This window comes from Schistocerca gregaria, chromosome X (genome assembly GCF_023897955.1).
Source record: "Schistocerca gregaria isolate iqSchGreg1 chromosome X, iqSchGreg1.2, whole genome shotgun sequence".
NCBI lineage: Eukaryota > Metazoa > Arthropoda > Insecta > Orthoptera > Acrididae > Schistocerca > Schistocerca gregaria.
In genome coordinates, this window is record NC_064931.1 from 173,081,220 (window position 1) to 173,153,308 (window position 72,089).

The window sequence follows — 72,089 nt, forward strand, 5'->3', positions numbered from 1 at the left end:
AGCAACTACGTTACGCTCCAGCAGCCTGGCAGCGTCACAGGACAGATCACATGTAGAAAGAGTACACTTAAATAATTAGGTCCCTAGCCTTACGTGTTTCATCCATTATGAGATAACTCATAGAGCACACAGAATATCACAGAAATCAGTCAATGGTAGTTTTGCGCACGTAAAACGCGATAGAAGGCTAATATGACGGAAGTTTCGACAGAACGGAACGCGGGAACTGACAGCGCTGACTGGCTAGCTGCGCAACTGTCTACTGTGCCTCCCCAGCCGAGAGGCCATAAACACTGCTGCAGACTACAGTCATTAAAGAGTCAAAGACATGCCGGGAATGCTTTAACTCATTTCATAGTTCTCAACACAATGCGTGTAAATCATCTTCTTGTCACCGCGTCGTTACTACCTCCTTCTGGACGGAATATGTGTACCCCACATTTATGTGTGTGGTGTTATTCTTGTCAAAGTGGGTGAAAGTTTTCTAAATGTCTGCGAACAGTGTAACTACAGTGGGACTTGGGTACAACCCAGTATTTACCTAGCGAGATGTGGGAAACTGCACAAAAGCCTCATCCAAGTTGGGCGGCACGCCGGCCCTCATTGTTAATCCGCTGTGCGGCTTCGACCAGGGGCCGGCACATCTATCCATCCCGGAAGCGGTGCTTTAATACCCACTGCTATCTGAGTGGGGAAAGTATAGCGTGCCGTGTGCGAATCCTCTTTTGTTCTGTGTGTCGGTGTGCGTCTGCGTTTTCCGATGAACACGTAACTCCTTTCACGTAATACAGCCATTAAAAGTTTTTCCGGCGCCAAGATGAGCATCGTCTGATACGCTTTCACGTATATGGATCAGAATGTCTACACTGTTCTCTTTTGCGTTGTTCCACATAAACTGTGCCTTTTGACGTGCCTATCCGGCTTACGATTGCCGGCCAGAGTGGCCGTGCGGTTCTAGGCGCTACAGTCTGGAGCCGAGCGACCGCTACGGTCGCAGGTTTGAATCCTGCCTCGGGCATGGATGTGTGTGATGTCCTTAAGGGTTTAATTAGTTCTAAGGTCTAGGCGACTGATGACCTCAGAAGTTAGAGTCGCATAATGCTCAGAGCCATTTTTGAACCATTTTGAAGAGCTTACGATACGCGGAATTTCCTAATCAATCGTCTCGCATCCGTTCAGCTACAAAATCCCAGAAACGAACTCTGCTTCCTTCTCCCTTTCCACACTAAACTTGGCGATTAAATTTTTTCTATCTACGTGATTGATTAAATGCTGCAATGTCTCTCTCCTGTGTGGCAAAATGATAAACGTGTCATACATAGAACGAAAAAATGGGAACAATGAAGCGTAGCGGTGTTTAACCCACGTTTTTCTAAATTCTGCTTGAAAGAACTGACCATGAGCGTATACGGGAGTTAACCCATAGACATCTCATCAACAATTTCATAATACACTACTGGCCAGTAAAATTGCTACACCAAGAAGTAATGCAGATAATAAACGTGTATTCATTGGACAAATATATTATACTCGAACTGACATGAGATAACATTTTCACGCAATTTGGGTGCATAGATCCTGAGAAATCTGTACCCAGAACAACCACCCCCGGCCGTAATAACGGCCTAGATACGCCTGAGCATTGAGTGAAACAGAGCTTTGATTGCGTGTAAAGGTACAGCTGCCCATGCAGCTTCAACACGATACCACAGTTCATCAAGAGTAGCGGCTCAAATGGTTCTGAGCACTATGGGACTTAACATCTGTGTTCATCAGTCCCATAGAACTTAGAACTACTTAAACCTAACTAACCTAAGGCCATCACACACGTCCATGCCGGAGGCAGGACTCGAATCTGTGACCGTAGCGGTCGCGCGGTTCCGGACTGAGCGCCTAGAACCGCTAGACCACCGCGGCCGGCCAGGAGTAGCGACTGGCGTATTGTGACGAGCCAGTTCGACCACCATTGACCAGACGTTTTCAACTGGTGAGAGATCTGGAGAATGTGGTGGCCAGGACAGCAGTCGAACATTTTCTGTATCCAGAAAGGCCCGTACGGGATCTGCAACACGCGGTCGTGCATTATCCTGCTGAAACGTAGGGTTTTGCAAAGATCGAATGAAGGGCAGAGCCACGGGTCATAACACATCTCATATGTAACGTCCACTGTTCAAAGTGCCGTTAATGTGAACAAGAGGTGACCGAGACATGTAACCAATGACGCCCATACCATCACGCCGGGTGATACGCCAGTATGGCAATGACAAATACACGCTTCTTATGTGCGTTCACCCCGATGTCACCAAACGCGGATGCGACCATCACGATGCTGTAAACAGAACCTAGATTCATCCGAAAAAATGACGTTTTGCCATTCGTGCACCCAGGTTCGTCGTTGAGTACACCATCGCAGGCGCTCCTGTCTGTGGTGCAGCGTCAAGGGTAACCGCAGCCACGGTCTCCGAGCTGATAGTCCATGCCGCAGCAAACTGTTCGTGCAGATGATTGTTGTCTTGCAAACGTCCCCATCTGTTGACTTAGGGAGCGAGACGTGGCTGCACTATCCGTTACAGCCATGCAGATAAGATGTCTGTCATCTCGACTGCTAGTGATACGAGGCCGTTGGGATCCAGCACGGCGTTCCGAATTACCCTCCTGAAGCCACCGATTCCATATTCTGCTAACAGTCATTGTATCTCGACCAACGCTAGCAGCAATGTCGCGATACGATAAACCGCAATCGTGATAGGGTACAACCCGACCTTTATCAAAGTCAGAAACGTGATGGTACGCATTTCTCCTCCTTACACGAGGCATCACAACAACGTTTCACCAGACAACGCCGGTCAACTGCTGTTTGTGTATGAGAAATCGCTTGGAAACTTTTCTCATGTCAGCACGTTGTAGGTGTCGCCACCGGCGCCACTCTTGTGTGAATGCTCTGTAAAGCTAATTATCTGCATATCACAGCATCTTTTTCCTGTATGTTAAATTTCGCGTCTGTAGCACGTCATCTTCGTGGTGTAGCAATTTTAATGGCCAATAGTGTATTTGCCACTAGTCAAAGCTGTCCTTAACTCGAATGTTGTGGTTTATTGGCATGGTGCTATAGGCGCTGTACCCTTGTCTTCTTCGATTTTTAAAATAACTCACCTAGCCAGATATAAGAGGGACCGTCATTTTAATGTGGACTTCTAAGCGAGCTGCTATTTGCCGTTTTCCACTTATACCAGTCCTACCAAAGGTGAAAGAAACGACGGGGATATGCACTACCAAGGATTGAACCCCGAGACTTTGAAACCTTTGTTGGGCACTTCTCTGATTAAACACATAGACTAGGCTTTTTGGGTTTTAAAGATGGCTTGGGTGGGTCTTCATTTTTTTCCAATACCAGTGTAAGTGGAACTGAAGGTGTACAGTTGACGAATTCTCACACAAATTGCTCAGTCGTTGACAAACCAAGAAAATACCACATGGCTATTCGTTCAGTTTTGAGGCCATCACATTTCCCATCTTCAGTGCTGACTGGTGTCTCCCCTTTCTGGAAGTGAGTCACCCATTCGAAAAGACTGATGATATTTCGAACGTAGAGTGGTAGTTACAGTAATTAAAATGCAGGATTTTACATACACCACCTGTGGCATGTGGGAAGATACGTCTCAAATGCTTAATCGGCTTTAGTTGTTCCTTCCGACTAACCGCAAAAAACCATTAGACACTACCTTGTATGTGAGTTAAGTTGTTTCTTATCAAATAACACTATTCTTACTACCAATGACGCACGTCTTTTTTTTTTTAAGAGTGACTATATTGGTAAACTATTAGTGATATGTTCTGTCGAAAAACACCTCAGTAATTAAATTGGAACTAGTCTGTGTAGTTTTTTAAACAATTTAATTTTGCTACTAACTGACGTTTTCCGCTTCGACGTTATCGTTGTCTCTGGCATGATGACTAAGGCTCGTGGAACTAACGGCAAACATAACGACTTTTCATGAGAAACATTGGAAATTTAGTCGGTAGTAATGTATGTCCTACTTTCTTGATTTGGATTTGCACTTTTTCACGATGTCACTTACCTCCTTCCTGTCATTTTGTCTAGCTGAGCACATTTCCGTTTCTAATGACGTCCTTCTCAACTACATGACAATTTAACTGTCCTACCCATCGAAAAACACAATAAATAAAGTAAGAAAGTGGAACTTATTTCAGATGTGGAAAGATCTGTGACACTGACTCCAATGTTAGGACAACACTCTTATCAGGAATCACCAGGATCAGGAAAATGACATGAAACGAGTAGGCCCCTTTAACTAACATAATTTATCCTTCTGACAGCAGACATTTATTTTTTAAAGTAAATTCCAAGTTAATTTGCCATATTAAGTTCACATACTTGGAAGTGTTAAAAATGGCAAACAATCCAGTCACTTAATTACAATAACAGTGGCCTTATACAAGATGCAAGAAGATAAGACTCTAACAATGTTGGCCTTTAAAAATGTATATTTATAAATTTTAAATAAACCAGCAAATAAAAATAATTTAAAAAGTCTTCTAGATAAATTTCTGCAAGCGAGCTCAAAACCAAGACGCTAGACAGACTCCCAAAGGATAAATACTAAGTAAGTAACAAGATATAACAGTTCGACTTTACAGCTTACCTAAAGGATTTACGCCAAATAATTTAAAATAAGATTTACAAGAATGGTCCAAATGGCTCTGAGCACTATGGGACTTAACATCTGAGGTCATCAGGTCCTAGACTTAGAACTACTTAAACCTAATTAAGCTAAGGACATCACACACATTCATGCCCGAGGCAGGATTCGAACCTGCGACCGTATAAGTCGTGCGGTTCGGAACTGAAGCACCTAGAACCGCTCGGCCACCGCAGCCGGCTAAGATTTGCAACAAAGCAACAATATACGGGGTGAAGCAAATTTTGCGCACTTGGGCTTCGCAGCGCAACTCCCTACATGCCAGCGATAAAAAAATGCCTCTCGCAAAATTTCGTCCAGCGATTACACCCGGCAGAAAAAAGACGTTAAAGAGTGGTAATCTGTACTGTAACCACAAGTATGGTAACTATCATAGCACACTTTAGCTGTACTGTACAGTTGGTGTAGTCGGCACAGTTTTGGATTAGCGTACAGGAGGTCAATGGTTCAATCCTGGGTTGACGCATATGTTTTTATTTGGTAAGGCATAGGTTTTTTTATTTTGTAAATGTAGTCCAGGCGGTACGGTATCTGGCATCTTAATCGTCAACAGCGATTTCAGCGTGTCTTCTAGGAAACATTTGGAGCTACATGCTACAATCGTAGAAATGGAAGATTGCTCAGCTTTGAAAGAAGCCCTTCCCACGTCATGGGCGTGGATCTATTCGCAACACTTCTAGTAGTCTCATAGATTAGTACCAACTATTATTCTTACCTTGTGCATGTCCAATACATTTCGTTAGGCCCTACGCTACCAGTTGGACTGGCAACGTCCTTTGCAAATAATGTGCAAACTCGGTTACTATTTGTATGTGTTATCATCATGGTCCCACTAATTAGGTCTTTCCACATTTGGTCTGGTAACTGCAAGCTATTTGTTACATATCTCAATGCATTATTATTATTAATATTTCTTTCCTTTCTCAGACGTTATGTCTGGTTAAAAATGGAAAGTGACGCGGACCTTGATCAAGCGTGACTTCCTTTTAACTGTACAGTATATATTACATTGCATTTAGGAACTTTCGAGTAATTGAACATGTATAAATAATTACAGATTTCTGTAGTTGTATATATAAGTTTGAATGTAGCTGTATTGCGTTGATGTACTGGTGGATATTGCGTGGTATGACTCCTGTAGTTGGTAGTATAATTTGTATAATGTCAACTTTATCCTGATGCCACATGTCTTTGACTTCCTCAGCCAGTTGGATGTATTTTTCAATTTTTTCTCCTGTTTTCTTCTGTATATTTGTTGTACTGGGTATGGATATATCGATTAGTTGTGTTAATTTCTTCTTTTTTTTTGGTGAGTATGATGTAAGGTTTGTTATGTGATGTTGTTTTATCTGTTATAATGTTTCTGTTCCAGTATAATTTGAATTCATTGTTCTCCAGTGGTGTACACTTGTATGTGGGAACGTGTTGTTTTATTAGTTTATGTTGTATGGCAAGTTGTTGATGTATTATTTTTGCTACATTGTCATGTCTTCTGAGGTATTCTGTATTTGCTAGTATTGTACATCCGCTTGTGATGTGATCTACTGTTTCTATTTGTTGTTTGCAAAGTCTGCATTTATCTGTTGTGGTATTGGGATCTTTAATAATATGCTTGCTGTAATATCTGGTGTTTATTGTTTGATCCTGAATTGCAATCATGAATCCTTCGGTCTCACTGTATATATAGCCTTTTCTTAGCCATGTGTTGGATGCGTCTTGATCGATGTGTGGCTGTGTTAGATGATACGCGTGCTTGCCATGTAGTGTTTTCTTTTTCCAATTTACTTTCTTCGTATCTGTTGATGTTATGTGATCTAAAGGGTTGTAGAAGTGGTTATGAAATTGCAGTGGTGTAGCCGATGTAGTTATATGAGTGATTGCTTTGTGTATTTTGCTAGTTTCTGCTCGTTCTATAAAGAATTTTCTTAATTGTCTACCTGTCGATAATGTAGGTTTTTTATGTCGATAAATCCCCTTCCTCCTGCCTTTCTGCTTAATGTGAATCTTTCTGTTGCTGAATGTATGTGATGTATTCTATATTTGTGCCATTGTGATCGTGTAAGTGTATTGAGTGCTTCTAGGTCGGTGTTACTCCATGTCACTACTCCAAATGAGTAGGTCAATATTGGCATAGCATAGGTATTTTTAGCTTTTGTTATGTTTCTTGCTGTCAATTCTGTTTTCAGTATTTTTGTTAGTGTTTGTCTATATTTTTCTTTTAGTTCTTCTTTAATATTTGTATTATCTATTCCTATTTTTTGTCTGTATCCTAGATATTTATAGGCATCTGTTTTTTCCATCGCTTCTATGCAGTCGCTGTGGTTATCCAATATGTAATCTTCTTGTTTAGTGTGTTTTCCCTTGACTATGCTATTTTTCTTACATTTGTCTGTTCCAAAAGCCATATTTATATCATTGCTGAATACTTCTGTTATCTTTAGTAATTGGTTGAGTTGTTGATTGGTTGCTGCCAGTAGTTTTAGATCATCCATGAATAGCAAATGTGTGATTTTGCGTTGGTATGTTCCAGTAATATTGTATCCATGATTTGTATTATTTAGCATGTTGGATAGTGGGTTCAGAGCAAGGCAGAACCAGAAAAGACTTAATGAGTCTTCTTGGTGTATTCCACGCTTAATCTGTATTGGCTGTGATGTGATATTATTTGAATTTGTTTATTATTATTATTATTATTATTCTATCGATGGGATTGTGAGGACATCATATCTATTATCATTAGGGAAACAGTGTAATTCGAAACTTGACATTTCACAATTAGCGGTGTCGGGATGAATCATGTAGAACAATGTCTGTCACAGGGGTAATTCGCATTACGTGGAACAGCGCGCAGAACTGACGTTATGTTTATACTGTGCGCTGTGAACCAGACAGGGACTAGCTCCGAGTGGAGTAATGTGCCTGTGACAGACTCCATTGTACATGCGTACACCTATCGAATTTTCTCATTGTAAACGTCTAAACCAGTGTGGCAGACGCGTGGCATACACAAACGATGATTACGTGGATATGCTTCTGATCCTTGGTGCATATGATAACCGTGCCACTCGTGAATACACTGCTAGATATCCTCGTCGACGCCATCCAAATGAAAACGTTTTTCATCGTCTGAAGCTGTGCCTTCAGGAGTCAGGTTCTCTCCTTCCACCATCGCTTGACACAGGTCGTTCACGGACTAGCCATACTCCAGCTACTTTTTGTCGTTTTTATTATTATTATTATTATTATTATTATTATTATTATTATTAAGAGTCCATCGGTCTATCAACCCTTTTTTTACTTTTTATTTTATGTAATTTTTATGGTTTTGAAGCCAAATCACAATTTCTCTTCCTTTTTTTGCGAGAGCTCAGCCACTTTTTTTCCTCTCTCTCTGGTCGGCTTCCTATTTTTTCTGTAAGCTAGACGCCTTAACCACCTTTGCTAACATAAAGGAGATAAATATTTCTTCTTAATATTAATTAAAAGAAATTAATCTTCCTCTTGATAATGGAAAGACAAGTATATTAAAATAAACTGAACTTGAGGTCTCTTATCTTCATAAGGAAAACATAGAATCTCGTATCCCCTTGAAGTTAAAACATTTTTTAGAGCATAAAACTTCTCTGCTTATGGCATAAGGTGATTAAAAAAAATAAAATACATAAAATTTGATGTCTAATCTCTTTATGAGGATTTAGTCCTGCGCGTCTTTCCACGGACTTGAATTCTTTTCTGTAGTGTCTCGTGAAAGGATCGAAGACATTCGGGTACCAGTTGCCTGTAATCGCGCGAGGCTGACATCTCTGAATTCCGTACCAATCTTAATATATTATTGTTCTTTGTATCATTTTATTCCATGATTCTATTTAGAAAACATGCGTAATTTGTTTTGTAGTCTTTTTCTGCATGGTATGATGGTGCCGAGCCGTTAGATACACCCAGTAATCTTCTTTGCTTTTATTTTTTGCCTTCAAGATACAGTGCAGCGTGTGCCGTTTTAGCAAGTTGACAGCATTTCTTTTCGTATTAGGATATGGGACTGCGTCTGCAGTCAGAAAAACTGCGGCGGTGAAGACGGTTGGAGATGTCATGTTAACGGTCACTAATTACTGCTTAACTATATGCCAAATTACTCTTACTCTTTCACACACGAATCGGCGTTCTTCAGTGTCAAGAAGTCTCCATGACGCGCACATGGGCGAATTTGTGAGATGTATAACATGCAATTTGGAATTAGTTGATATTTTCCTGTTGACTGCATTATACCGAGTTGCTTTCACCTTAGAGGGTAAGTTCCGATCGGGGATATTTTTCCAAATTGCAGACCACTCGTTGTTAGGGCATTTTCTTCCAATAGTATTTCCTTCCTTAGCTTCCATCAAATATGTATAGACGTCCTTTACTTTCGTCAACTGCTGTTCTGAGAGCCTCGATGAGATATAACTGTACTCAACGAGAAAAGTTTTTAAGTTACAAAGACCAACTGGTATATTCTACATATCTATTGGCGGCTGCATGCTTGCAGGAGCTATTTCATTCAGCAAGTGGGCCGTTAAGCTGTCCGGCAACTGTTTCCATTGCTTGTACATTCGACACACGTATAACGCTCGTGACCTGTAACTGACATCAGCGGAGGTTTAAACCTCCTTTCCTTTGTTGGAAGTGTTAGTGTATCGAACTTCACTTTGAAAATGTTGCTTTGGCTTACAAAGCTTCCTATCGCGGACAAAATTCTCCTGGCTATTTCTAATGGCATCGGGAAAGCTTGTACAACACAGTTAAGTTTGGATGTTATATACACATTTACTAGAGTGGTTTTCTGTATCTCTTCCAGTTGCCTTATACTGTTTCCTTGTTCAGATTCTCGTATGCTTGCAAGTTTTTTATAATTGACAGCAATTGTGTGTTGAATCTTGCTCCTAAATTCAGTACCCAAATGTTTCAATGTTGATACTTCCGTCAACTGTCCCCGATTTTGCATGCGTATTCCTCTGCCTACGTTCATGATGCCTATTGCGAAAGAGCCAATGACATTGAGCAACCTTGTCGTACGGATCCAGTCAAATCAATCTCTTTACCTAGTTGTCCGTTTATCATTATTCGTGCTGTACTGTTTTTCAAAATTTGTGGAATAATCCTCACTAATCGTGGTGGGAATCCCATTACTTCCATGATTCCAAGGAGACACTTATGATCTACTCTGTCAAACGCCTTCTCTAAGTCTAATGACACTAACGCACATTTTATTCGGCATACATTTGCAGTTGATATTATATCCCTATATTCGCATATATTCTGTTAGATGTTTCTGTCTTTGCTTACACATATTTGGTATGGGCCAGTTATAGAGTTAATAACCATTTTCATTCTTCGTGCTAATACGCGGGCCATAATTTTGTGATCACTGTTGAGTGATGTTATTGGGCGAATGTTTTGAACTGCTTTGCTAAGTGAGTTTTTAGGAATTAGAACTATGGTCCCTTCAAGAAATTCTTTGGGAACGTCAACAATTCCATTCATGAGTTCGTTTAACATGCATAGCAACTTGATTTTCATTCGTGGCCAGAACATTTGGTAGAATTCCACAGGGACACCATTAGGTCCTGGAGATTTATGTTTAGGACTCTGTGCTATTGCGTCTTTCAATTCGTCCTCTTTTATTTCAGTCGTGAGATTTTCTACTTGCTCTGTACTAATTCGCTGATACGTTTCTAACAATGTCTCGCCGCGTCTCGTCGTCGGTAGATTTGTTGGACATCATATCTGAGATATATTTATGAACAGCGTTTTGAATTTCACTCTGTTTTGTGTGACTGGTACCATCAGGTAACTTAACTTCTGTCAGTATTTTTCTGTTTCCTCTCTTACTCTCAAGCATTACATGGTACATAGCTGTTTCTTCTCCTTCTACTATGTTTTGTATTCTCGCTCTGACTTCAAAACCTTCTGCCTGTCACCGCTTCAGTGCTAAAAGTTTCGCTTTAATTTTCGGAATCCGGGTAAAGTTCTCCATTAATCGTGTGTCCAGGGTGTACAGGTCTCTAAGGCAGCTAAAATAAAACTCTGTCGTCTTTTTAATCCAGAAGCTTTTCTATCATGAGAAGTCGATCAGCATTCTTCTTATTTTAGGCTTAGCACATTGTAACAACCAATCTATGGCAGAATTGTATAGCGGGAATCGTTTTTCACATATTTCCAGACATTAGTAAATGCCACGCGACATTCCTCATCTTGTAGATGTGTAATGTTGAATTTCTATATGTCCTTCGTTCGGTAAGTCTCTTGTTTTTCCAAATTTATTGTGGTGATGTACGCGGCGTTGTCACAGAACATAGTGAGCCAGACCTCAGACTGGAGTTTGACTGTTTAGTTTGGACGAGACGTAGATCCTGTCTAGCCTTCTTGCTGAGTGACTGGTAAAATATGTGAAACCGGGCTGTGCGCCATGGGTATGTTCCAGGTATCGGTTAACTGCAATTGGTGGACTATTCATTCCAGTTCTAAGGACTTATTGAAATTCGGTGTCTGGTCTTTCGGGCTAAGTACATAATTAAAATCGCCGGCTAAGATTATATAGGCTTGACGTGTGCCGAAGAGATGAACAATTTCACTTTTAAAAAAATCTGCTCTAGCAGGCCTGTTATTGTTGCCTGACGGTGCGTAAGGGTTCTTGTTTTTCCAAATTTACTGTGGTGATGTACGCGGCGTGGTCACAGAACATAGTGAGCCAGACCTCAAACTGGAGTTTGACTGTTTAGTTTGGACGAGACGTAGATCCTGTCTAGCCTTCTTGCTGAGTGACTGGTAAAATATGTGAAACCGGGCTGTGCGCCATGGGTATGTTCCAGGTATCGGTTAACTGCAATTGATGGACTATTCATTCCAGTTCTAAGGACTTATTGAAATTCGGTGTCTGGTCTTTCGGGCTAAGAACAGAATTAAAATCGCCGGCTAAGATTATATAGGCTTGACGTGTGCCAAAGAGATGAACAATTTCACTTTTAAAAAAATCTGCTCTAGCAGGCCTGTTATTGTTGCCTGACGGTGCGTAAACGTTTATGATGCGGGCGTTATTAACAGTTACTGCAGTTCCTCTACTGTTTTCAAGATTTGTTATTTGAATGACACAGATGCCTTTTTTCGTGAGAATGGCGGTTCCCAGCTGTGCACCTATACCGGGGTTAGTTTTGGCGTAGTATCCACGTACCTTTTCTAATTTAATATCTGTTACTTCCTGTAACAGTAGTACATCAACGTCAGCTGCGTATAGAAAGTCTTGAAGATGTTTTAAATGTAGGGAGGAGCGTATCTTATTAATGTTAAACGTGGCGATTTTGTAGGCTTGTGCTGCGTTCATATTGTCTTATTCATTACAGAAGTCAATATTCGTCATACGAGGTGCTGTCGGACGTATATCCTTTTTCACATGTTCCGGCAATGATTCTGTTGATCTCATGGGGCAGGAGTCTGTCTCGTTCCTCCAGTTTCATCCAATTCTTCATCTTGGTTCATTTCGTCCGATTCATAAGCCCAGTTTCTGTGTTGATTAGCTGTCGATGTTTCTTTTTCTACATTTCTAGTCTCAGGGAAAACCTTGCCTGTATCTAAATTTGCTAGCAGCTTCAATCTTTCTGGTGACGAATGGTCCGTTGACATCGGGCATGGTGTATTTGATTTGGCTTGCAATGGGTCAGATGCCTGCATACTCAGAACCGGATTACTGTGTTGTTCTTCATGGAGTTTGTTACCAATCTGCTTTGCTTTTTCTCGCAAAGGCGGTGGCAGTTGTTCGGCGCCCTTGTGAGCTAGTCTCCTCTTTATATGTTTCCTTGTAGGACTGCCTCTTGGGGAGATTTCATAGTTTTCAATTGCCTCCTGTGTTTCGTGCGCTCGGTCCCGTTCGCTAGCAAGTGATAGGTCGGTTTCCTTGTTGCTTTCTGGAGTCTGCTCATTCTGAAGGACTATAGTCGGTTCCGGGGTTTGTTCTACATGAACAGAGATATTTGGTTCTTTTTCTTGACTTTTTGTTTGTGTTGTCACCGTCGAGTCGCTAACGTCCATTGTCACTTCATTGTCGCGAGGACCATCAACCTGAATAGCGTCAGGAGCGTGACGCGTATGGAGTTGTCCAGCGGCTGCCGCTACATAAGTTAAAGGCAACGTTGACATCGCTGAGGGGCCTCATTACTTCGCCCGCAGGTAGGTGGGCCACTCGGCGCTGTATACACTGCGAGTGGACATGGCCTGTACCGCCGCAAGGCGCGCAGGTTCTTGGCCGCCCATCATATATTACTATAGCTCGATAACCACAAACATTTATACAGGGTGTTACAAAAAGGTACGGCCAAACATTCAGGAAACATGTTATGTGGACATGTGTCCGGAAACGCTTCCTTTCCATGTTAGAGCTCATTTTATTACTTCTCTTCAAATCACATTAATCATGGAATGGAAACACACAGCAACAGAACGTACCAGCGTGACTAAACACTTTGTTACAGGAAATGTTCAAAATGTCCTCCGTTAGCGAGGATACATGCATCCACCCTCCGTCGCATGGAATCCCTGATGCGCTGATGCAGCCCTGGAGAATGGCGTATTGTATCACAGCCGTCCACAATACGAGCACGAAGAGTCTCTACATTTGGTACCGCAGTTGCGTAGACAAGAGCTTTCCAAATCCCCCAGTAAATGAAAGTCAAGAGGGATGAGGTTAGGAGAGCGTGGAGGCCATGGAATTGGTCCGCCTCTACCAATCCATCGGTCACCGAGACTGTTGTTAAGAAGTGTACGAACACTTCGACTGAAATGTGCAGGAGCTCCATCGTGCATGAACCACATGTTGTGTCGTACTTGTAAAGGCACGTGTTCGAGTATCACAGGAAGAGTATCCCGTATGAAATCATGATAACGTGCTCCATTGAGCGTAGGTGGAAGAACATGGGGCCCAATCGAGACATCACCAACAATGCGTCCCCAAACATTCACAGAAAATCTGTGTTGATGACGTGATTGCAAAATTGTGTGCGGATTCTCGTCAGCCAACACATGTTGATTGTGAAAATTTACAATTTGATCACGTTGGAATGAAGCCTCATCCGTAAAGAGAACATTTGCACTGAAATGAGAATTGACACATTGTTGGATGAACAATTCGCAGAAGTGTACCCGTGGATGCCAATCAGCTGCTGATAGTGTTTCCACACGCTGTACATGGTACGGAAACAACTGGTTCTCCCGTAGCACTCTCCATACAGTGACGTGGTCAACGTTACCTTGTACAGCAGCAACTTCTCTGACGCTGACATTAGGGTTATCGTCAACTGCACGAAGATTTGCCTCGACCATTGCAAGTGTCCTCGTCGTCCTAGGTCTTCCCCAGTCGCGAGTCAGGCTGGAATGTTCCGTGCTCCCTAAGACGCCGATCAATTGCTTCGAACGTCTTCCTGTCGGGACACCTTCGTTCTGGAAATCTGTCTCGATACAAACGTACCGCGACACGGCTATTGCCCCGTGCTAATCCATACATCAAATGGGCATCTGCCAACTCCGCATTTGTAAACATTGCACTGACTGCAAAACAAGGTTCGTGATGAACACTAACCTTTTGATGCTAAGTACTGATGTGCTTGATGATAGTACTGTAGAGCAATGAGTCGCATGTCAACACAAGCACCGAAGTCAACATTACCTTCCTTCAATTGGGCCAACTGGTGGTGAATCGAGGAAGTACAGAACATACTGACGAAACTAAAATGAGCTCTAACATGGAAAGTAAGCGTTTCCTGACCCATGTCCACATAACATCTTTTCTTTATTTGTGTGTGATGAATGTTTCCTGAAAGTTTGGCCGTACCTTTTTGTAACACCTTGTATATGAGGGTATGTGCTTGTGTAAAACAACTCGCAGTTGCCTGATACCATTCAAGACGGCGAACCTGTGACCAGCAGACGACTTTTCTGCAAAATTGCTAATTATTCTGCTATAAGGAGTTATCACCGAATTAATCTGCTCAGCGATGATTTCAAATGGTAGCTCAAAGATACGGACAGTCCTTAATCCAAGGCCAGCATGCGTAACACGAACTTCACTAATATTGCCATTGTGATGTTTGAACTTGAATGTTCCGCCACTAGGTTCATCAATTTTGTCACACAATTCCGTTTTTTTAAGTTTAACATACACAATTGAAAGGTGAATACCTATAATAGCCGGCCGGGGTGACCGAGCGGTTCTAGCCGCTACAGTCTGGAACCGCGCGACCGCTACGGTCGCAGGTTCTAATCCTGCCTCGGGCATGGATGTGTGTGATGTCGTTAGGTTAGTTAGGTTTAACTAGTTTTAAGTTCTAGGGGACTGATGAGCTCAGAAGTTAAGTCCCATAGTGCTCAGAGCCATTGAAACGATTTGAAACTATAATATCCTCTAGCCATGTCTTAATTTCGAACGAAATCGGTCTCTGCCCTTTCTGGTCAAAAACAAATTTCAGCTTGTCTCTTCTATTAGGCTAATCCATCTCTCCTTCTGATATGAATCCATCAAGAGTCTGAAATAACACAGCTAACTACTGCAACAGGCGCTTGACTTACCGCAGCGCACAACGCTCGCCGGAGGTCCGCACATCACGGCCGCCTAAAGTCGACTGTACTGAGGAAGCTATTCTGGAGTTAACACACCAAGAACCTCGGCGAAGTACATGTAGCGTAGCAAGGCAGTTGCATGCCTCGCATTGAATGGTCGTTAACGTGCTAAACGAGCATGGGCTGCACCCCTATCACTATGCTTTCACGCAACACCTGCATCCTGCTGATTGCCAACAGCAGATGCAACTTTGTGAATGGTTCCAACAACAACAGGACCTAACAATGACTTCGTGAACACTGTAATATGGTCGTATGAGGCAGCATTCACTCATGAAGGTGTCTTCAATGTGCACAATGCCCACCATTGGTGTCAGATTAACCCACATGTCACCTGTGACTGTGGATATCGAGTTCGCTTTGGTATCAACGTCTGGGCTAGAATACTGGGTGACAGGTATTTGGGCCCCTACATGTTGTCTGACCGGTTCACTGCACGAAGTTATCATGCATTCCATGCTCTGGAAGATGTTCCACTACATATTCAGCAGAGGATATGGTTCCCACATGATGATGAACCTCCACATTTTGGAATTAATGCGAGACAGTAATTGGACAGAACATGTCCAAGGAAATGGTTCGTACGTGAAGGTCCAGTTGTATGACCACCACATTCACCTGACTTAAATCCCCTGGATTTCTTCCTGTGATGACACCTGAAGGAGCACGTGTTCTCTACTCCACTGACGAATGTAGAAGAATTGGTAGAGTACGTTCATGCTGTTCTTCTTAGTGTGGACGAAGCTTTTCTGCGGAGGGTTCAGAGCTGTATGATCTGGTGGATTGCGCAATGTTTGGACGTGCAGGGAGGTCACTTTGAACGTCTATTGTTCTGAGGACAACGTAATCTGTTGTGAAGGTCTTGCGGTCATTAATATGGACATAACTGTTGTCACTGGTTGCTAATATGTGACATCTGAGCGCTCATATAGCATGTAGTATAAATGACAAGTAGATGTTGTTGTACTGTGCTATCATCTGTAGCATCTCGAGACTCGTATTGTTTTTGTAGTTATTCTGTCCTATGAGAGGTCATTGGTTTCAACTGTCTTCAAAAATGGTTCTAATGGCCTTGAGCACTGTGGGACGTAACTACTAAGGTCATCAGTCCCATAGAACTTAGAACTACTTAAACCTAACTAACCTAAGGACATCACACACATCCATGCCAGAGGCAGGATTCGAACCAGCGACCGTAGCGTTCGCGTGGTTCCAGACTGAAGCGCCTAGAAACGCTCGGCCACTCCGGCCGGCTTCAACTATCTATTTCTCATTTGTCTAACCACGTACTTATTATGTTAGCGCTACAAGAAAGATGGTTCAAATGACTCTGAGCACTTTGGGACTTAACTTCTGAGGCCATCAGTCCCCTAAAACTTACAACTGCTTAAACCTAACTAACCTAAGGACATCACACTCACCCATGCCCGAGGCATGATTCGAACCTGCGACCTCTTGCATGCTAACCCAAATCTATATTCACTGCACCACCAGTACAGGACAAAAGAACGTCTGCTGAGGCACGTACTTACCATAGATGTGGTTACAGTGTTGCCAGATTGTCATTCCTTTAACATCCTCTTTCCGGCGGATGTACTCGCCAAACGAAATTTTGTGAAGGACATTTTTTTTTTATCTCTTGCCTGTGAGTAGTCACGCTGCGAAGGCCGAGTGTGCGAATTTTGCTTCACCCTGTATATTATACACAACAATAAAACTAAAGGAAAAATTCGCTGTGTGATGCGTAGTAATCAGATAAAGGCCTTTGACCAACAACAAAATTTCATTTACAGTGCATATCACATAAGGTACTCAGCTTGAGCAGAGTCAGGACAGGCGACTGCAAATAGCATGCTTCACTAAGGAAATGCTCGAGAGCTGTCCACACGGCTGTAAGCAAACCACGCTCATACCGCAAGAAGCTGCCGACACAGAACGCTCTCCCGGCGACTTTGTTGGTGCTGTCAACAAACACCGAACACAAATGTCTCATTGACTTATACTACAACTGAAAGTTATTGTTTAGCCACGATTGCACTTACGGTACTGAGCCGTGGCGCTCGTTACTGGCGCACCTGTCTCTTGGATGTCCATTATCGATCCTTCGTGGTTCTTATCTTTGCTTGCCTTGTTGTTTTCCGGATTCGCGGCGCGAGTGGCAGTTGACGTTTGCTCGGGCTACCTGCTGAGACGCCGCGAGTTACGAGGTGGGAAGCAACCACGTATATGTGGAGTTGGTTGTAAGCGGTCTGCCGGTTCAGCATGGAGGATATGTATTGGCTGCCTGTCTGTCTGCTCACCTGATTTTGCTCGCCGTGCCTAGCGGCCGCCTAGCTTGGGTTGCTGTCTGGTGTATCCTACACGAGCCATACCGGACGTCCAGCAAAACATAAGCAGCCTTGCGTTTCTTTAAAGAAAAGGAGCAAATGTAGAAGACCTTTTGTAACCAATTTTGGTGGCCTCTTAAGTGTGGCCTTCGCGTTTGCACTGCCTTTGGGGAGAGCTAATTCTTTTCAATTTAAATAGTTTTATAATCTTTTGTGGGTTTTATTTGAATTTTCTCTTTGGGGTTCCTTCCTTGTTCTTGGTTAAATGTTTACTTGTATAACGGGAAGTGACTCCTGGTTAAAACTGGAAGAAGGTGTTTGATGTTACTGCCGCTTCCGGCATTTGTCTTTTCAATTAATTGTTGTCATCCCTTCCAGCGACCTTTTGTCACTCCTCGTTAATTAATACTGGTTTATGTGTACTTAATTTTGAATTGGCCATTTGAATTAATATTTTGGAGCGCAGTATACCACTAAGGCAACCTCATTGGATACCACCTTGTGCCCCGGTCTAGTACCTTAATTTTCAGTGGCACGAGTTAGCTCCACTACCGGTTTTACTGATATGCTCCCTTCAAAATCTTCTCTTGTATAAGTTTGCCCCATGTGTGTTTGGCAACACAGAGATGAGCTTTAGTGTGACTTCAGTGCTAGTCAGTTAATGGAATCTTCATTTTGGCTTGGCTTCCACTGAAGAGTTTGAGTGGAGCGTAGTGTGTTTGATTTGTTATTCATTTAATTACGGTAAGTTTGTTTATTTAATGGGGAGCAAGACATTTAAAGACTGTTGGTATTAACTCCCCTAGTTGCGGGGTGTTGCTAATTCGTTCCAAATGGCCTACTACTTATTCAATGGCAAGGCTGTTGATTAGTTGGTTAGTGTGAGTACAAATTCACGCTATTTATTTGTTACCGAAGTTGTTGAAGTGTCTGTGTCGTGATTCGATCACTAGCTACGTGTTTGAGCTAAATTGATATAAACCTTACATTGTCTCCTTAAAATTTGTTTCCAGCAGAAACCCTTAAGACAACTAAGTTTTGTCACTGCTTATGTTAACCTTTACTGGGAGCAATATTTCATGTAGCTAAATTTTGTCTTAAAATGTGTATTTCTCTGATGTAATAAACGAGTGATAAAAGAAAAAAGCAAAGGGGCCTGGTTCTTCCCATAGTGTCCGGTTTGTAACGCGTATCAGGTACTTTTCCAGTAAGATGATACCCACTAACCGGCCGCTGTTGCTGAGCGGTTCTAGGCGCTTCAGTCTGGAACCGCGTGACCGTACGGTCGCAGGTTCGAATCCTGCCTCGGGCATGGATGTGTGTGATGTCCTTAGGTTAGTTAGGTTTAAGTAGTTCTGAGTTCTAGGGGACTGATGACCTTAAATGTTAAGTCACATAGCCCTCAGAGTCATTTGAACCATTTGAAGGAATTTAAATAACAACTCGCTAAGGTCTTACCATTAGCTGGAGGTCATAACACACAAAACATAAAGGGGTGGATAACAGTAAATCCAGAGAGCACACCAACACCTAAAACTTAGTGAAAATAAATATTAAAATTCAGAAACAGTTTGTTGTCTCGCATAAAAGGATTGAATAACAAACTCAAAATTAAAAAGAAACTAAATAATTTATCAGGCCATGATATAATTATTCGCGAAAACTGGGCACGACATTAACCATGGCAGATATTTAGAGAGACTCCTGGCCAGCAAATTAACACAAGTCACTTCAAAAAGCACACAGAGCAGACAGCGCAATAAATTTGTCCTAGAATGAAATAGAGTTAAATAACAAAGGCGTGAATAACGACTCAGTCAATATGTTCAAGCCGGCTGCGGTGGCTGTGAGGTTCTAGGCACTTCAGTCCGGAACCGCGGGACTGCTACGGTCGCAGGTTCGAATCCTGCCTCTGGCATGGATGTGTGTGATGTCCTTAGGTTAGTTAGGTTTAAGTAGCTCTAAGTTCTAGGGGACTGATGACCTAAGATGTTAAGTCCCATAGTGCTCAGAGCCATTTGAACCAATATGTTCAAATGTGTGTGAAATCTTATGGTTATCGGTCCCTAAGCTTACACACTACTTAACCTAAATTATCCTAAGGACATACACACACACACACACACACACACACACACACACACACACACACACACACACACCTATGCCCGAGGGAGGACTCGAACCTCCGCCGGGACCATCCGCACAGTGCATGACTGCAAGGCCGTACTCAATCAATATGAACATGAATATCTGTTGAAATAGCTTGCGGAGCAGGAAATCGGTGCACGGAGCTGAACAACCATATACGCCCGGCGTAGGCAAATCAAACCTTTGCCTTCGTCCCAGTCCTGGCGAACAGGAATGAACGACGACCCAGAAAAGACGTCGTGCCGATCAGCACAGCATGTGCGTTGCTCGAAGTAAAGCCGCTGGCCCCGCTCCACAGGTTACACGTAAACCGCCTGCACTGCACTGCTGCGAGGCCTCTCACCGACGCTGCTCTAGCGGTCGCTTTTGAAGCCGAGCCGCGCAAGGGAGTAATAAGCGCTACGTGGTGACACGCCAGCTATACGCTGTCAAGTGTGAGAAGGTGAAATGAGCCGCCACAGCTCAAACACAGGTGAGGCGCTACGCACAGGTATTTCCTGCACAGTGACAGTCACTGATGATGCTTCACGAAAGGTGTGAATAGACTGATAAAACGCATTCAACTTCTAGCGAATGAGTGATTAGAATTCACTGACTATTACAGTTACACGATAATTCACTGATCAACAAGGTGACATTTGATCAGTGCTTATTTATCAGACATTGTACTACTGTTACCGTGCACTACAAACTATTTTGGTCTTCCTGATCGGAAAATCGACCAGAATAAGGCCGGGTTTCGTGTAAACCTCAGAAATGTTTGGAATGTGTTGCTCTTAACTACTTTACGAATCAGAAGGTCTCAACATGGTTAACAAAGAGTGAATGACTTTGCCGCAAGAGACACTTAAGCAGTACACACTGACATCATTTGCCAGTTTACTACGGCATTATCGTCGGCAGTCAGATGAAAAATTCTGGACAGAATACTAAATTTTTAAGCTTCCAGGGACAATGCAGGCAGGAAGCTACATGATATACAAAATGACGCTCTGATTTCCATAGTTACTACTTAACTGGATGGAAGAAAACCAAAATTTAATAATACTTCTTATATTAAAAACTGAAATACACAGCATTGATATTCCATAATAATATTTATTCTACAGTTGGTTGTGAACCGGCTTTCAGCTTTCTAAGCCATCCTCAGACAACATAACACTAAACATATGATCCGTAACACATCAGCAGGGGTTTTACTAAGGAGACTGCCTACACTACGCTTGCCCGTCCTCTTTTAGAATACTGCTGCGCGGTGTGGGATCCTTACCAGGTAGGACTGATGGAGTTAATCGAAAAAGTTCAAAGAAAGGCAGCACGTATTGTATTATATATGGGAGAGAATGCCACAGAAATGATACGGGATTTGGGATGAAAATCATTGGAAGGAAGGCGTTTTTCGTTGCGATGGAATCTTCTCACGAAATTCCAATCACCAACTTTCTCCTCCGAATGCGAAAATATTTTGTTGACACCAACCTACATAGTACGGAACGATCACCACGATAAAACAAGGGAAATCAGAGCTCGTACGGAAAGATATAGGTGTTTCTTTTTTCCACGCGCTATACGAGATTGGAATAATAGAGAATTGTGCAGGTGGTTTGATGAATCTTCTGCTAGGCACTTAAATGTGATTTGCAGAGTATCCATGTAGATGTAGATGTAGATGTAGATGTAGATGTAGGTGTACAAAGACCGTTTTCCCAAATATATTTGACTTTTTACGACCGTATATCTACATGAAAAGCGCAAGCATAATGAAAAACACAAAGACGATATGCACAAAGAAGGCTTATATACGGTCCAGTCACATAAATGTGAGCACAACCTACGTTCGACTTCGACTTGCAGTAGCCTCCACAGACGTCAAGTCGTTGCATTAGCAATGGAGGGTATATAAAGCGTGTCATGGACACGCGGAAAGCAGTGCAGTCCTTGTCGGCCGGTCGCTGTGGCCGAGCTGTTCTAGGCGCTTCAGTCCGGAGCCGCGCGCCTTCTACGGTCGCAGATTCGAATCTTGCCTTGGGCATGGATGTGTGTACTAAGTTTAGTTAGGTTTACGTAGTTCTAAGTCCAGAGGACTGATGACCTCAGATGTTAAGTCCCGTAGTGCTCACAGCCATTTGAACCATTCGAAGTCCTTGTTGTCATGCGGTAACGGAGCAATTTAGCGGACATCCAAAAGTGCATGACCGTCTGCTTTTGGGTCAAGAGTGGACGAAACGGGTAAGTCTGTAAACAGTTCGAGTGCTGACGTGGTTAAAGTGTACCATTCATAGCAAAATGGCACTATCGAAAACCGGCACTGAGATTACTGTCGTACACCATGGATGACAGGGGAGAATGGCTTCTGCGGAGATCTTAATGTGTGAAGAGACGTACGCAGTTGAGTAACTGACCGGTCAGGGTCTACAAACAGCGTTTCCTCAAAGGATGGCATTTGCACACCAATACCGCAACTGGACTCCACTGACTAGCTTTGTGAGAAGAATCACGTTTCATATTCCATTGGACTGATGGCTGTTGACATGTACGGCGTGAATTGTAGGAAAGGAAACGCCCTGAAAATGTCGTCTGTAGGCTACAGGCCAGAGGAGTGAGCTTTATGATCTAGAGAATGTCTTCGTGGCATCTCCTGAGTGAACTCGTCATGCCGATTCTTTTACGTCGGCACTAACATCTACTAGCAGGACAATACATCGTGTCACACAGCTCACACTGTAGGCGCGTTGTTCGAAGAGCACCAGAATGAGTTTACAGAATTCCCATGGGCACCAAACTCCCTGGATTTAAAACCAGTCGGGTATCTGTGAGACCACCCCGACCGGGCTGTTCGCGCCATGGATCCTTAACAGAGAAACCTAGGGCAGCTGGCCAAGGCGCTAGAGTTGGCACGGCTCGAATTCCTGCCGGTAGCTTCTAGAACCTCACTGTCTGTATTCCGGCACGTATGGCGCCAGTCTGCCATGCAAAAGGTGGTTATTCAGGCTTTCGGCAGGTGGTCACATTAATGTGACTGGGCAGCGTGTTACATTATATTCAGAGATGAAAATAATATGCAAATAAAGTCCACAACAATATACAAGTGAGTTCTGGTACAGACTACTATGGTATATGGCTAAAATAACTGGTGAATGTGATGAACAAGTGAAAATGGGGTATGGTTAGGGGCAGGAGACGAAAAAGGCAATGGAGAGTAGGTGGGTCACAGTTACACTATTTAGAAGCCTGTTGTCATATGACAACTGAGACACGCTTAAAGCAAAATTATTTGCAGTTTCAGCAGACTCTGTACAGTCAGACGGGTTAGCGATGAAGTCCCCTCTAGGTCCCTTATTAGCTGAAATGTTTACGAATAATTTTGGACGAACATTTTTAGACACAGGGCTCCTATTTGGACGATGCAATGTGTGGACAGATACCGCCAGACAGTTAAACAAAGATTTCCAACATTTAAATTCACATGGCAACAAAATTAAGTTTACAATAGAGTTGGCGGGCGACTTAATCAGTTTCTTAGACCTTACTATGGACATAAGCAAGCAAGAATCTTACTTGAGACATAAGAGGGAAGTAACTTTTACAGGCACAGTAATACTTATCAATTTCCTGCACCCTATACCGTACAAACACGCAGCCTTCCACTCCATAGTACACCGCCTGCCATCCGTTTTACAAAATAAATTATATTTTTATAATTAATTAAAAACAATTAATGAAATTTCATACAGTAATTGTTATAGTCCTACTCTAATTGATAAAATGCTTCGTAGAAAAAAAGAGAGAGTATAACAACACTTCTGTCTCTTTCTCAGATAGCATCAAATCACACTGACAAAAAACTGGCTCCCATTTTACTTATTGCTAGGAATTTACTTGCCAGCAAGTTAAAATCCAGAAAATATATACTAACTCTTTGTACAAGGAATGCTGTTACACACTTTCTGTTCAACATTAAAGACAAGATTTCACCTTTAGAATAAAGTACAATTTATAGGATTTACCGCAATTTTTGTAGCAGATTACATGTAGGTCAGTTGGTTCTTTGCATGGTTGATTTTGGAGAAGGGGACCAAACAGCGAAGTCATCGGTGGGGGGAAGGGTGGGGAAGGAAGTCGGCCGTGCCCTTTCAAAGGAACCATCCCCATATTTGCCTGAATTCCATATTTCTAGATTTCCGGAAATCATTTGACACAGTGTCCCATTACAAGCTGTTAATGAAAGGACGAGCATATCGAATAATTTCACATTTATGTGAGTGACTCCAAGACTTCTTAAACAATAGAAGGCATTATGTTGTCCTGGACGGCGAGTGATTGTCTGAGACACGGGTACCGTTGCGAGTGCCCCAGGGAAGTGTGATAGGACCGCTGTTGTTTTCTATATGCATAAATGATTTGGAAGACGGCGTGTGCAACAATCTGCGGTTGTCTGCTGATGATGCCGTGGTGTACAGTACGGTGTCGAAGTGGAGTGACTGCAGGAAGATACAAGACGACAGCGAATCATCAGGATCGGTGCAGCCGGACTGTGTGGGCCGGGTTAATTGGCGACCGTATTTTGGGACCAGCCTAACAAGCCGGAACTATCAACGCTTCTTCCGAGTGGTTATAGAGCCAACTCAAAAGTATCGTGCGTGCAGAACCCATTGCAGATGTGGAGACACTGGACCAGCATATTCATGCTGCCTTTGAGACTGTCCGGATGCATCCAGGCCGATGTGAACGTTTGAGACAGAACATGCTGCGACGCCTACACGCATGCGTTGAGGCATATTTTCAGCACATACTGTAACTGTGGATCTGTAACTATGTATGACTATATAAAAGATCTCTAGCATGGAAGTAAGTTCATTAGACTTTTTTGGTCCCTATCCTCTCATCGGTCAATAGAGTTTGTACACCGTGCAAAAAATCACCCTATATACACTCCTGGAAATGGAAAAAAGAACGCATTGACACCGGTGTGTCAGACGCCCCATACTTGCTCCGGACACTGCGAGCGGGATGTACAAGCAATGATCACACGCAAGGCACAGCGGACACACCAGGAACCGCGGTGTTGGCCGTCGAATGGCGCTAGCTGCGCAGCATTTGTGCACCGCTGCCGTCAGTGTCAGCCAGTTTGCCGTGGCATACGGAGCTCCATCGCAGTCTTTAACACTGGTAGCATGCCGCGACAGCGTGGACGTGAACCGTATGTGCAGTTGACGGACTTTGAGCGAGGGCGTATAGTGGGCATGCGGGAGGCCGGATGGACGTACCGCCGAATTGCTCAACACGTGGGGCGTGAGGTCTCCACAGTACATCGATGTTGTCGCCAGTGGTCGGCGGAAGGTGCACGTGTCCGTCGACGTGGGACCGGACCGCAGCGACGCACGGATGCACGCCAAGACCGTAGGATCCTACGCAGTGCCGTAGGGGACCGCACCGCCACTTCCCAGCAAATTAGGGACACTGTTGCTCCTGGGGTATCGGCGAGGACCATTCGCAACCGTTTCCATGAAGCTGGGCTACGGTCCCGCACACCGTTAGGCCGTCTTCCGCTCACGTCCCAACATCGTGCAGCCCGCCTCCAGTGGTGTCGCGACAGGCGTGAATGGAGGGACGAATGGAGAAGTGTCGTCTTCAGCGATGACAGTCGCTTCCGCCTTGGTGCCAATGATGGTCGTATGCATTTTGGCGCCGTGCAGGTGAGCGCCAATGCTCGTCCGCATGTATCCCGTGCCACCCAACGTGCTCTAGAAGGTGTAAGTCAACTACCCTGGCCAGCAAGATCTCCGGATCTGTCCCCCATTGAGCATGTTTGGGACTGGATGAAGCGTCGTCTCACGCGGTCTGCACGTCCAGCACGAACGCTGGTCCAACTGAGACGCCAGGTGGAAATGGCATGGCAAGCCGTTCCACAGGACTACATCCAGCATCTCTACGATCGTCTCCATGGGAGAATAGCAGCCTGCATTGCTGCGAAAGGTGGGTATACACTGTACTAGTGCCGACATTGTGCATGCTCTGTTGCCTGTGTCTATGTGCCTGTGGTTCTCTCAGTGTGATCATGTGATGTATCTGACCCCAGGCATGTGTCAATAAAGTTTCCCCTTCCTGGGACAATGAATTCACGGTGTTCTTATTTCAATTTCCAGGAGTGTAGAACGGCTGCGTAAGCTTAGTGGGGCCGTTGAGTCGGGGGCACACGCTGCAGCCGCGGGGTGCCTCATGGCGACAGTAGTTGGTTCTTAGAAGAACACTCGCCTTGGGCGGTCGCCGCAACGCGGAACAGTGTACGAATGACGTCATCAACCCAGCTGACGACCGAGGCACCGAGTTTTATAACGGACGCAGCATTGTATGAATGGCGAGAGCTGTTCGACAATGACTGGTGCAGGCTCACTTTCGCCGTGTAGTCGCGGACGCAAATTCTTTTCAATAACGGCGAGGCGAACTGGAAGGGGCCAGGTGACAGGCTGGCGCCTCGATTCGTTAGCTGTTTGTCACGAGAACCAGACTTTACCCGCGAAATGCTGAGTCCTACATTCCGACTTCGCGCATTTGCTTAAAGCGTGGGTAACAAGGATGCTGTCTGGAAATTTCTAAGCTATGATTCGCTCAGCCGAACCTAGGGGGGAGGTAAAGAGAGACGATCTGGTGACCTGGCAGTTTTAGGCACAAGATTCCTGTTTGAACTCTGGAAAGAGCAGGAAACCCTGTCTCAGGTCTCGAAAGAGTAGGAAAATTTTCTTGTCTTTGCTTCCAAGCTCACAGAAGAAGTCCGTTTTAGACCCAATACGACGAGGACTCCTGTCTTATAGATCATTTAGGGCATTGTATTTTGCTGTACGTTTAAAGACGATATTGTACTCCGCCTTGTGTTAGGAGACGTTGTTTGGGTCTGCCATGCAGTTCTTGGGAGCTCTTTGCTGTTATTCACTTGCGCCTTAAGACATTGCTGAATTCTGCCTTGTGCTGGGAGTTCGCGTCTTACGTTTGTTGCTGGAGGTAAAGCGACAAGATTCAGCTTTACTTTAGCAGTTACATATAACAATCTGCTGTCTATGGTCTTAGGTTTCAGCTCTCAACAAGTTGTCGACAGCGGCAGTTACATCGAATATCATCACTGTATTCAACCAGCACGCTTTTGCTACGGTGATATAGTCAACGGCACCGGCTCCTTAGGATAGGTTGAGATTAAATTTTGGAAAAACGTATATAGGTTACTCCACAGACGTTACACACCAATCAATCGATTCTAGTAGCTTCTTCTAGTTTTTGGTAACGAAGTCAGTCATATTGTGTAGTATCTCTCAGATCGCGTTATCCACTTTGGGCAGAAGCAGCAGAAGTTTCCCAGAATTTGTTAAGTCCATTTATTTCACGATTTTTTGAGTCCAAAAGACATGTATTGTTTCTTATTTGTGTCGGTAAATTTCTGAGATTTTATTTAAAATAAATTGTATAGTGAACATTATAGTTACTGATATGATTCTTGTTTTAATTTGTGCTCTAACGTTAGCAACAGGCGGTATTTATGAGTGACTGGGACAGATTTCAAGATCGCGTTAATTACGGTTTCCGTTCCGCACATGAACACTGACAGATGTTCCTACCAGCTTACCTCGAAACTCAACAGTTGACAGGCAGAAAAGCACTCGCAAAATAATGCTTTTACCAAACATGCACAATAAACGAGCGGGCTCGCGTTGGAACTTAAGACTTCTAATCTACAAAGGCAGTTTTTCTCCAGTTTCTCTCCTCCTTTTTTTTAGAATTACCTCGTATTTCTATAGCAAACTGACGTACTGGCACTAAGTTTCATATCCTATAATTATTAAGGAAATCGAAGTGGGCCAGCCTGTAAGGTGCCATGGTAAGGCTCCCCAAACAGTTCTAAGCAAATGTAATTCACTTACAAACTTCAACTGTCAATCTTTAAGTGTCATTGCATGAAATTTATTCGCAATTGCCAATAAAGACAACCGTCAGCTTTATGATGGCATTACGAGAATGAACATTAGCGCCGGTCCGGGACTCGAACCCGGCCAAGGCGACCGTTCGCGATAAGCAGGAAATCCGGGTTGGAGTCCCCGGTCCGGCACTAATTTTTACTGTAATCAATCCATTATACAGTTTATGGTTGTCCATAATCGCAACTGCGAATTTGTTTCATGTTTTTCGTAACGGTAGTAGTCACCACAGTGTCTTTTCCTTCGGAGATGCCGGCATGTCAGCCGGCCGTTGTGCCCGAGCGGTTCTAGGCGCTTCAGTCCGGAACCGCCGGAACCGCGGTGCTGCTACGGACGCAGGTTCGAATCCTGCCTCGGGTGTGGATGTATGTGATGTCCTTAGGTTAGTCAGGTTTAAGCAGTTCTAAGTCTAGGGGACTGATGACCTCAGATTTTAAGTCCCAGATTGCTCAGAGCTATTTGAACCATTTATTTATTTATTTATTTTTTTTCGCAGGCATCTCCGAAGGAATAAGCAACACAGGCATGCAGTATCACGGAAAGTATCATTTGTCGGTATTGGATACGTACCAGCTTACGTATAAAGAACGCTTTGGGACGAGTGAATGATGAGGGGGGGGGGGGGGGGGGGAAGGGAGGGGAATGGAAAATTTTCGAGGAAGGGCTGTATGCTCCATCATGGCTTTGTTTGTCTAACAAGAGAGCATCACAGAAATGCGCAACGACCTTCCATGGGAGACGCTACAAGACCGACACTGTGCTTCACGGGGAACGTTATTCTCAAAATTCCGAATCAAGAAACATTTAACATGCTCTCGCGTAATGACCGAAGTGATAAATTTTGAGAAATTCTGACTTACTCATTGCAAGGTGGCCTGCGAAGTACTGATATACAAGTGAAAACAGAAAGCACGGTGTTCGGTACACTGTGTGCAGTGCGAGTTCAGTTTTAAAGAGATAAATCATGTGCGGATCCGTAATTGAAAGGTTTCGCACTAAAATAAAAGGGATATCCAGTAGCCAGGAGTGAGAGGTAAAGCGTTGTTACACACACGCGCGAGAGGGTCGGCGGGCTCTGAAAGCCATCTGCGGGACTGTCAATCGCGCTCGCTCAGGTTGTTGGCGCGCTGGGCTTTGGGGGGAGCGCGTGGTGGAGAGGGGGAAATTGCCATTACTGACATGAAAGACACGGCGCCGACCTCTAATACACTGCCATCAATCAGACGGCTCTCGGCGCTGAAAGGCGTCCTCGTTTGTAACGACCGCGGTTGTAACAAAGCGGCTCGAATCAGCGTCCATAGTTTAAGCCCCAGTGGCTATTCAAACTACATTACTAGTCGTCCCATCTCTGGGCTTTCGTCTGTACATACAGCAGAATGATAAAACCTGTGAATGCTCTAATGTTGTTTGTGATATCATTGCTGATCCTGTGTTCATAGTTTGTCTTCTTATCTTATAACAGGTCCTGAAATGAATTAGGTCTACTCTAAATTAAATTAGTTTCACTTTGGGACAACATCCCAGCGAAATATTTGAAATTGAGGACCGTTTTATCAAAATTCGCTTTCTGCAAAAACGGTCAAAATTAGTTTTTACGGCATACGCTATTTGAGATAGCTGCCCTTCTTTTTCAGAATGCAGTTTTTTCAAGACCCAATTACTTCTTTCCGGCTGGTGTGGCAGTGCGGTTCTAGGCGCTTCAGTCTGGTACAGCGTGACCGCTACGGTCGCAGGTTCGAATCCTGTCTCGGGCATGGACGAGTGTGATGTCCTTAGGTTAGTTAGGTTTAAGTAATTCTAAGTTCTAGCGGACTGATGACCACAGATGATAAGTCCCATAGTGCTCAGAGCCATTTGAGTCAATTACTTCCATGGTTAGAAGCTAACAAAAGTCGCTTTCTGTCACGAAACTGATACAGCAAAACTCGCTTTCAGCGTTTAATTTTTGTATGCTGAATAGTCTTTTCATTTTAATGAAGCACTTTTAAATGAGAGTTCCAATACTATTCTCTGATTCAAGAACAGTATTTTAATGCCAACTTTCTCAACATTTCTGGAAATGTCCAAAATTTTCACAAGTATTAATCATTACTTTCCATTGCGGAGTCTAATTTCCATTGCGGAGCCTCCTGATAGAGTGTTCGGTAAAAGAAGAAATTACATCACGTAAGTAGTATCATGACATCCTTAGAAAGCACGGCAACCTCGAAGTTTTGCAAAATGGCAGTTATGTGAATAATCTCAAAAAGAATCCTACCAGTATTTTAAAGCCAAATTGTCTTTCAACACTGTAAAAGCCCGAATTATTAGTACAAAAACCACTGTAACTACAAGGTTCATATTTCTGTTGGATATACATATTGTGGGTATTCAACTGCAGCAGAGATCCTCAAGAAAGGATAGAAATCCCTCAGAGCTAAGGATGTAGCCTAAAAAATGGAAACGATGAATCACATCAGTAAAGAAGATAATCAGTATATGGCAAAGTTTATGCAGTAGATTGAAATAGCCAATGATGGAAAAGAGTTCTATGTAAATATATTGCACAGGAATGGTGCTGTGGCTAGTGCATGTGGTGTCACCGCTAGACACCACACTTGCTAGGTGGTAACATTTAAATCGGCCGCGGTCCGTTAGTATACGTCGGACCCGCGTCTCGCCACTATCAGTGACTGCAGACCGAGCGCCGCCACCCGGCAGGTCTAAAGAGACTTCCTATCACTCGCCCCAGTTGTACAGCCGACTTTACTAGCGATGGTTCACTGACTTCTACGCTCTCATTTGCCGAGACGATAGTTAGCATAGCCTTCAGCTATGTCATTTGCTGCGACCTAGCAAGGCGCCATTATCAGTTAATATTGATATTGTACATCATGTACCGTCAAGAGCGACGTTCGTCATTAATGGATTAAAGTTAAGTATTCCACCAGCTACGTCCGTTTTTCTAAATTCTAATTTCCTTGCCCTGTTCCAGACCTCGCGCCAGCCTGCGTGAGCTAAATCGCGTGCCTTTCGGCCTCCTCTAGTAACACGTGTTGGCTCTCCTGCCAACCACAACATTGGCGACGAGGCACAACCTTGTTCGTATCGATATTGCCTTGATTTACTTGTGTAATGGCTTCGCCACAATCTCCAGAAGTACTGTCCGAATTTTATCTCTTACAGAATCAGCAGACGCACGCCTTACTGGATGCCCTTGGACAGCTCGTCCAGGGTCAACGTGCGATGCAAAACGATGCGGCAGCAGCCGCTTCACCGCTAACGCAGCCACAACACGCTGTTGCACCCACTTTTCGACCTTTTGATGCTGGACTGGAAAGCTGGACGGAGTGGTCCCGCCAATTTGGATTCCATCTCGCCAACTACAGAATTCAAGGTTACGAGCGGCAGCCTTTTTTGTTATCTTCGGTCGGGGTACAGACGTACCGTGTGATAGTGAAATTATTTCCCCGACGCGACGTAGCAACTCTGTCCTACGATGAAATTCTGTCTGCATTAGATGCATATTTCAAAGAATCAGTCAATGTAGTTGCCAAACGGTATACCTTCTTTCGTACAAAACGTACAGCAGGTCAGACTAATCGGGAGTGGGTTGTAACCTTGCAAGGCCTTAAAAAATGGCTCTTAGCACTATGGCACTTAACATATATGGTCATCAGTCCCCTAGAACTTATAACTACTTAAACCTAACTAACCTAAGGACATCACACACATCCATGCCCGAGGCAGGATTCGAACCTGCGACCGTAGCAGCAGCGCGGTTCTGAACTGAGCGCCTAGAACCGCTCGGCAACCTTGGCCGGCTGCAAGGCCTTACTGGGGACTGTGCTTTTGAGTGTCAATGTGGACTCCCTGATGCAATTGCACAGAACGTTTCTGATGTTCGAATAAGGGAACAGATTTTGAAACTAGTAAATCCCTCCCTTCAACAAGTGATGGACATATTGGATCGGCAGGACACACTTGACTTTGCTCAGGAATCATTTGAAACTTCGCCAGCCATGTGTCAGGTTAACCGGCCCACCGGGCGAGCTGCACGGAGCAGTAAACAGCCCTCGCGCCCGGCCGCGCCGCTGCCGCCAGGCTCTCAGCCACGTGTGCCGCGCAGGCAAGCAAATGCAGTGATCAAATCATGCCCGCGGTGTGCTACTAAACATTCGCGTGAGAATTGCCCGTCACGCCAAACTATTTGCTTTTATTGTAATGAAAAAGGACATGTTCAGAGTGTTTGCCAGAAAAAGCTCAGATCGGAAGATCAAAACCGTTCCAGCCCTTTTGCTTCGCGCCGGAATCGGAATCGAACCAAGGATACTCAGGCGCGCGAAACTTCGCCCATGGAAATTCATGTAGTTCATTCCACTCCGCGCAGTGCCACTCTCTCTGACAGTGACTGTGTTCGTCCGAAAAATAGTGTGCGTCGACATCGCCGGAACTCCCGTCAAGTCGCAAGTGACTATGTACCAGTGTCAGTTCACGTTGCACGAGACAGTCGCTCGTGTCGTTAGCAGGACAATAAACTTTTTGTGGACTTGGACATTAACGGCAAAGTGATACCATTCCAGCTCGATACAGGAGCTGCAGTTTCACTGATCAATCAAGACATTTACAAACTGCTGGGCACACCTCCATTGCGTGCCGCAAATGTTAACTAGCTATTCAGGACAAAAGATCCCTGTGTTAGGACAGTGCAGCCTTCTTTCAGCATACAAAGGACAAACAAAACTTGTGTCATTTTACGTCCTTCGTTCTTCTTCTGCAGTGAACTTGTTTGGTTTCGATTTATTTCAGTTGTTTAACTTGTCTATAGTAAATCAGGTCCTGTCAGTGAACCAGACTATGCCTTCAGACAGTGTTTCTCGTCTATGTGAAGAATTTGCAGACATTTTTGCACCGGGCCTCGGTTGCGCTAAGAACTATAAAGCACATTTGGAACTGAAAGTAAACGCGCAACCGAAATATTTCAGAGCGCGCAATGTTCCCCACGCATTGGGTGATGAGGTCGCAAAAACATTACTCGATTTGGAATCACAAGGTGTAATTGAACGTGTGCAGGCTTCTCTCTGGGCATTACCCTTAGTAATTCTGAGAAACCTTCCGGAAAGTTGAGACTTTGTGTGAACTTCAAGGCAACAGTGAATCCACAACTAGTGATTGCAACTTTTCCTTTACCCCGCCCGGAAGATCTTTTTGACAAACTGCGCCCGGGTAAATATTTTTTGAAGTTGGACCTAGCAGATGCGTACTTGCAAATACCGGTGGACGAAGAATCCCAGCGCGTTTGGTGGTTAACACGCATCTTGGGTTGTGACAATTCAAACGACTGCCATTCGGGTGTGCATCCGCCCCTGCATTGTTTCAGCAATATCTACAAACTGTTTGTGGGTCGGTCCCTACTGCAGCAAACTATCTGGACGATATTGTGATCTCCGGAAAGACGGAAGAAGAACATTTAGCCAATCTCAGAACATTATTTCAGGCCTTGCAACAAAATGGTCTTCGCTTGCGCAAGGACAAATGTGTGTTTTTTGCTCGTAACTTGCCATACTTGGGGCATGTACTCAATGCCCAAGGCACACATCCCAGTCCAACGCACCTCCGTGCCATGCAAGACTTGCCTTCGCCGCAGAATTTGAAGCAGCTACAGAGTGTGCTGGGGAAAATTACGTATCATAACCGCTATGTTCCGCATGCCTCTTCCATTTCAGGTCCGCTTCATCGCTTACGCCGTAAAGATGTTCCGTTCGTCTGGACGACGGAATGCGAACGCGCCTTTCGCCAGTTGAAATCGGCGTTGCTTTCCAATACTTGCCTTACGCCATTCGATCCCCGGAAGCCCCTTTTGTTGATGGTGGATGCATCGGATTTCGGGATCGGTGCTGTGCTTGCGCACAAAGATGGCTTGCACGTTCGCCCTATTGCCTTTGCGTCCAAATTGCTCTCGTCTGCTCAAAGAAATTATTCACAGATCGAGAAAGAAGCATTGTCTCCCGTATTTGGTGTTACAAAGTTTCATGATTTCTTGTATGGTCGTCACTTTACCATAATCACAGACCACAAACCTTAGACATCGCTTTTTTATCCGAACAAGCCTGTACCTCCACGTACAACGCGGAAATTCATACGCTGGTCTATTTTCCTCTTGCAGTACCGTTGCGACATCTTGTATCGGTCCACTGCTAAGCACGGAAACGCCGATGCGTTGTCCCACTTGCCTGTTGCTGAGGATAGGGCATTCGATTCCTCCGAACTTGCTTGCATGTTCATTGGTGCGGAAACCGATGACGTGGTCGAATCGTTTCCGATTGATTTTCGTCGTGTAGCTACAGCCGCAGCTGCCGACCCTGTCCTTGTTCCCGTTCTGCGTTTTGTTGCTACGTAATATCCCTTGTCAAACTTACGGATCAGGGACCCGTTGGTTCGCCGATTTTTTGCTCACAAGGAGAGACTTTTTGTACGATGTGGTGTTTTGCTGTTGCGTTCTGATAATGATCGGTCCAGGGTCGTGGTACCACGTTCGTTACAGTCCTCTGTCTTACAGCTTCTCCACCAAGGACATTGGGGTATAGTGAGAGCGAAACAACTTGTTCGTCAGCACTGTACTTGATTCTGAATCGGTGCCGCGATTACGAATATGTGCTCTTCTTGCACTGTGTGTGCCGAACCCCAGTCAGCACCACCACGGAAATTCTTTGCATGGCCAAAAGCCACTTCCCCTTGGCAACGCTTACACATTGATTTTGCTGGTCCATTCTGGAATGCTCGATGGTTGGTTTTGGTAGATTCATTCAGTAATTTTCCTTTTGTTGTCCGGATGTCTTTTCGCCACAGTCAAACGGTGCCGCTGAACGATTGGTCAGGACTTTCAAGTCACAGATGTTGAAGTTGAAAGAGTCGCATTCTCGGGAGGACGCGTTATTGCTCTTTTTGTCCTCGTATCGCTCTCAGCCCGAGATGGTCGCTCGCCGGCTGAGTTGCTCCACGGTCGTCATCATCGAACCTTGATGTCTTTGCTACATCCGCCGCATCAGGTTCCTGTGCAGCGGCAGACACCTGCTTTTCCTCCAGGCGACGTTGTCTACTATCGCCACTATCGAGGTTCACGGCGTTGGCTCGAAGGGCGCATTCTTCGCTGCCTCAGCATCGCTATGTATCTGGTTTTGGGGGCCTCTGGTGAGGTGCGCCGGCATCTCAACCAGCTGCGCCTCTGTCGTCGCACGGGATCTGCCGCTCGCCGTCTGCTTTCAGCGACGGTGCCGTCCGGTCAGCACCCCGGGGACCCATCTACTGGCTCGCCTCAGCCCCAGGTGTTACCGACGCTGCCTTCCATTTTGCCCCATGGCGACGCGCCACCGCCACCGCCGCCGCCGCCTGTTCTCCCGCCGGCGACGCCCGCAGTGGACGCGTCGCTGCAACCGCCGGGCGCCTCCCTGGGTCACGCGCCGCCGATCGCTTCCCGTGACCCGTTGTCCTCCGACATGGAACTCTTGTCCGCTCCGGACCATATGTCGTCTTCGCCCGTCGGGTGCCCCGGCCCGATGGAGGTCGACCCTTCGGCCCCTCCTGTCTCTCTACGGGCGCATACACCGCATGTTGGCGTGCACCCTGGAGCAGGTTTTCAGGCGTTTCCTAGCTCCCCGCGGTCCGAATGGCAGGGTGCGGGCGGCACAGCCTCGCCTGTTGTTACTCTCCCCACATCGTCGCATACGTCAACATGGGGTCCTCCCCACGGCGGGCGGAAGCCTTATGCCACAACCGTACGCCGATTTGCGGGGGAGGAATATGATATCACCGCTAGACACCACACTTGTTAGGTGGTAACATTTAAATCGGCCGCGGTCCGTTAGTATACGTCGGACCCGCGTGTCGCCACTATCAGTGATTGCAGACCGAGCGCCGCCACACGGCAGGTCTAGAGATATTTCCTAGCACTCGCCCAGTTGTACAGCCGACTTTGCTAGCGATGGTTCACTGACTTCTACGCTCTCATTGGCCGAGACGATAGTTAGGATAGCCTTCAGCTATGTCATTTGCTACGACCTAGCAAGGCGCCATTATCAGTTAATATTGATATTGTACATCATGTACCGTCAAGAGCGACGTTCGTCATTAATGGATTAAAGTTAAGTATTCCACCAGCTACGTCCGTTTTTCTAAATTCTAATTTCCGTGCCCTGTTCCAGACCTCGCGCCAGCCTGCGTGAGCTAAATCGCGTGCCTTTCGGCGTCATCTAGTAACACGGTGTTGGCTCTCCTGCCAACCACAACAGTGCAAATACAAGTGATATGATGGAAAATATAGATGCCGGGGAAACAGAGTAGATACAGGACTACAAACATATTAACTAGGTTGACTTAAAACGTTTAAATGCTTGTATTTATGTAATTTCTACTTGTTTATTGCGTTTCCTTGGTGAATGGATGATAAGAAAAAAAGTTACATAGAAAGCAAGTTCTCATATAATTTGATAATTTCATGGTCTTTTTAACTACATGGATGCAGTCTGTTCTTTTGATTCATGGCTGTTTCAATTGCTGTTTAGAAATTAATACACTAAATGTGAAGTTTGCAGAATTTTCTCCATACACCAATCCCTAAACAGTCTTCTACACGTCAGAAAAAAATTACAATTTTGCAGGAAGCGAGTTTTGAAAACACGGTCCTCAATGGCCGTGGGACCGAAACGACAAGAACTAGATCAGAGATTCAGGTGGGAGCCTTCAGCGCCCGTAGGAGAAGTAATCATGTAGCATTAATTATCACCTCGAAAATATCAGTCTGTGACCATGAAAATTGTCAGTGGTGTTAGTCCTCCCCGAAAAATTCACCTTTCAATGCGACACATTTTTCTTAACGATCTAGGACATTGCGGAGACCTTGATGGCATAAGTCCACATTTTGTATGTTTAGGAAACATTCCATCTCGAAAATCAGCCAATCGTTATTTTGGAAATGCCTTCCGTGCAGTGATTTATTCAGCCGAGGAAAGAGCACGAACTGACTAGGCGCCTTGGGAGAATACGGGAGTTGAGGGAAAGTATTACAGAGGAAAGAACCAACATGACTGAACAAATTGGTGCATTGTTGTACAGCAAGCACACCACGATTTTCCGCGACGCTTCTACATCTATATCTACACATCTCTCTGTAAACTACCATACGGTGCGTGGTGGACAGCACCCTGTAGCACTACTAGCTTTCTTGCAAATAGAGCGAGGGAAAACGACTGAACCGCGCGGGGTAGACGTGCGATCTCAGGTACCTTGCTACGGTTCGCGAGTCTCACCCCGTCGGAGGTTCGACTCCTCCCTCTGGCATGACTGTGTGTGTTGTCCTTAGCATAAGTTAGATTAAGTTGTGTGTAAGCCTAGGGACATATCACCTCGGCAGTTTGATCCCATAGGAACGCACCACAAAAAGAAAGGGAAAACAAAAACGATTGCCTATATGCCTCTGTACAAGTCTCAGTCTCTAATCTTATATTCGTGGTCCTCACACGAAATGTACGTTGGCGGCAGTAGAATAATTCCAGTTTCATAAATTTTCTCAATAGCGTTCTTTGCGACACATTACCACCAGGATTCCTATGTAGTTCCCGAAACATCTCCGTAATACTCACGTGTTGTTTGAACCTACCAGCAACAAATCTAGCAGCCCGCGTCTGAACTGCATCAGTGTCTTCCTTCAGTCCGATCTGGTGTGGATCCCAGACACTCGAACAGCACTCAAGAATGGGTCGTACTGGTGTCCTACCTGCGGTCTTCTTTACAGATGAACAACACTTTTCTACAATTTTCTACATCAACTGAAGTCGACCGTTCGTCTTCCCTACTACAATGCTTATATGCTCGTTACACTTCATATCGCTTTGCAACGAGCGATTCTATACATAGACAACTGAGAGCCATTTCTTTTCTATAAACACACTCTCGCTACAAAATTGGAGAACTTTTGACTCCAGTTTGAAATGGGACACGTAAGACAATTCTTAAACAATCTTGCGCGACATTTCGTAGTGTGGACGTGCTGGTAGATATGGCCTCTAGTTATTCTCTTTGGGATGTGGAAAATGCTATGTCGGCTTAGTATTTTTTTCTTATTGTTAAACAGCGCTTATTAAGATGTAAAAAACGGAGAAAGTGTTGCAGCTGACTGAAGACATTCACACAGCATCATGTGTGAGGGAAGTTAGTAGTTCCGAATATTAAAATCGCAACAAGAAAAAGCTGTTTATCAAAGAGCTACCCAAAATAAATCCATAACTGTCACTGCACAAGCCACGGTCCCAACAAGCTCAATCATATTCAGCAAATGTCGAGGAGGAAGGCTTCCTAGACAAGAGACAAAGTACAAGGCTGTCAATATACACTCCTGGAAATGGAAAAAAGAACACATTGACACCGGTGTGTCAGACCCACCATACTTGCTCCGGACACTGCGAGAGGGCTGTACAAGCAATGATCACACGCACGGCACAGCGGACACACCAGGAACCGCGGTGTTGGCCGTCGAATGGCGCTAGCTGGGGCGTGAGATCTCCACAGTACATCGATGTTGTCGCCAGTGGTCGGCGGAAGGTGCACGTACCCGTCGACCTGGGACCGGACCGCAGCGACGCACGGATGCACGCCAAGACCGTAAGATCCTACGCAGTGCCGTAGGGGACCGCACCGCCACTTCCCAACAAATTAGGGACACTGTTGCTCCTGGGATATCGGCGAGGACCATTCGCAACCGTCTCCATGAAGCTGGGCTACGGTCCCGCACACCGTTATGCCGTCTTCCGCTCACGCCCCATCATCGTGCAGCCCGCCTCCAGTGGTGTCGCGACAGGCGTGAATGGAGGGACGAATGGAGACGTGTCGTCTTCAGCGATGAGAGTCACTTCTGCCTTGGTGCCAATGATGGTCGTATGCGTGTTTGGCGCCGTGCAGGTGAGCGCCACAATCAAGACTGCATACGACCGAGGCACACAGGGCCAACACCCGACATCATGGTGTGGGGAGCGATCTCCTACACTGGCCGTACACCTCTGGTGATCGTCGAGGGGACACTGAATAGTGCACGGTACATCCAAACCGTCATCGAACCCATCGTTCTACCATTCCTAGACCGGCAAGGGAACATGCTGCTCCAACAGGACACTGCACGTCCGCATGTATCCCGTGCCACCCAACGTGCTCTAGATGGTGTAAGTCAACTACCCTGGCCAGCAAGATCTCCGGATCTGTCCCCCATTGAGCATGTTTGGGACTGGATGAAGCGTGCCGACATTGTGCATGATCTGTTGCGTGTGTCTATGTGCCTGTGGTTCTGTCAGTGTGATCATGTGATCTATCTGACCACAGGAATGTGTCAATAAAGTTTCCCCTTCCTGGGACAATGAATTCACGGTGTTCTTATTTCAATTTCCAGGAGTGTATATTGTCTAAAAATGGTTCAAATGGCTCTAAGCACTATGGGACTCTAACAACTGAGGTCACAGTCCCCTTGACATAGAACTACACTATCGGCCATTAAAATCGCTACACCAAGAAGAAATCCAGATGATAAAAGGGTATGCATTGGACAAAAATATTAGACTAGAACTGACATGTGATTACATTTTCACTCAATTTGGGTGCATAGATCCTGAGAAATCAAACCCAGACCAACCACTTCTCGCCATAAAATGGTTCAAATGGCTCTGAGCACTATGGGACTTAACATCTAAGGTCATCAGTCCCCTAGACTTAGAACTACTTAAACCTAACTAACCTAAGGACATCACACACATCCATGCCCGAGGCAGGAATCGAACCTGCAACCGCAGCAGTCGCGCGGTTCCAGACTACAGTGCCTAGAACAGCATGGCCAACGCAGCGGGCTTCTGGCCGTAATAACGGCCTTGATACTCCTGGGCATTGAGTCAAACAGAGCTTGGATGGAGAGTACAGGTACAGCTGCTCATGCAGCTTCAACACGATACCACAGTTCATCAAGAGTAGTGACTGGCGTATTGTGACGACCCAGTTGCTTGGCCACAATTGACCAGACGATTTCAGTTGGTCAGAGATCTGGAGAATGTGCTGGCCTGGGCAGCAGTCGAGCATTTTCCTGCTGAAATGTAGGGTTTCGCAGGGATAGAATGAAGGGTTCACCCACGGGTCGTAACACATCTGAAATGTAACGTCTACTGTTCGACGTGTCGTGAATGCGAACAAGAGGTGACCGAGACGTGTAACCAATGGCACCCCATACCATCACGCCGGGTGATACGCTAGTATGGCGATGACGAATACACGCTCCCAATGTGCGTTCACCGCGATGTCGCCAAACACGGATGTGACCACCATGGTGCTGCAAACAGAACCTGGTTTCATCCGAAAAAATGACGTTTTGCCATTCGTGCACCCAGGTTCGTGGCTGAGTACACCATCGCAGGCGCTCCTGTGTGTGATGCAGCGTCAACCGTAACCACATCCATGGTTTCCGAGCTGATAGTCCATTCTGCTGCAAACGTCGTCGAACAGTTCGTGCATATGGTTGTTGTCTTGCAATCGTCCACATCTGTTGACTCAGGGATAGAGACGTGGCTGCACGATCCGTTACAGTCATGTAGATAAGATGCCCGTCATCTCGAATGCTAGAGATTCGAGGCCGTTGGGATCCAGCACTGCGTTCCGTATTACCCTCCTGAAACCACCGATTCCATATTCCGCTAACAGTCATTGCATCTGGACCAACACGAGCAGCAATCTCACGATACGATGAACCGCAATCGCGATAGGCTACAATCCGACCTTTATCAAAGTCGGAAACGTGATGGTACGCATTTCTCCTCCTTACACGAGGCATCATAACAACGTTTCACCAGGCAACGCCGGTCAACTGCAGTTTGTGCATGAGAAGTCGGTTGGAAACTTTCCTCCTGTCAGCACTTTGTAGGTGTCACCACCGGCGCGAACCTTGTGTGAATGCTGTGAAAAGTTAATCATTTGCCTATCACAGTATCTTCTTTCTATGGTTAAATTTCACGTCTGTGGAACGTCATCTTCGTGGTGTAGCAATTTGAATGGTTAGTAGTGTATTTAAAACTAGCTAATCCAAAGACAACACATACATCCATGCCCTAGGCAGGATTCGAACCTGCGACCGTAGCAGCCGCGTGGTTGCGTACTGAAGTGCCTAGAGCCGATCGGCCACAGAGGCCGGCCGCTTCGTTAGGACGAAATTACTTGTAATAGTACCCAAAGCCTCATAATTAAGTAACCAAATAAATCATGTTGTTGTTTATAACGGAAAAGAATAAGTGAAACTTTTATTATGGTGCTCAAACACCGCGCGTCGTAGCCGTGCAGTCTTGGTGCCTTGCCTCGGTTCGAGCGGCTGCCCCCGTCGGAGGTTCGAGTCCTTCCTTGGGCATGGCTGTGTGTGTGTTGTCCTTAGTGTAAGTTAGTTTAAGTTAGATTAAGTAGTGTGTAAGCCTAGGGACCTTTGATCTCAGTAGTTTCTTCCCGTAGAAGTCACCACAAAAAATGCTCAAACTTAGAGGATGTCTAGGAAGGCATCCCCATCGTTGCTAAGTTTTATATGAAGTCCGTCGATTGTACTCAGTGGCAAATACGAGGGACGTTCAATAAATAATGAAATATATTTCTGTCGGCAAATTTCCGTTGAAAATATGCGGAATTTCTTTTGAGACATCATGCAATATTCCCGCTTCAGCCCCTATACTTTGATGAGATTCTGAGAGGTGGCGGCGATATACGTAGCCAAAAAATGGCATCTGCAACGGAGGTGCGTTCCAAGTAGGGATGTGTCACTGTTTATTTTTGCGAAAAACCAGAGTATAGCATATATTCATAGGCGCTTGGAGAATACCTATGAGGACCTGGAAATCGAAGTTGATTAACTCTCTACAGTAAATTGATTTCTTAGGGTGGATAGGATGTGTCACTGCTGTGTAGGGACGCAGGAGGAGCTGGCCACTGTTCGCGAACAGTTGAGCGTGTTGATGGCCGCGGTCAGCCGTCTTCAGGCTGCTGCCTCGGAGTGTAGCAGCAGTAGGGAGCCTGGTGCGTCGCAAGGTACACCCCAGGTGTTACATGCTTCACCCACTGTCCCTGCAGTCGAGACATCTTCGCGGGTACCGGGCGCGGTTGGGCCACCCTCTCCCCAAGGGGAGTGGCGGGTTCAGCGGCGTTCGCGACGCACGAGGCGGAGGGTAAATGTGGAGGCTGGCCGTGTGGCATCTCCCGCTCTGTCTGTGAGCGGACATGTGGCTGCTCCTTCAGCAAGGTCCGAGCAAGCACACTGGGTGGAGGGGTTTATTAGTTATTGGGAGCTCAAACGTTAGGCGGGTGATGGAGCCCCTTAGGGAAATAGCGGAAAGGTTGGGTAAGAAGGCCAGTGTTCACTCTGTCTGCTTCCCGGAGGGTCTCATCCGAGACGTAGAGGAGGCTCTGCCGACGGCGACAGAGGGCACTGGGTGCATCCGACTGCAAATTGTTGCTCATGTCGGCACAATGACTCCTGCCGTTTGTGTTCAGAGGTCATCCTCAGTTTGTACAGGCGAGTGGCGGTATTGGTGAAGGCGGAAAGCCTCACTCGCGGGGTGGAATCAGAGCTAACTATTTGTAGTATCGTTCCCAGAACCGATCGCAGTCCTCTGGTTTGGAGCCGAGTGGAAGGCTTAAACCAGAGGCTCAAACGATTCTGCGGAGAGCTGGGGTGCAAATTTCTCGATCTCCGCTATCTGGTGGAGAAATGTAGGGTCCCCATGAATAGGTCAGGCGCGCGCTACACGCCGGAAGCGGCTACAAGGGTAGCGGAGTACGTGTGGAGTGCACATGGGGGTTTTTTAGGTTAGAGAATTCCCGCCCTAGGCCCAACAAGACGCCTCCTGAGTCGCGGCAAGGTAGGAGTAGGCACAATGCAACAGGGAATAACAATTACTCACCTGGACGTCTCTGTTTGTAGCCCTGACACACTTGTGCACCAGTTCGGGTACTCAAAGGTGTCTGCCCACAGAGTGGCCACCTAACCGAAGACCATAAAGATCAAGAACGACCATCTGTGCGGAGTTCCTTTCACGTTACTCGTAACGTTTTTCTGTCGAACATCGTCACAGGCGATAAAATATAGGTTTATCAACTCGAACCGGAAACGAAACGGCAATCCATGCAGTGGTACCACACCACCTCTCCTAGAACAAAAATTTCAAGCCGCACCCTCGGCCAGTAAAGTCATGGCAGTCTCAAGGGACTATTGTGTTTGACGTCCTTCCTAATGGTGCAACGACCAAGACTGAAGTGTGTGGTACTACCATCAGGAAATTGAAGAAACGACGTCAGCGTGTCCGTCGCCACAAAATTTGAAACGAACACCTTCTTTGCCATGACAATGCAAGGACTCACACAAGTCTGCGCACCCTAAAGGAACTCATAAACGTTCATCTGGCTGTTGTTCCTCATCCACCTTCCGACTTCCATCTGTATGGCCCAGTGAAGGATGCAGTCCTCTGGCGGCTGTGCGCGCTTAGTCTCAATAACAATATTGTGTGTTGGGGTGGTCCCACTCATTCTATCTATCTATTTATCTATTATCTATTCATCTATCTATTGCTTCCACCTTGTCCCGTGGTTACGCAGGGTCGGCCATGGTTAACCGGATTTGGCATATTAATTTAAAGGGGTGGCCACATGCCCTTCCTCCCTACACCCTGTAACCCCAAGGACGGAATTAGTGTACCCCAGCTGTCTGCTTCTAATGCAAATCGTGAAATAGTGTGAATGTGTTTCAAATGTCTATGAGTCGTGTAACTGAGGCGGGACATGGGGACCAGCCCGGTATTCACCTAGTAGGATGTGGAAAACCGCGTAAAACCCACACCCAGGCTGGCCGACACACCTGCCGTCGTCGTTAATCCGCCGGGCGGATTCGATCCGGGGCCGGCGCGCCAACCGAGTCCAGGAAGCAGCGCGTTAGCGCTCACGGCTATCCTTGCGGGTGGGGTGGTCTCACTCATTATTATAGAAGTTAAATAAATTATTTCGTTTCCATTATCCTTTCCAAAAAAAACTACACATTGATCTTGTCAAAGCCGAGAAGCGATTCTTCTTAGTGTTGTAGCTCTCTGGGGCACCCTGGGATGCACTCTGTGTGAGTGTTGACCTGAGTTATTACGTAGCCGCTTATCCTTCTGTGTTTACAAACAAGCGCGCGGGGACGCGTGCTGCTGAAGAGCATAACAGAAGACCATAAACATCCACCAAAATGGTTCAAACGGCTCTGAGCACTATGGGACTTAACTTCTGACGTCATCAGTCCCCTAGAACTTAGAACTACTTAACGGCCGGCAAATATCCACCAAGGAGTGTCTTTGTGGAATTCCTTGCGCGTTACGAGTCTAATCGTGACCTTTTTTTGTGGATCATTGTCAGAGGCGATGAAACATGGTCTTATTATTTCGAACCGAAAACAAAACGGCACTCCACGGAGTGGCGAACACCACATCTCCTCCGAATAAAAAGTTCAAACCCACAATCACAGCCGGTAAGGTCATGGAATGGTTTCGACAGCCTTCTGTGTCTTTGAAGGGGGTTATTGTGTTTGATGTCCTTCCTCATGGTGCAACAATCAACTCTGAAATGTGTTGTGCTTCTCTCAGGAAATTGAAGAAACGACGTCAGGGTGATCTTCGCCACAAAAATGAAAACGAACTTCTCCTTCTCTATGACCATGCAAGGCCTCATGCAAGCCTACTCACCTGAGAGGAGCTCACAAAACTTCATTAAACTGTACTTCTTCATCCTCCCTACAGCCCGGATATCACGCCTTCCGACTTCCATCTGTTTGGCCAGATGAAGGAGGCACTCCGCGGGAAGCATTTCACGTATAATGGTAGAGTATCTGATACAGCAAGACGTTGGCTCCGACATCGACCAGTATATCAAATGGTTCAAATGGCTCTGACCATTATGGGTCTCAACATCTGAGGTCATCAGTCCCCTAGAACTTAGAACTACTTAAACCCAACTAATCTAAGGACATCACACACATCCATGCCCGAGGCAGGATTCGAACCTGAGACCGTAGAGGTCGTGCTGTTCCAGACTGAAGTGCCAAGAACCGTTCGGTCATAGCGGCTGGCTCGACCACTAGAGTGGTACCATGAAGGCATACAGGTCCTCCCAGTCTGATGGCCGAAGGACGTCGCTAAAGCGGAGTTATTGAACGCAGTTTTCCGAAATTCCTTCACCAGGGAAGACGAATGGAATATTCCAGAATTTGAAACACGAACATCTGCTAGCATGAGTTTCTTAGAAGTAGATACCTTAGGGGTTGCGAAGCAACTCAAATCGCTTGATACGGGCAAGTCTTCAGGTCCAGATTGTATACCGATTAGGTTCCTTTCAGATTACGCTGATACTATAGTTCCCTACTTAGCACTCATATACAACCGCTCGCTCACCGATAGATCTGTACCTACAGATTGGAAAATTGCGCAGGTCGCACCAGTGTTCAAGAAGGGTAGTAGGAGTAATCCATTTAACTACAGACCTATATCATTGACGTCGGTTTGCAGTAGGGTTTTGGAGCATATACTGTATTCAAACATTATGAATCACCTCGAAGGGAACGATCTATTGACACGTAATCAGCATGGCTTCAGAAAACATCGCTCTTGTGCAACGCAGCTAGCTCTTTATTCGCACGAAGTAATGGCCGCTATCGACAAGGGATCTCAAGTTGATTCCGTATTTCTAGATTTCCGGAAAGCTTTTGACACCGTTCCTCACAAGCGACTTCTAATCAAGCTGCGGAGCTATGGGGTATCGTCTCAGTTGTGCGACTGGATTCGTGATTTCCTGTCAGGAAGGTCGCAGTTCGTAGTAATAGACGGCAAATCATCGAGTAAAACTGAAGTGATATCAGGTGTTCCCCAGGGAAGCGTCCTGGGACCTCTACTGTTCCTGATCTATATAAATGACCTGGGTGACAATCTGAGCAGTTCTCTTAGGTTGTTCGCAGATGATGCTGTAATTTACCGTCTAGTAAGGTCATCCGAAGACCAGTATCAGCTGCAAAGCGATTTAGAAAAGATTGCTGTATGGTGTGTCAGGTGGCAGTTGACGCTAAATAACGAAAAGTGTGAGATGATCCACATGAGTTCCAAAAGAAATCCGTTGGAATTCGATTACTCGATAAATAGTACAATTCTCAAGGCTGTCAATTCAACTAAGTACCTGGGTGTTAAAATTACAAACAACTTCAGTTGGAAGGACCACATAGATAATATTGTCGGGAAGGCGAGCCAAAGGTTGCGTTTCATTGGCAGGACACTTAGAAGATGCAACAAGTCCACTAAAGAGACAGCTTACACTACACTCGTTCGTCCTCTGTTAGAATATTGCTGCGCGGTGTGGGATCCTTACCAGGTGGGATTGACGGAGGACATCGAGAGGGTGCAAAGAAGGGCAGCTCGTTTTGTATTTTCGCGTTATAGGGGAGAGAGTGTGGCAGATATGATACACGAGTTGGGATGGAAGTCATTACAGCATAGACGTTTTTCGTCGCGGCGAGACCTTTTTACGAAATTTCAGTCACCAACTTTCTCTTCCGAATGCGAAAATATTTTGTTGAGCCCAACCTACATAGGTAGGAATGATCATCAAAATAAAATAAGAGAAATCAGAGCTCGAACAGAAAGGTTTAGGTGTTCGTTTTTCCCGCTCGCTGTTCGGGAGTGGAATAGTAGAGAGATAGTATGATTGTGGTTCGATGAACCCTCTGCCAAGCACTTAAATGTGAATTGCAGAGTAGTCATGTAGATGTAGATGTAGATGTAGATGAACGGAGATTATTTTGAAAAATAGGGTTTTATTGTCAAACGAATGAGGAATAATGTGATGTGCTGGAATCCTGAATAAAACCAACCTGCTTTCAGATATAGAAAAAAATGAGACTTTACTTATTGAACGACCCTGCTAGCTTGGTAATAATTGTTGCTATAACTGCCTCAAGGTCAGTGATAACAATTTCATTACGAGTATACTCAAAAAGGTGACTTCTGTCTATTGTCTTTATATCCAGTATATTTTCTTCATCTGTAACCATCGAAAATAGAAAGAATAGTGTTCATAAACCGACTCGCGACACTTCATACTATAAACCTCTGGTTTTAGAAAATTTAGCTTCAAGATAGGTAGCAAAGTGTTCCCGGAATGTGTTGTGTATTCCAGAACGGAAATCTCACACATACAGCTCGTAAAGGTCTAAAGATTTTTTTTCAATAAAAATCGTATTTCTTCATTGGCGGATCTGTTTTTAACACCCAGGATTACCGGTTAATAGCTAATTTACTTCCACATCCAACACCTCTAGTAGTGATACTATTGACATCAACAGTACCGGCTCAGAAGACTTCAAGACCACTTCGTCTTTCTTCACGCGTTTTACACACCATTCCAGCATACATACACATTATAACGGATGCTTTTATTCTTTCCGCATTTGGTATTGCTTTGAGATACAAATGACGTAATTTCCATAGAACCATAGCAATGGGAAGCAAGTCGGCACACCACGAAAACGATTTGTATACTCTTGAATGAACGCCATTTAGTAGCCTACACATCTTGGCTTGTCCATATCAGCAGCCAAAACAAACCGGTTGAAAATAAACTTCACGAGACGTGTGTGTTAGATGTACTCCTGTACCTTTACTTTTTCTAAAACTGGAATCCAACGAAATTATGGCACTGTTAGACGGAAATCCTTTTATCATTATCGCTAACCTGAGACTTGTGATCCCCATCCACGGAGGACTGTCGGGAATTCTTAAGCAGAGATTACTCCGCCATGTCGGCAGTGTGCTGTGCTAACCAAATATGTGCGACGTGCAGACGATTTTTGAATGCTCATGCATTTTAGTTATGTACATTTATCACAAAACCTCAAAAGCTACTCCTCTCAACCTCTTGACTGTGCTCGACGAACGGCGCTCGGGCCCGTAGTTGGCAACATTCGGGAGGCTCTACAAAGCGAATTTACAGTTTTACTCAAGTCGCAAGGGTCCACTTGATACTTTCACATCTGTTTTTGACGATAGGTTTTTAACAATAATAATTAATGAGGTGAACACATATTCTGAATAATTTGGAAGTTCACATTTGGTACACTGAAACAACGATCGCATGTGCACAAAGGGGTACCAACCCACAACTGAGATTTCAATTCGTGGTACGCAATGTTATTCCTCGATGGTATAGTTCAGAATCTCGAGTTTGAAATGTATTATTCGAGGAAAGAAATTTTCCTGTCAAAATAAATCAACTGCAATGTGCTTATTTTCATAGTACACATTCCAGTTGCCAGAACATTCGAATTGATGACAACTTTCAATCGTAACAATCACTTAGTTTGTGAAAAGTGCAATGAAACGTGTCAGATTACGCCGCACTGCAAGAAAGCGCCGCGAGGCACGTGGATGATTACACGGGTGGGAAATAACAGCGGTGCAAGGAGCAGCCCGGTCAAGGAGTAAAGCGGCGCTAACTGAGCCGCCGAATTCAGCATTGTCATCCGATAGATGGCTGTGTCAACAGCGTCACATGTTCTGGCTCAGTCAAACACTATGTAGCACAAACATATAAACACTGAACGGAAACTATCAACGCCCGTTGGGTAACGGATATACACTCCTGGAAATTGAAATAAGAACGCCGTGAATTCATTGTCCCAGGAAGGGGAAACTTTATTGACACATGCCTGGGGTCAGATACATCACATGATCACACTGACAGAACCACAGGCACATAGACACAGGCAACAGAGCATGCACAATGTCGGCACTAGTACAGTGTATAAACACCTTTCGCAGCAATGCAGGCTGCTATTCTCCCATGGAGACGATCGTAGAGATGCTGGATGTAGTCCTGTGGAACGGCTTGCCATGCCATTTCCACCTGGCGTCTCAGTTGTACCAGCGTTCGTGCTGGACGTGCAGACCGCGTGAGACGACGCTTCATCCAGTCCCAAACATGCTCAATGGGGGACAGATCCGGAGATCTTGCTGGCCAGGGTAGTTGACGTACACCTTCTAGAGCACGTTGGGTGGCACAGGATACATGCGGACGTGCATTGGCGCTCACCTGCACGGCGCCAAAATGCATACGACCATCATTGGCACCAAGGCAGAAGCGACTCTCATCGCTGAAGACGACACGTCTCCATTCGTCCCTCCATTCACGCCTGTCGCGACACCACTGGAGGCGGGCTGCACGATGTTGGGGCGTGATCGGAAGACGGCCTAACGGTGTGCGGGACCGTAGCCCAGCTTCATGGAGACGTTTGAGAATGGTCCTCGCCGATACCCCAGGAGCAACAGTGTCCCTAATTTGCTGGGAAGTGGCGGTGCGGTCCCCTACGGCACTGCGTAGGATCCTACGGTCTTGGCGTGCATCCGTGCGTCGCTGCGGTCCGGTCCCAGGTCGACGGGCACGTGCACCTTCCGCCGACCACTGGCGACAACATCGATGTACTGTGGAGACCTCACGCCCCACGTGTTGAGCAATTCGCCGGTACGTCCACCCGGTCTCCCGCATGCCCACTTACGCCCTCGCTCAAAGTCCGTCAACTGCACATACGGTTCACGTCCACGCTGTCGCGGCATGCTACCAGTGTTAAAGACTGCGATGGAGCTCCGTATGCCACGGCAAACTGGCTGACACTGACGGCGGCGGTGCACAAATGCTGCGCAGCTAGCGCCATTCGACGGTCAACACCGCGGTTCCTGGTGTGTCCGCTGTGCCGTGCGTGTGATCATTGCTTGTACAGCCCTCTCGCAGTGTCCGGAGCAAGTATGGTGGGTCTGACACACCGGTGTCAATGTGTTCTTTTTTCCATTTCCAGGAGTGTACATAGTCCACAGGAGCACGAAAGAATATTTCTGAAGCTGGCGCTGAAAGCTGAAACGCGTCAAAGACGATAGAAACCTACCTAACTGCAGAGAAAACTAGACTTTTGAGGAGCTGAAGGCATGTTTCACCTCTCTTCTTCCTTTATGAACAAGCCTAAAGCAGTTGAAATCCTCTCTTAGCCGCCTCCTGTACTCCTGCCAGCATTGTCGAAAGAACTAAGGACAGTATCATTAGTTTGCGTTTGCATACAACAGTCTTCGGGCACAGTTCTTTGCAGAGCATCACTCAGCCGAAGTTGGCAATAAACGTAACGGTGAAACAGTCTGAGCAGGAATTGACTGGAGGAGAAGTGGCCTGAAAAATTCAAAGGAAATGGATCTACATCTACAGCTACAGCTTCATGATTGCTCTGCAATTCACAGTTAAGTGCCTGGCCGAGGGTTCATCGCACCACCTTCGAGCTACACTACTGGCCATTAAAATTGCTACACCAAGAAGAAATGCATTTGATAAACGGGTATTCATGGAAAACTATATTATACTAGAAATGACATGTGATTACATTTTCACGCAATTTGGGTGCATAGATCCTGAGAAATCAGTACCCAGAACAACTACTTCTGGCCTTAATAACAGCCTCGATACGCCTGGGCGCCGGCCGTAGTGACCGAGCGGTTCTAGGCGCTTCAGTCCGGAACCGCGCTGCTGCTACGGTGGCAGGTTCGAATTCTCCCTCAGGCGTGGATGTGTGTAATGTCCTTAGGTTAGTTAGGTTTAAGTAGTTCTAAGTTCTAGGGGACTAATGACCTCAGAAGTTAAGTCCCATAGTGCTCAGAGACATTTGAAACATTTTTGAACGCCTGGACATTAAATGAAACAGATCTTTTATGGCGTGTACAGGTGCAGCTGCCCATGCAGCTTCAACACGATACCGCAGTTCATCAGTTGGCTTATTGTGACGAGGCAATTGCTCGGCCACCATTGACCAGGCGTTTTCAGTTGGTAAGAGATCTGGAGAATGTGCTGGCCAGGGCAGCAGTTGAACATTTTCTGTATCTAGAAATGCCCATACAGGACCTACAACTTGCGGTCGTGCATTATCCTGCTGTAATGTAGGGTTTCGCAGGGATCGAATGAAGGGTAGAGCCACGGGTCGTAACACAGCTGAAATGTAACGTCCACTGTTCAAAGTGCCGTCAATGCGAACAAGAGGTGACCCAGACGTGTAACCAAAGGCACCCCATTACATCACGCCAGGTGATACGCCACTATGGCGATGACTAATGCACGCTTCCAATGTGCGTTCACCGCGATGTCACCGAACGCGGTTGCAACCATCATGATGCTGTAAACAGAACCTGGATTCATCCGAAAAAATGCCGTTTTGCCATTCGTACACCCAGGTTCGTCGTTGAGTACAACATCGCAGGCCCTTCTGTCTGTGATGCAGCGTCAAGGGTAACCGCAGCCGTGGTCTCCGAGCTGATAGTCCATGCTGCTGCAAACGTCGTCGAATTGTTCGTGCAAATGTCTGTTGTCTTGGAAACGTACCCATCTGTTGAATCAGGGATCGAGACGTGGTTGCAAGATCCGTTACAGCCATGCGGATAAGATGCCTGTTATCTCGACTGCTAGTGATACGAGGCCGTTGGGATCCAGCACGGCGTTCCGTATTACCCTCCTGAACCCACCTATTCCATATTCTGCTCACAGTCATTGGATCTCGATCAACGCGAGCAGCAATGTCGCGATACGATAAACTGCAACCGCAATAGGCTACAATCCGACCTTTATCAAAGTCGGAAACGTGATGGTACGCATTTCTCCTCCTTACACGAGGCATCACAATAACGTTTCACCAGGCAACGCCGGTCAACTGCTGTTTGTGTATGTGAAATCGGTTGGGAACTTTCCTCGTGTCAGCACGTTGTAGGTGTCGCCACCGGTGCCAACCTTGTGTGAATGCTCTGAAAAGCTAATCATTTGCATATCACAGGGTCTTCTTCCTGTCGATCAAATTTCGCGTCTGTAGCACGTCATATTCGTGGTGTAGCAATTTTAATGGCCAGTAGTGTACTCTCTGCCGATCCACTCTCGAACAGCGGGGGGGAAAACTGTTACGCCGTAAAGTCAGCGCCGGCACTCCAGTTGGGAACGATAAAGAAGAGAACGGTTGTGAGAGAAGGTCAGCCAGTCTCACGCTGACCGACCTCACTCCAGCACGACAACGCGACAGCAGTTGCCCCTACGTGAATAGGATACAATCGGTGCGCCCGGTTGGTGACGGCCCACTTCGATAGCAGCTTCAGTGTTAGACACTTCATTTGCACTCTCTATGTGGCACAGACTTGTGATTGTCTATTCTGAAGAAGACTGAATATTTTATATATCGCTCTTTGCTTGCGGCAGATCTTTTAAAATTAAGCATTGTATCTTGTGTTATTGTAAAAAAATCATTAATACTAGTTGTTTGATTATTTGTCTAGCGCATTGGCAATGCAGGATTCCTAGACACAACAAAAACGAACACTACAGTTTTTTCGTGCGAGCCCTGATTGCTCTTATTTTGTTACGACTTTCGTTTCTCCCTATGTAGGTGGGCGCCAAAAATATATTTTCACATTCTGAGGTGAAAGCTGATGATTTAAAATTCATGAGAAGTTTCTGTCGCAACCAAAAACGCCTCTGCTTAAATGGTTGACACCCCAATTCTCGTATCTTATCCGTGACACACTCTTCCCTATTTCCCGATAATACAAAACTAGCTGCCCTTGCCTGAAATTTTTCGATGTCCTCCGTCAGTACTAACTGATACGGATTCCACGACACGCGGGAACATTCTAGAAGAGGGCGGACAAGAGTAATGTAAGCCGTCTCTTTAGTAGGTCTGTTGGATTTTCTCAGTGTTCTGTCAACAAATCGCACTCTTTCGTTTGCTTTCCCCACAACACTATCTATGTGATAGTTCCAACTTAACTTTTTCGTAATTGTAATCCTTAAGAATTCGGTTGAATTTACAGCCACTAGATTTGAATGATTAATCGTGTAACACAAATTTAGCAGATTCTGTTTAGTACTCGTGCGGGTGACTTCACAGTTTTCGTTATTTAGAGTCAATTGCCACTTTTCGCACCATACACATACCCTATCTAGACCAGTTTGCAGTTGGTTTCGATCATCTGATGACTTTACGAGACAGTTAATGACAGTATCATCTGCATACAATCTAAGTGGGGAGCTCAGATTGTCAACTAAATCGTTTATACAGATCAGACACAGCAGATGGCCTATAACACTGGGAACACCCGATATTACTTCTGTTTCACTCGTAAATTTGCGTCAATTATTACGAACTGTGACCTTTGGGACAGGAAAGCGTGGATGCGCGGAGGCGTCGCGTGGGCACACGGCCGGCCGACTCTGGTGTTTTGTTCAGATCAATGACGTGTTAGCATGTCTCTACCAGTTATCTTAGGATATTACATAAATGTTTTAAAGAAATTACCTTTTCCCTCGTGCACTAAAGAAGTATTTTTTGTTCATTATTTTTCTATAAATTGCTGATAAACAAAGTAAGAGCTTACGGAATATCAGACCAGCTGTGTGGCTGGATTGAAGAGTTTTTAGCAAACAGAACACAGCATGTTGTTCTCAATGGAGAGGCGTCTACAGACGTTGAAGTAACTTCTGCCATGCCACAGAGGAGTGTTATGGGACCATTGCTTTTCACAATATATATATATAAATGACCTAGCAGATAGTGTCGGAAGTTCCATGCGGCGTATCGCGGATGATGCTGTAGTATACAGAGAAGTTGCAGCATTAGAAAATTGCAGCGAAATGCAGGAAGATCTGCAGCGGATAGGCACTTGGTGCAGGGAGTGGCAACTGACCCTTAACATAGACAAATGAAATGTATTGCTAACACATAGAAAGAAGGATCCTTTATTGTATGCTTATATGATAGCGGAACAAACACTGGTAGCATTTACTTCTGTAAAATATCTGGGAGTATGCGTGCGGAACGATTTGAAGTGGAATGATCATATAAAATTAATTATTGGTAAGGCGGGTGCCAGGTTGAGATTCATTGGGAGAGTCCTTACAAAATGTAGTCCATCAACAAAGGAGGTAGCTTACAAAACATTCGTTCGACCTATACTTGAGTACTGCTCATCAGTGTGGCATCCGTACCAGGTCGGGTTGACAGAGGAGATAGAGAAGATCCAAAGAAGAGCTGCGCGTTTCGTCGCAGGGTTATTTGGTAAGCGTGATACTGTTACGGAGATGTTTAGCAAGCTCAAGTGGCAGACCATGCAAGAGAGGCGCTCTGCATCGCGGTGTAGCTTCCTGTCGAGGTTTCGAGAGGGTGCGTTTCTGGATGAGGTATCGAATATATTGCTTCCTCCTACTTATACCTCCCGGGGAGATCACGAATGTAAAATTAGAGAGATTCGAGCGCACACGGAGGCTTTCCGGTAGTAGTTCTTCCCGCGAACTATACGCGACTGGAATAGGAAAGGGAGGTAATGACAGTGGCACGTAAAGTGCCCTCCGCCACACACCGTTGGGTGGCTTGCGGAGTATAAATGTAGATGTAGATTTAATTGTTCGATTTCACGGCACACTCTTTGTGTAATGAAACACGATGTCGTATAACAATTTGGCTGTTATAAAGCGAGTAAATGTTTTTATAGTGTTTCATTCATGATTTGAAGCGCTACAGAAGTGTCTGCTTACTATCTTGCAGTAAACTGCCGGTCTAATTGTTTGACTACGTGATAATTTCTTTGTGCCCCGAAACACGTAGTCGCCAGACAGTTAGAGGTATCCCCAAAGTCGAGTAAGGGCTTTGCTTACGGATGTGTTTTGCTTGCCTTGTACAGGGTGATCATAATTAAAATTCCAGTTTAAGAACGCTGTAAAGGAAAGAACCGCCTCTCGGAATGACGTCAAATCTTAACGGAATATTATCAAAATAAGGGAAACGTCACCGAAACAAAAAATTATCGAAAATCTTCCCTCTCGATGGCGCTGTAAGCGTCATAACGTAAATGAGTTCGGCTACAAGTGACAGACGAATCGCAATACGACGGCTATGACGTCAGTTGCACATTACCTCGCTGTGAAATGTGCATGACCGCACAAATGTACCACTCAACAGTTGTGGCACTGTTAGGTAAGCCCAGCCACCACAGCAAGGTCGTACAATATCGGGTGGGAAAATCGGTTTTTAGTTGCCCTGAGTCCAACAACCACATAAAAGACGACAACATCGGTTTTTAATTGCCCTGGGGCTAAAAACAACATAAAAAGCCACAATAACATCGGTTTCTAATTGTCAAGACGCGCAAGAGATGTTTTGTATGCTATCCACCACTTTCTCCCGCAAGTTGAAATCGTGAAACTGTATGTTACACAACAGATCGGAGTGTCTTAGTGAGATTACGTTCAGAATGCGTTGCGCAGTGCCTGGCTTCAATCAAACTACGTTTGTAATCGGAGCACTGAACACAGCATCTTTCAGTTAATCCCACGGGATCAGGTTGTCTGGAGTCCGCCCCCTTTAGCTGAGTGATTAGCGCGACAGAATGTCAATCCTCAGCGTCCGGATTCGATTCCCGGTTGGGTTGGAGATTTTCTCCGCATAGGAACTGGGTGCTGTGTTGTTCTAATCATCATCATTTCATCCCCATCGACGCGCAAGTCACCAAAGTGGCGTCAAATCGAAATTGCACCCGCCGAACGGTCAACCCGACGGGAGGCCCCAGTCACACATTTTACGTTATATCGATGGCCAGGCTGTAGGGAAATAACGGCTGATAATTCTAGCATTTCCAAAATGCCTTTACGGCAGGTGTTTCACTGACTGTAAAATGTGCGGCGGACAGCCTTTTGTATAAAAATTATCCTACCCACACATCCCCTCTGTTAAAGCATTGGTGCGCAAAAGACTCTCATAGCGTTTACCAGTGATGTTATAGCTAACATGACCGGCTGGACGCTTCTCCTGGAAAAAATATAGTCCTATGATAAACGATGCCATCAACCCGCGCCACACAGTCACTTTTGCAGAATGAAGTCGTACTGGTTGATGTGCGATCTTGTTTTGCGTTGCCCATATTCTGCAATTCTGTGTATTGACATGGCCATGGAGGTGGAAATGGTCTTCGTTTGTTTACAGAATGCCCCATGGCCATTCATTGACCACTTACATGCGAGCAAGAAATTCTAAAGCAAACATTTGTTTTGCTGGCAGGTCAGCATGAAGCAACCACTAAACTTACAATTCTCTGCACCATGCTCACAGGCATGTCCGCAGTTCGTGCCATTCTCGATGCACAGCATGTTTGCACCCCACTGCTCGACACCTCTTGCGATGCTGTGACAGCCGACCGCTGTGGCCGAGCAACCGGTAAAGTCATGGCGACTGTTCTTCTGGGAGTCTGATGCTATTATTCTTGACATTCTCCATCATGGTGCAACAATCAATTGCAACATGTATTGTGCAAACCTCAGGAAGTTAAGGAAATGTCTTCGTCCGTCGCCACAAAAATGAAAACGAACTTCCCAAATGGTTCAAATGGCTCTGAGCACTATGGGAATTAACATCTGAAGTCATCAGTCCCCTAGAAATTAGAAATACTTAAACCTAACTAACCTAAGGACATCAGGCACATCCATGCCCGCGGCAGAATTCGAACCTGCGACAGAAGCGGTCACGCGGTTCCAGGCTGTAGCGCCTAGAACCGATCGGCCACAGCGGCTGGCACGAACTTCTCCTTGTCCATGACATCACAAGACTTCACATACACTACTGGCCTTAAAATTGCAACAACACGAAGAAATGCAGATGAAAAACGGGTATTCATTGGACAAAAAGATTATACTAGAACTGACATGTGATTACATTTTCACGCAATTTGGGTGCATAGATTCTGAGAAATCAGTACCCAGAACAACCGCCTCTGGCCGTAATAATGGCCTTGATACGCCTGGGCATTGAGTCAAACAGAGCTTGGATGGCGTGTACAGGTACAGCTGGCCATGCAGCTTCAACACAATACCACAGTTCATAAAGAGTAGAGACTGGCGTATTGTGACGAGCCAGTTGCTCGGCTTCCATTGACCAGACGTTTTCAGTTGGTCAGAGATCTGGAGAATGTGCTGGCCAGTGCAGCAATCGAATATTTTCTGTATCCAGAAAGGCTCGTACAGGACCTGCAACATGCAGTCGTGCATTAACCTGCTGAAATGTAGGGTTTCGAGGGGTCGAACGAAGGGTAGAGCCACGGGTCGTAACATATGTGAAATGTAACGTCCACTGTTCAAAGTGCAGTCAATGCGAACAAGAAGTGACCCAGACGTGTAACCAATGGTACCCCATACCATAACGCCGTGTGATACGCCAGTATGGCGATGACGAATACACGCTTCCAATGTGCGTTCACCGCGGTGCTGCCAAACACGGATACCAGCATCATGATGCTGTAAACAGAACCTGGACTCATCTGAAAAAATGCCGTCTTGCCATTCGTGCACCCAGGTTAGTTGTTGAGTACACCATCGCAGGCCCCCCTGTCTGTGATTCAGCGTCAAGGGTAACCGCAGCCGTGGTCTCCGAGCTGATAGTCCATGCTGCTGCAAACGTCGTCGAATTGCTCGTGCAAATGCCTGTTGTCTTGAAAACGTCCCCATCTGTTGATTCAGGGATCGAGACGTGGCTGCACGATCCGTTACAGCCATGTAGATAAGATGCCCGTCATCTCGAATGCTAGAGATTCGAGGCCGTTGGGATCCAGCACGGCGTTCCGTATTACCCTCCTGAACCCACCGATTCCATATTCTGCTAACAGTCATTGCATCTGGACCATACGAGCAGCAATCTCACGATACGATGAACCGCAATGGTGATAGGCTACTATCCGACCCTTATCAAAGTCGGAAACTTGATAATACGCATTTCTCCTCCTTACACGAGGCATCACAACAACGTTACACCAAGCAACGCTTGTCAACTGCTGTTTGTGTATGAGAAATCGATTGGAATCTTTCCATATGTCAGCACGTTGTAGGTGTCGCCACCGGCGCCAACCTTGCGTGAATGCTCTGAAAAGCTAATCATTTGCATATGACAGCATCTTCTTCCTGTCGGTTAAATATCGCGTCCGTAGCCCGTCATTTTCGAAGTGTAGAAATTTTAATGGCCATTAGTGTACATCTGTGCAACGTTTAGGAGCTCACAAATCTTCATAGGAGTATCTTTCTTCATTCCCCCCCCCCCCCCCCCCCCCCCCCCCCCGCACACACACAGAGCACCTTTCGACTTCCATCTGTCCTGAGCAATGAAGGATGATGGGAAGTTTACTGCTGCAGCATGACAGTGACTCCGAAGTCGACCAGAAGAGTGGTACTATTTTGGCATACAGACCCTCCAAGTTAGGTGGCGTAAGGCTGTCGCATTGTATGGAGCTTATGCTGAAAAACAGGATTTGTAGCCAAAAGAATGCGGAATAGTATGGTGTGTCTGAATCCTGAATAAAACCAACTTGCTTTCAGAAAAAAAATGTGTTGCATTACTTATTGAACTCCCCTCTTACTTCTGTCAAATCTAAATCTGGCGCTTGGCAACATTCGATGTCATATTGGTCCATCCCGTACATTGTTACATGTGTATATTCTTTTGGCATGCTGTTCATACAGTGCTGGAGATGTAGCCACTCGGATCTCTTAAGCCCATCGCTGAAATATTGACTGTAGGGCCGGACAATAGATTGCAGGATCTTGTCCAATACTTCACAGCTCTCAAATTACCCTTGATAGCGATGGCACACATCCAGCTTCTGTACATGATACTGGCCCAAAACGTGACTGAACCACCACTCTGGTGAACCTGTGAGACTGCACGCCTGAAAAGTTAATCGTTGACTGCCAGCCTCCGATCTCTTCTACGACTATCATCGGGCGTCAGACAGACCCAACAAAAAATGGCTCTGAGCAGTACTGGACTTAACAGCTGATGTCATCAGTCCCCTAGAACTTAGAACTACTTAAACCTAGCTGACCTAAGGCCATCACACACATCCATGCCCGAGGCAGGATTCGAATCTGCGACTTTAGCGGTCGCGCGGTTCCCGATTGTAGCGCCTAGAACCGCTCGGCCACCCCGGCCGGCTAGACAGTCCCTACACTCAACCGTAAAGAGAACCCGAAGCCACATATTCATGTTTCATTCGAGGTGTTCCCTTGCCTACCATATACGCGCACTAAGGCGCTGAGCACTTTCAACTATACGTAATGGACGCCTAGAGGACAAATTGGTAGTGTGGTGACGGGATTCGTGGTGTTTAGTTGTATACAGTTGTCCCAGTTGCCTCAAAAATGGCAGCGCGCAGTTCTGTTACATACTTTTGGTATACATATGAGCAAAAATTTATAGGTGTAATCATCAGGTGTTAATCTACGAGGGCAACAACTTAGACAAATATCTTCAATGTTTTGTGTCTTACAAGAGCAGGTGAATGTCAGATGATATTCGTGTGGTCTACGTCAATTCGACGTGCAGTTTTCTGTACTTACAAACCATCTTGCCACAAAGTGAGGATATGCGCATGGTGTAAGTTTGTAGCCGGCAAGAGTTCTAGGCGCTTCAGTCTGGAATCGCGCGACCGCTACGGTCGCAGGTTCAAATCCTGCCTCGGGCATATATCTCTGTCATGTCCTTGGGTTAGTTAGGTTTAAGTAGTTCTAAGTTCTAGAGCAGTGGCGGCCTCTGATGTTAAATCCCATAGTGCTCAGAGCCATTTGAACCATTTTTTTTGCAAGATTGAAGTGACCCTTGGAGCCACATTGACTAAACTGTGTACACAAACCGCACTGTCTCGTTCACGACTGAGGGCATAGAGAGCTCTGCTAAGCGCATTTTTTTTATCTCTGTTACACGCTTGGATATATCCAATGAGTGACTTCCTACAGTCTAAAGGGCACAGAGTTGGAGGTTTACCATCAAAACGTACATATCATAGTAGTCATACGGATAACGCAACAATTTTTGAGCAACAGATGTGTCAATTACTCGCAATATTTCGAGGATACACTACAAACATTACCAGAGCTAGTGCAGAACTGATACCATATTTGTAAAGGAATTATTTTTTGTTTTTGGTGTCCTGTTATAATCAACAACTACGGGGTCTACCTGCATTTCGTTACTGCAGATAAGAAGCGAGTTTGGTGCAAGACCCAGCATTTCTTTCATTCTTCAAAAATCCTTCATTCCAGCAATCTGTCACACTCATCGCTATGGTTGCTTTCAGCCCTGTTACAGCTCGTAGAAGGTTGCAGTGAAATAATTGTTTAAATATAAACGAATTTTTATTTCACCACATTTACAAATCGCACTAAAAAGTATGAAATAATTTCTCCTTGTCATACACAATTACTAACCTCATACACATTTTTCTGCAATTGTCTAATTGTGCATTTTTAATAGCTGTACATATTGATGCAGGAATAGTTCACCTCCTTATACAATTACTCTTCTTACTAATTGTTCACCTCTTTACTGTTCTCTATACCATGCACCCACGTGTTTCGTTTTAAATCTTAAAAGTATTTTCACAGCTATTTAAAATTCAAAATCATTAATTTCCAGAACCATCTATATAGGACTAGGGACCTGTTTTGGGCTTGGCGGGAAAATAGATATTGTACTGTGCATGGTTGCTGGCAGCAGTGGCTACGAAGGTGTACGGTGGCAAGAAGATCAGACGCTATAAGGTCACATGGCATTAGCGAGAGGGATGCCCATAGTGTTCGGCGTATGGCTCTGGGGCATCGTACTCCGTTTTCAGAAGCAATTTCAGCAGCAGTTGGCACCACACTGACATAACGAACTGTTGTAAATCGGTCACTTCAAGGACATCTCCGAGCCAGACGCCTTGTATCAAGCATTCCACTCACCCCAAACCACCACCATTTGCGACTTCAGTAGTGTGAAGCGAGAGCTCATTGGAGGGCAGGGTGGAGGCCTGTTGTGTTTTCTGATGAAAACTGTTTCTGCTTCGGTGCCAGTGTTGGTTAGAAGGTGGTCAGCCGAGGGCTTGCAACCAACCTCTCTGCGTGCAGGACATATGGGACCTACACATGGAATTGCGGTCTGTGGTACGATTTCGTATGACAGCAAGAGCACTCTCGTGGTTATCCCAACCACAATAACTGCAACATAATCTGGTGATTCGACCTGTTGTGCTGCCATTCATGAACAACGTTCGAAGTGGTGTTTTCCAACAGGATAACGCTCGCCCTCATACCACAGTTGTAACCCAACATGCTAGATCACCAGATCTGTCTCCAATAGAACACATATGTGACTTCATCGGACGACCACTCCAGTGCCAATTACAACCATCATCAGCTGTCCCTGTACTGAACGACCAGGTGGAATACGCATGGAACTCCGTCCCACAAACTGACTCCTGGCACCTGTACAGTACAATGCGTGCTCCTCTGTATGATTGCATTCAACATTCTGGTGGTTACAGCGGTTATTAATGTACCAGCGTTTCATTTTTGCGATAGCTTCACTGGCGCTTATTTTAACCTGTGATTTTGTAATACGAACCAGTTAAATATATTACCTGGACAAAGATATTCCAGAAATTTCATTACTACATTAATTATTTTTTGGTGTTACGTTTTTTTCCATCTGTGTATTTATATTGTGTTGAAATGTTTAGAGGTACTGAATGAACTGTATAATGTGATCGCTGTAGCGTTTTATACTGCAGGACAGCTGTACGATATACCTAAATTGATGTAACATGTTCACATTCTTCTCCATTGTGGTTTTATTGTATCACTCCGCTGTGTTTTAATCACTTCACTGAAAATCCAAATTTGCCCTTCGACGACGAATAATGGAAGAACGAAAAACAATTGTACTTCTATTTCGCCAAATATGACTCCGCAAATAGGGCGTACTGTTTGTGATAACATGTATAGTTTCATGCAGATGTTTAATTTGTTTCCAGATAATATCTCTTTTATGACTATAAGGAATCTATTAGCCGGAAGTTTTGTGCTTTTGTGATTTTCGGATCTGTCAATCTTCGAACATCGATTGTACGCAGCTGCAGAGTTTTACAAATAAATTACCGTTATGGCTGGCAGAAAAGACAAGTCTCCGTATTTTAAATGATTTTTATCAGGATGTAGCCATTCGAGTTGGGGTACTTCAATCGTAAGTGGTAGAGATGGGTCGTTCGCGAACTAACGGGTCCAAAGGAACGGTTCACCAAGATGAACGGAAGGAGCGAGGAACAAATTTTAAGGAACCGTCGTTCATAGTTCACTTCGGTCGCGGCTTTCTACGTATCTTTCTGGGAACGGGAAACGGTCGGTCTCGTTCCAGCAACGGCACGTCGCCCGGTCTCGTTCCAGCCTCGGTCCCGTTCCCGTCGGTCTCGGTCTCCCTCGGCCGGACTCGTCCTTTTTCGCGTTGCCACTCGTCGCAGTTCCACTCCCGACTGGTCATAGTTAGTTCAGTATCGAGTTGTTGTTTGTTTCGCCGGCCAATGTGGCCGAGCGGTTCTAGGCGCTTCAGTCTGGAACCGCGCTACCGCTACGGTCGCTGGTTCGAATCCTGCTTTGGGCATGGATGTGTGTGGTGTCCTTAGGTTAGTTAGGTTTAAGTAGTTCTAGGTTCTAGGGGACTGATGACCTCAGATGTGTCCCATAGTGCTCAGAGCCATTTTTTTGTCGTTCGTTTCGTTCGCTGAGCACGCCCGTTCTAGATCTGTTTTAAATCTTTTGGGAACTCTGAACTGCTGGTTCCTTTCGTATTCTATTCAGCGTCCACGACCGGCAATTAAAATGTTATTTATAATTACGTAAATTACATAAAAATTACGTGGCAAGTAATACATACAATGGCTCTGAGAACTATGGGACTTAACATCTGTGGTCATCAGTCCCCTAGAACTTAGAACTACTTAAACCTAACTAACCTAAGGACATCTCACACATCCATGCCCGAGGCAGGATTCGAACCCGCGACCGTAGCACTCACGTGGTTCCGGACTGAGCGCCTTAACCGCGAGACCACCGCGGTCGGCTAATAAATACATCTTTTCAGATAACAGAACGGTATATCAGCTTAGTTCACTATTTCGATAAACAGCAAAAAAAATACTTGTAAAAAGCAAGATTTTTTGTTATTACACATGCAAAGGAAGTCAGCACGGCACACACGAGTGACCATTTTCCGTCTTTTTTTGATCCAAGGTAAAAGGGCTTGTTCATTGTTATGGAAGGCAGACCAACTTACAATCGAATGAAGCTCGCGCTCCATAATCGAGTGTCTGGTGCCAAATTTTGTAAATAAAATATGATAACTTATACAATATTATTTCAATGGTAGAAGGTAGCGCACGAAATCGGCCCCGAGTACTAGACTGCTCATTGTCGTCCACCAATCGTCATATATTGTTTCAAAGTTGTTGTTTGCATTAACTTATATGTTATTTCTTCACTGCCTCATTATTACATGTTTATTTATTCTGCTCGTAGCGGTCAACAAATCGTGCGTAATTGGCGAGCAGTCTGTACTCGGGGCCGATTTTTTCGTGCGCCACCTTACATTATTTCACTGCGATCAGCCACATAACGCTACAGTTGGCTAAACGGTAGGGTTTGCAGAATCACGAAAATTATAAGTGTGTGAGAATTCTGTTATGAATAAAAACTCTGTACTACAGAGGGAGGGAGGAGGGGGGGCAAGTACCCCCTCTTGGTGCCTTCCTTCTTCAGTCACATGTGCTACTAATTTTCAATTTTTCATTAGAACCATATACAAAGCACAAATGAACGGTGAAGGAGTAAAAATGAACGGTTCCCAAAAAAGAGCGTAAGAGCGTTCACCAGTGAACTAGTTCTCAAGGATGAACGAGTTTGCCCATCACTAGTGAGTGGTGCACATATATTTCTGTTACAGTTACGCTTTGGGACTCCCACTTATTTAGGTAAACGTCCTTTGTTTAAACAGCCCCACTGGCTTACAGGTCATCTAATCTGAATTGTGTACAGGAGGCCCTGGTTCTATCTCTGTATCTCCAAAGATATTTCCTCGTTCGGAGAGCAGAAACAGGGATTGCGTCTTGTGTGGATAAAAACAAAAAAATGGCTCTGAGCACTATGGGACTTAACATCTGAGGTCATCATTCCCCTAGAACTTAGAACTACTTAAACCTAACTAACCTAAGGACATCACACACACCCATGCTCGAGGCAGGATGCGAACCTGTGACCGTAGCGGTCGCGCGGTTCCAGACTGAAGCGCCTAGAACCGCTCGGCCACACCGGCCGGCTGTGGATAACAGATCTGCTTCTTGCAGGAGAAAGTGATAGAGGTTGAGTAGTGGGTAACAGACTGCACGTGTATTCAGAAGGACCAGGGTTCAAATCGATGTGCCTCCAGTTTAATGTAAACTTTCTGTGGTTCCCTTAAGTCACTTGAGACGAATGCTGGAGTGCTTCCTTCGAGAAGTACAAATGTATTTTGTGAACTGAAGTGAAGTTTCCATAGTAAGAACCTCTTCCTATCTTCCTTAAAGGAGAAATAGTGATTACAATTTCGAAAGCCGTCATTAATTGACCGATGAGCGGATGCTGATCACATACTATATCGCCTGAGGTGGAGGACGAAGAAGGTGTCGATCGGCGTCCCTCTCTTCTATGGAGGAGACACTACGAAATCTCTAATGCGTAGAAAACATGTATGGTCTGTTTTCACATACTGCAATGGCTTTTATCGTTTACATGTCACAGAGTAATGTACAAGTTGTTGTGTTGGCATAAGAGCCAACACCGTGTTACTAGAGGAGGCCGAAATGCACGCGTTTTAGCTCAAGCAGGCTGGCGTGAAAATGGAAGAACTGTACTGACGTGAGGTCTGGAACATGACAAGGAATTAGAATTCAGAAAGAAAGTTTGATACTTAACTTGAATCCATTAATGATGAACGTCGCTCTTGACGATACATGATTCACAATATTATCTGTTCAGAAGACATAGTAACTGAATATGGCGCCTTGCTAGGTCGTAGCAAATGACGTAGCTCAGGGCTATGCTAAACTGTCGTCTCTGCAAATGACAGCGTATGTAGACAGTGAACCATCGCTTGCGAAGTCGGCTGTACAACTGGGGCGAGTGCTAGGGAGTCTAGACTAGACCTGCCATGTGGCGGCGCTAGGTCTGCGATCACTGACAGTGGCGACACGCGGGTCCGACGTATACTAACGGACCGCAGCCGATTTAAAGGTTACCACGTAGTAAGTGTGGTGTCTGGCGGTGACACCAAACAGGTTCATCACTTAAACGAAAGAAGGAAATGCGAAGTACGAAATTAAGGAGAGGGATAAGAAACGGATTTATCTGAAGCAAATTATTGCAGAACGCCACATGAAGTCGTTGACTGAAGAGTGTAGCAAATTACGCAGCGCACAAAGCGGTTTTTTAAGGCTTAAAGCCGGTGGTCGTGAGCTGGCTGGGCTTGCTGCGTCAGGGAAGCCCTCGCGCGCTGCCTCAGCACACGGGCCTACGGCCTTTCCCTGTTAATCTCTCCTCCGGGCCTACCGTTGTTGATGTAAGCACTAAGTGTTTCCAATAAGTTCATGAACACTACCTTTCCGCTCACAGCACGTTCACTGCTCACAGAGCCCAGTCTTCTTTCTTTTTTAGCCGAAGAGAAGAAATCGCCAACAAACGAATTTCCCACGTGCTTTGCAATGATCATATACTGTCGTTCCCGAATGGCGTGCTGGCGCTTTGTCAGGCCAGTGTGTAAGTATTGCCGGTCCAACCTACTGTGAGTGGAGGGCTGCTAATCGTAACATACAGATCTACATCTACATCTACATGATTACTCTGCGATTCACATTTTAGTGCTTGGCAGTGGGATTTATCGAACCACAATTATACTATCTCTCTACCATTCCACTCCCGAACAGCGCGCGGGAAAAACGAACACCTAAACCTTTCTGTTCGAGCTCTGATTTCTCTTATTTTATTTTCGCATTAGGAAGAGAAAGTTGGTGACTGAAATTTCGTAAATAGATCTCGCAGCGACGAAAAACGTCTTTGCTTTAATGACTTCCATCCCGACTCGCGTATCATATCTGCCATACTCTCTCCCCTATTACGTGCTAATACAAAACGTGCTGCCCTTTTTCGCACCCTTTCGATGCCCTCTGTCAATCCCACCTGGTAAGGATCCCACACTGCACAGCAATATTCTAACAGAGGACGAACGAGTGTAGTGTAAGCTGTCTCTTTAGTGGACTTGTTGCATCTTCTAAGTGTCCTGCCAATGAAACGCAACCTTTGGCTCGCCTTCCCCACAATATTATCTATGTGGTCTTTCCAACTGAAGTTGTTCGTAATTTTAACACCCAGGTACTTAGTTGAATTGACAGCCTTTAGAATTGTACTATTTATCGAGTAATCGAATTCCAACGGATTTCTTTTGGAACTCATGTGGATCACCTCACACTTTTCGTTATTTAGCGTCAACTGCCACCTGCCACACCATACAGCAATCTTTTCTAAATCGATTTGCAACTGATACTGGTCTTCGGATGACTTTAATAGACGGTAAATTACAGCATCATCTGCGAACAGCCTAAGAGAACTGCTCAGATTGTCACCCAGGTCATTTATATAGATCAGGAACAGCAGAGGTCCCAAGACGCTTCCCTGGGGAATACTTGATATCACTTCACTTTTACTCGATGATTTTCCATCTATTACTACGAACTGCGATCTTCCTGACAGGAAATCACGAATCCAGTCGCACAACTGAGACGATACGCCATAGGGCCGCAACTTGATTAGAAGTCGCTTGTGAGGAACGGTGTCAAAAGCTTTACGGATCACACGGAAGTTTAGATGTACATGCAGTTAAGAATCTGGATTTCCCCAGCTGCCGAAGCAGCGAAACTTTACCTGTGCAGCAGTCTTACGATGTGAAACCGCCAGCTGCATGAGGACGATGCCAAAGCTGCGAAGTGGGCTGCTGCGATACGAGCGGGCAGAAAACCACCGATCAGTAAATGACTTGATTCCCGATCGCGAAATACGTTGCGTTTCCCCGGATGTACGGGCGAGAAGACTCCGGTGACTTCTCTCCGTAGGTACGGATGAGATAAAACAACTATGCTCCGCAACTGCAACCAGCGAGTGCCCAGTCTACTTTCGCCAACAAAACTCCCAAAATCTTATCCGCCGATGCTCTCGAAACCGCCAGTCGTGGCTGAGCAAAAATTACTGCGCCAGCCACACACGCGAACCAAGGGCGCAATTCACGCCCTACCGCCGCCCGCTGTGCTGGACGCTCATTTCTGCGAAGCTCAACAAACAGTGCCTTCAGGCGAGGAATCCAGCATTTCTCGCAGCAAAAGGCAGCTTCCAACAACACACGCAGAGCCTACCGTAAAACGGTTTGCCAGGCGCCGACTAGGCACTGGCTAGCAGCAACTCAAAGGAAGTCGTGCGGACTCCGGCCGCCGAACGCAGGCAGCATCGGAAACCTGCTTTTCCCTCTCCGACTGGTCCTTCCACGAACGCAGCTTCCTATCTCTGGTACGCATGCGCCGTCTTCCGCTTTTGTGTCTCAGCTTAAATGTAGCTGTCGCGTCCAGCAAGCGAAAAATACACCGCCGGAAAGAATTCGCAACACCAAATAATAGTTAATGTAGACTAATTAAATTTCACGAATATATTATTTTATGTACCTTATTTAACTGATTAACATTGCAAGGACACAGGTTAATGTAAGCGCATAATAAACCATAGCAAATACGAAATGTTGGTAAATTTTGTCATTTTGTAGGATGGAGTTCCATTCCTGTTGCACTCGGTCGACGAATACTGGGACGGTTAGTGCTGGTTGTAGATGACATTTTAAGTGTCGACCAATGATATCCCGTATGTGCTCGATTGGAAACAGATCTGGTGATCGCGTACGCCAAGGCAACATATCGACACACTGTAGAGCATGTTTTTGTTACAACGGCGGTATGAGGGCGAGCGTTATCCTGTTGGAAAACACCACTTCGAATGCTGTTCAGCCGGCCGCTGTGGCCGAGCGGTTCTAGGCGCTTCAGTCCGGAACCGTGTGACTGCTACGGACGCAAGGTCGAATCCTGCCTCGGGCATGGACGTGTGTGATGTCCTTAGGTTAGTTACCTTTAAGCAGTTCCAAGTTCTAGGGGCTGATGATCTCAGATGTTAAGTCCCGTAGTGCTCAGAGCCATTTGAATGCTGTTCATGAACGGCAGCATAACAGGTCGAATCACCAGACTGATGTACAAAAATGGTTCAAATGGCTCTGAACACTATGGGACTTAACATCTGAGGTTATCAGTCTCCTACAACTTAGAACTACTTAAACCAGACTAACCTCAGGACATCACACACAACCATGCCCGAGGCAGGATTCGAACCCGCGACCGCGGTCGCCCGGTTCCGGACTGAAGCGTCTAGAACCGCTCGGCCACAGCGGCCGCACTGATGTACAAATTTGCAGTCAGGGAGGGATAACCACGAATGAGTTCCTGTTGCCACATGAAATCGCGCTCCTAACCATGACTTTAGGTGTTGGTCCAGTGTGTCTAGCACTCAGCAGGTTGGTTGCTGGCCCTCAACTGGCCTGCTTCTAATCAATACACGGCCGTAACTGGCGCTGAGGCAAAACCAGCTTTCATCAGAAAACACAACAGACCTCTACCCTGCCCTCCAGCGAGGTCTCGCTTGACACCGCTGAAGTCGGAAATGGCGGTGTTTTGAGGCCAATCGAATGCGCGCTACAGGGCGTCTAGCTCGGGGCTGTCCTTGATGTAACCGATTTGTAACAGTTGGTTGTGTCACTGTGGTGCCAACTGCTGCTCAAATTGCTGCTACAGATGCGGTACGATGCGTCAGAGCCGTGAGCGACTCAGGATGGTCTCTCCTGACTGTAGTGTCACGTGACTGTCCGGATCAACGTGACCACCGCAGCGAGCAATAGTCGTGTACAGTGGCTACATTCCTGGAACGCTGCCTGCGTTATCGCAGAAGGAACATTCAGCATCTCGTAGCCCTGCTACACGACCTCGTTCGAACTCAATGAGGTGCTGATAAATAAATAAATGCCATGTGGCTAGGGCCTCCCGTCGGATAGACTGTTCACGTGGTGCAAGTCTTTCGGGTTGACGCCACTTCGGCGACTTGCGTGTCGATGGAGATGAAATGAGTATGATAAGGACAGTCCCTGAGCAGAGAAAATGTCCGACCCAGCCGGGAATCCAACTCGGGTCGTTAGGTATGACATTCCGTCGCGCTGACCACTCAGCTACCAGGGGCGGACAGGTGCTGATAATGGCGACTTTGTTGCCTTAAAAGCATTCTTTAATATCTCCAGCTCATCACGGCCAATTTCAAACGTAACTAGCTCTCACAACGGTTGTGGCGTCAATTTCAAGCAAACCTGATTTTTATCCTGATAGTGGCGCTAGTAACGCCACTGTTGCGTGGCTGGCGTGAAATCTGGATATACATCGCCTTTCAGATGTAGAAAGACACCTGCCACCTTACGTTTATGTGGCACAGTGCCTTCTTCGTGTTGCGATTTTTTTTCCGTCAGTGTAGTGGTTCAAATGGCTCTGAGCACTATGAGACTCAACATCTTAGGTCATAAGCCCCCTAGAACTTAGAACTACTTAAACGTAACTAACCTAAGGACATCACACACCCCCATGCCCGAGGCAGGATTCGAACCTGCGACCGTAGCAGTCCCGCGGTTCCGGACTGCAGCGCCAGTGTAGTGTAGTGTGGGGAAAAGAGTTTGATTCCCTTCGAACACCCAAGTCAATGTAGGTACAGCGCGGTTGACCACAGGATGCTCCTTCTATGGTCTTCGTAAGCATTTATAAAGGAAAAAATTAAGATGGTGATCTCGACGTGACTATATTGTGAGCAATTCAATTTTTGTGTACACGGACTCGCTTGAATTAGTGAATTAGACGAGAAAAGAGCAATAGGGCGAGTGAACGTTCAAACACAGTTTAGTTGGTGGTTAATTATAAACTGTTGTCCGGTGGGTACTAGAAAATGAACTTCTGACGCGATAACACAATATTTTGCTATTTATTTAATACCTCTGCCATTACATTTTAATATCAATATTGTTCTGTAAACTTGTCTGTGAAACCAAAAGTAAACTTTTGCTACTTGTGGAATGGATCAATAATAATTTGCTTTATCGAAGCTATATTGTCAATCAAACTGTTTACGTTATTAATAACAGCAAATATGTATGTAAACAGCGGATCCCTTCCTGCTGGAATGATATTCTACATTTCTGAACACGGTCTTCTACCACAAAAAGAAGGAATACACTACAGCCATTATTTTGGCGCTTTCTCTTGTTTTGGCTAGCAACGCAGGAAGACACTTGGAGTCAGTCGTTGTTAGACAGTAGTGTTATTTTTAGTGGAGTTAATGATATTGCACAATACTGGATGGATCTGTCGATTTGGTAAAGCTGCATTAATAAACTGTCTCTACAATGTAATTGCCTCAGATTTTTTTGAGGTTAAATCAACGCTAAAGTTGCTCGCCCCGTAAGTCCAACAAGGCTTGCAGTATGGTGAGCAATGGCCACCTCATTAATACGAGACATGATGATGATGTAGTGTGTTAACTGCGCCTTACTTACATTTCTGTGCTGCATTCAAAAGGTAAGAACATGTCTTTTCTTTATAACGGCAGAAGCTAAGGTTTTTTTTGCGACATCCAGGACTTGAACCCAGGTTTTACGCTCAGCAGGCAGTTGTGCAAATTATTACAGCACCGCAGAACTATGGCTAACAGAGCTGCCAGACTACTAACTGTGTGTTCTGCCTTGCGGCAGGTCTTGTCATGGGGGAAGCCTCGTCAGAGAGGTCCACCGCAAGAGCGTCTAGAGAAGTACTTCTGGTGATGGTTTACCGTTGCCTTCCACTGACGATGATGAAATGATAATGAGGCCAGCACAACACCCAGTCCCTGAACGGAGAAAATCTGCGACCCAGTCGGGAATCGAACCCAGGCCCCTTGGCGTGATAGACCGCCGCGCTGACCACTTTTTTTTTAGTGTGCGCTGATATGAAACTTTCTGGCAGATTCAAACTGTGTGCCGGACGGAGCCTCGAACTCGGGAACTTTGCCTTTCGTGGGCAAGTGCTCAACTTTTTTTAAGGACCTCCCTTCTCCCCTCACAGCTCTTCCAAGCGCTCACCTAGTTTTGCCTTCTTCGGGTAGCTTCTTTGCTGTTGTCGTTTTTATTATTATTTTATTTTTTTATTTTATGTACTTTTTTATGTTTTTTATGCCAAATCCTCATTTTTCTTACTTTTTGCGAGAGCTCGGCCACTTCTTTTTATTTTTTTTGTCGGCTTCCTTTTTTTCTGTAAGCTGGATGTCTAATATAAACGAGAATAAATATTTCTTCTTAATATTAACAAAGGAAAAGAATCTTCCTCTTGCTAATGGAAAGACAAATATATTAAAATAAACTGAAAGGTGAAGTCTCTCATCTTCACAAGGAAAACATAAAATCTTGCATCCCCTCGAAAAACGTTTTTTAGAACTTAAAACTTCTCTGCGTATGGCATAAGATGATTAAAAAAAATTTGATGTCTAATTTCTTCATGAGGATGTAGTCCGGTGCGTCTTGCCACGGAATTGATTTCTTTTCTACAGTGTCTCGTGAAAGGATCGAAGACATTCCGGTTCCAGTTACCTGTAATCGTACAAGGCTGACATCTCTGAATTCCGTACCAGTCTTAATCTGTTATTGTTCTCTGTATGATTTTATTCCATGATTCTATTTAGGAAGCATGCATAATTTTTTTGTCTTTTGTCCGCATGAGATGATGGTGCTGAGTCGTTAGATACACCCAGTAATCTTCTTTGCTTTGATTTTCTGCCTTCAAGATATAGTGCACTGTGTGCCCTTTTAGCCAGTTAACAGCATTTCTTTTCGTATTAGGATATGGCACTGCGTTTGGATTCAGAAAATCTGCGGCGGTGAAAACGGTTGGAGATGTTCTGTTAACGGTCGCTAATTCCTACTTAACTATATGCCATATATCTCTAACTCTTTCACACACGAATCAGTGATTTTCACTGTCAAGAAGGTTGCATGACGCTCACGAGGTGAAATTTGTGAGATGCATAGCATGCAATTTGGAATTAGTTGATATCTTCCTGTTCACTGCATTATACTAAGTTGCTTTCACCTTAGAGGGTAAGTTTCGATATTTTTCCAAATTACAGACCAGTCGTTGTTGGGGTATCTTCTTTCA